Below are 61,551 nucleotides of genomic sequence, written 5' to 3'. Positions count from 1 at the left end.
TTAATTGCAACCAACGAAAAAGAACGTTTCATTGAAAATCGGTGATAAATTTTCAAAGAAAAAAATAACGGCCGCTGGTGGCGGTATATCTATTTAAGATTTCCTACGAAATTTCCACCGAGAACGAATAAAAAAGTGTCGGGTCATTTATCCCATGATCATGCATGATTATATCAGAAGCCCCTTGATTTACTGTCCGATCTTATCATTTTCCTGGTAGTCTGATGTCGAGTTGGAACACTTTCGATAAAGTAATTTGTTCTGAGTTCAGGGTCATTGATTGTCCAAAATCAACTGTCGTTCATCATCTAATTACACAAAGTAATCTGAAAAAAAAACTTAAAATGGTTCTAATAGATAATGACATTTATATCAAATTTTATTATGACAAAAAGTCACAACCACACGTGATTTAAGGTATACAGTCATCTGTACTCTAAATATGCCCATATATGGTCAAAGGGGCGTTCCTTGGTATTCAAAAATGTCCTTGTGAGGGCACTGTTTTTAAAAGGCGGCCACCCGCTTAAAATCTGTGATTGGTTAGATTTTCTCTTTCCATGGTAACTGAGGCAAAATTGGAACAGGTGACAGTATACCTTTAATTGTCGCCTCTCTGTCCCCCCCCAATCATGCTTTTCTACTGTCGCCCTTCCTTGTATAAGATTATTTCTAATTGCTATTTTTCACAAGATTTTATCTATTTTTTTATCTATAGTACTTTATGGCCCAAAATCTCAGAGGCATTTCATGAGAGTTACAGTGGATGATATTTCATAGTTTGACGACATGATGTTAAGACCCTAGATTATTATGTAATTAGTGGGTTCACGTCGCAGATTTCATCCGGGGATAGAAGCCTGCAATTTCTTTGAAGGCACGATAGCACCACGGTGGGCAGTCGCTGTCAAAATTCAAGTTACATCCGTACTCGTGACAGACATTTAAAGGGAGGGTTCTTTTCCGTCTGCGGCTGCGCGACTTTCTTGTTGATACACATTACCGCTTCCCAGACATTGACAGTGAAAATGTCGAACAAATGCGAAGCAAAGTCTACATGATAATGTCTGTTCATAGTTCACTAGTTTTGTAGCTCTCCAATCACGGCAAGACTTTGTCAAACAAACTATGATTGCGTCCGTCCTCCGTTCCATGAAGCTGCTTCGCCCGTGGTCACATGTTTCGGCACAGCAGCCTACAAAATTGTGGATATACATAAGGGATGTTTTATGTTGTGCATGAAGGAAACATTAATATGCACGTTCAAGCATCCAAAAACTCTGAAAAAGAAAATATAGGACAGCATAATATATACTAGATAACATAATATATAATATATCACAAAGATCATACCTGAGTCGCCAAGATGGCTGCTGTCTGTTGGAGAGAATGCCAAAGCAGAGAAAATTATTCGGAAATCGGCATAGTCAACAAAGTTGACGTACCGACTGACTTATTCGAGGGGAATGGCGACCTTTAAATGATGGAACGGTCAGTGGATTGTCTACAGTATGTATTCTACTAACAGCACACAAACTCAAAGGCTATGCGATGAATCTTCATACTTGTTAAGTATCGCCGTCGCCACCGCCAGCATTTGGCGGGAAATTCTTGACCTTTGCTGACGAGTATTCAAATCACACAAACAATTTAAATTTATTTTGGTTGGATAGCCGCTTACTTTCTGAACTTTTGTACCCTTTATCCTATATACACTTTTTGGAAAGTGTTGCTGAAGATGCGTTACTCGGCGAAAATCGATTGACAGATTGTATACAAACGAAGTCTCAAGATTTATCGTCAGCATTCATCGGAATAAGATATTTACAAGCAATAAGAGCTTGACTAGAAAAATATTGACATTATGAAGATCATCATAATAAACATGATTGGAAGTAATTTGGGATAATTGGATAATGAACTTATGTCGGTTTAATCTGCAAATGTAAGCTCATCTGCTTTTCTCTTTCAGCAATGAGCAATTTGTAATATTGCAACATTCAGCTATAGGGCTCTCAACGCTTTTGAGAAATTTGCAAACTATAAAGATCCAATTCTCCCAATAATACCTATAGTCCTTTTATCAAAGGAAGTTCTGAACAGCCTAGCCCCATTACATTGCTTCGTCTGCCAAATTTGAGGCAGAAATCATTATCTTGTGCTATATCTGGTAAGGTAGCTCTCAGCTTTATATGGACATCGTTACTTCAAGGTAAGGCCAAAAAAAGAAAAAGAAATGTTTCTGGTCAGCGCGCGCGTCACTTGAACAACAGCGCGTCACCCTTTTTTTCTGTTTGTGGCCGGCGGCCGTGGCTGACACCAAACCAAAATGGCTGAAGAGAAAGAGAAAATTCTTTAGGGGGCATGATCAGTGACTGCATGAACAGTATATATGTGACTATATTGATATAACTATAAAACTGACCCTCCTCCCTCCCTTGAGGGAAAATAAAATAAAATAAAATAAAATGCGCATCGCCGCACCATTTTTTAAAGAAAGACCTGACCAGAAACATTTCGTTTTGTTTTTTGGCCTAAGCCTATTCATTTCCTCAACTCAGTCATAAGTCGCGTCAATGATCCATGCAGCTATCTCTATTGTGTACGGGCGACTAGGTTATAATATATGGATGTTTATTCAAAATCTGCAAAGCATGACTCAACCAAAGAAGCATTATCCATTTTGTCACTGACTCCACGATATACACATCATCGTCCGTTTCTTTCCTTCAACCTCTGAGTGAAGTTCAAACACGTACGTATATTTGCTTGAAATAGAGTGTTAGAGAATTTCGATGTCACTATTAGCGCAAGCTTGATTTATAAAACATGTCTGCCATAGAATCGCGAGTTCAAATGACCTTGGCATGCTTTCAGAAAATTGTTTTTGTTTTTTTGTGTGACCCATTGTCTAAACACGTATACCTTGTAACATTATTAATGACATCCTTCGATGGGTTGCTTTCTTATTGGACAATTGTAGAATCATGGTGGCATTAATTCATTTTTTATTTGCATAAAGTACATGTTTATACCAGACCTGGAGCTTGCAATGAAACACGTGCAAGCCTTTTAGAACAGCGTCGTTTTATCACTTTTTACAACCCTTTTCAGAATTAGAGCGCGAAGCCAATGCAGTGAACTGCAATAAAACTGCTTACACTAATTAGTTTCAGCTGTAGCCGTGGCCACTTTGGTGTTGAACAAGGCTACTTGATAAAGACCAAAAAGTCTGCTTGTACAAAGGCAAAACTAGCTCTGTCTGAGGCTCGAGTTGTAAATGAGAGTTTACGATTGGCACCCTGTGTTCAAGATTAAGATACAATGTAACATTACCATGCACTGGTCCATGTACAAATCTTTTTTTATCTCAACTTCCCCAGACAAACTGTCTGCATGGGACATACAATGTTGTCGACTTTGCCAGCTGGCTACAGCTGAAACTAATTAGTGTGAGCAGTTCATTGCAGTTCACTGCAGTGGCTTCGCGCTCTAATTCTGAAAAGGGTTGTATTACATAGAGGTCAGCGAAGTTATCATTGTCATTGACCGGTCAGTTTACCTAGTACATGTAGCTGTCCAGATATTCTACAACTACACCAATAGCAAGGAAACTCGTAATCCCCTTCTCTCCGTCTCTCTGTCTCTCTGTCTGTCTCTGTCTCCCTCTCCCTCATTTCGTTGATCGGAATGTTTAAGTAGTTTCAACAGTATTATAATCTTTTAGTTTTTTTTTTCTCGCAGGAAGCCAAGTGACGATAGTTTAGTCTGTGGTCGGTCAACGGGTGTGTCATCGTTGCGCCTCTTGCCTGCAGCTGGCCCAAATGATGTTGCAATACGATGATGTCCTTCGGTATATTCTCGGGGACTTTGGAACTTATCAGAAGTTCTGTTTCTTCATGCTGGGGCTGACTTCCTTGACTCCGGTGATGCAGTCCTTCGCGCCGGTGTACATTCAAGCCTACACCGATCACTGGTGCCTGGTTCCCGCCGTAGAGAACATCACCCAGCAGCTGTGCAATGACAGTCTGACCGCGGAATGCGAGGAGTTGGTGAAGAACCTCACCTTGCCCAGGGAGAGCATGGAGGACCTCTGCGGGACGACACTCGGGTTCAGTCAATGTGAGCGATTCGACGTTGGACTTGACGAGTTGCTTCATCCGTCAGCGCCGAGTCTGTACACGAATAAAACAACAAGTTGTGACCATGGCTGGGTTTACGACACCTCGCAGTTTAAATCAACGGTCAACCAGCAGGTAAGTCATGTAAGGTGAGACTAAGGTCAAAAATTATTACGGAATGGGAAGGGATTCGAAACGTCCCATTCATAAAGATTGTGCATTCGATGCCTGGTTAGGGACTGGTCATAAATTACGGGGGGTGGGGGGGGGGGGTGGGCCGGTGTTTATCGAAAAACCGCTGCATCAAAAATAGTGACCCTTCAAAAGTTCATGCACAAAAATTAGTGACCCTCCCCCTATCAGTGCATGAAAATAAGTGACCCTCCCCTGTTACTCAATACACCCCCAAAAAAAACCCGCAATGTGTTCAAGACCTCCTTCTGACTTGCTATACTTTTGAAGTCCCCTCCCAAAAGGAAGGCAAAATGCGGCCGATATAACGCTTTGTCCAAAACATATCAAATCATAAGTGTGTGATAATTCATGTAAATGTACTTTGCTTGAAGTGGCAGGTAAAAAGTGCATGCATGTACAAAAAATGTAATTTTTAGATTTCATCGATAATGTCCATTCACTATGCATGGCAGCCTATGATGAAACTATGAATATTTTTTTCCAATACAAAACTAGGTAAATCTGTGCATTTATGTACACCTAATTATTAGTATTAATGTTCATGATTAGACTAGAGTGGTTTCAAGTCAATGCAATGGTTGTGCAAGAAATTTGATTTTGGAATTTCACTTAAATGTCCATTCACTATGCATGGCAGCCTATGATGAAACTATGAATATTTTTTTTCCAATACAAAACTAGGTAAATCTGTGCATTTATGTACACCTAATTATTAGTATTAATGTTCATGATTAGACTAGAGTGGTTTCAAGTCCATGGTTGTGCAAGAAATTTGATTTTGGAATTTCACCGAATGTTGATTCACTATACATTGTAGGCTATGAGGAAACTACAAACGACTCGTAGGTTATCTGATCCTAAATTGTTATTCAAAAGTTGTTCGACCTGAAGCTTCCAGTTGTTATTGATGACATTTTGAACTATTCTGAATAGTTTGTATTCTGTCAATGTCCTCAAAAATGAAAAATGTACATACAGCTTCATGAACATTTGACACCGACCTATACCCAATGGATTGTCAATGGGAGAATGATATCAAATAAGTGATCTCCCAAATTGTTATTGAAAGCGTCATTATAGGGGACAGTTTATATGTACAATAGAGGAGTTGGAAAATCAATGTGGCTGCTTGGATCATCAATACATTGTTTATTATACCCTTGAACTTGCGCCCGAAGGGCGCGCCGAAAATGGAAACGACAGAAATGAAAGTGCCAGGAGGCATTTTTTCTTTTTTCAGTATTCCATTTTCTGTAATACGTGCACATGCAATTTCAGCTTTGATGCATAAAAAAGGTGACCCTCCCCCATAGGCTTGCACAAAATTTTATGACCCTTCAAAATACTTGCGCGAAAAATGGCGACCCATCCCCCCAAAACACTGGCCAATCCCCCTGTAATTTGTGTCCAGTCCCTTAAGTTGTAGGAGCAATTCTAACAAGCGAAAGATTTCCTTCTCTTTCCAAGAGACCGGAAAACATGTAAAATATCACAACATTTCTTTGTTTCGGTGTTGGCGTTTAGCATTTTTATTATTTCTAGCCTGATCATGAACAATGTTATGCAGATCAGATCATTGCTGCATTCAATCACTTTTTGATTCGCGGGATTTGCTTACATAAAGAAATAATAAAAGCATAGACCCTCAATTTTGGAGGGTCTACGATAAAAGCGATATTCATAAGGTGTATTATTGTCAAATTCCAGTTTGACTTGGTGTGCGATCGGTTCTATTTGGATGCATTGTCAACCTCTGTCTATATGTCGGGCAACCTGATTGGAGGAGTCATATATGGCGTTATTATGGATAAGTAAGCTATAATTATATTTCTTAATATACCTTCCGCTGTATCCGTGGACGCAGAGCACAATGATATTGACGTGGCGTTCGATAATTTTGGGTGTTATTGTGCGCTATTTGACCTGTGACCTCACTCAATTACAACAGTTTTATATAAACACTAGGGAAACCAGACAAGATTTCTTTTTATTTGAAAACATATGCACCTAACGACCATATAGTCACCTGGTGAGCAATGGCCAATCCAAAAGCGTTGAATGCGAAATAATCCTGCCGAACTACAATATTTCTTCAAGTACACTGCACTAGTGCGCACTTGGTCATCTACCCTGAGCGGACTCGCTGAACGCGTTCCTAGTCTGCGTGCGATCACGCGACGCAGCGGACAACAAGACACTCTGAAAACACTTTACTTTCGACTTTTGTTGAAAAATTCGACAGAAGAAGGTGTAATGATAAGGTTATTCTCAAAATAACACCAATATTCATGCCTTCGTATATTTGTATTTGTCCTCGTCTCGAGCGCTACACGTTTCGAATAATACCTTCGCTGTACGATGTACTCGGACTTAAATCTCGATATTTTGTGAAACCTAATGCTTATTGAATGCTAACTGCTCAATCTTGTCTTAAACATTTCTGTAAAAGACGAAGATCTGCATATTTTACGGTTGACCTCCAGTGTTTTGGATGTGAGCTGTAATTTTAACGTATCTATTTATGAACGTGTTCCCCCTATGTTTGCAGGTTACACAATAAAGTTACAGTTGTCGTTTCAAAGTTGCGAGGAGGACGCCCTGGCAACTGCCATTGCCAAACATTTTAAAAAGCTCACATCAACATCCAAGACAGTCACTTTAATTATCCATCAGAATTACTGAACTTGCTTGCTTGATCAGGCAAGAATGGTATAATTCAACCTTCATGAAAACAATTTTTTCATCAACACGATTGGAAGTAAATTTGGATAATTGGATGGTGAAATAATGTCTTTAGAGTCTGCAAATGTCAGCTCATCTGCTTTTCTTTGTACGTTACACACATGTTTTTAATGAGTAATTTGTAATATTGAGATATTCATCTATAGGGCACCTAACATTTTTGAGAAATTTGAAAAATATGAAGATCAAATTATCCCAAAATACTTCCAATCGTGTCCATCCAAACATGCAACACTAACTACAACTCTCAATATGTATATAAATGTATGAAAAGTAGTATTATGCCTAAATTCTAGTTGTTTTTAATAGTTCCATTTGTGGTCACGACTTTAGCAGTAACCAAACTGATCTTTTGCCACAGTAGAAGATGTCCCACTCGTTACTTTGACAAAGCCTCTCTCAAAGCTCAATGCAGATGAGTCTCTATCTCCGTCTCTCTGTCCCTGTCTCTCTGTGTCTCTGCCTGTCTGTGTCAGCCTCTCTTTGTCTCTCTTCCTCTGCCAGCTGTCTATTTGCAAGTCTGTCTGTCCGTCTGTCTCTATTTCTGTCGCTCTCCCCCTTTTTCTGTACGTAAAGATAAACCATCACTCTCTCTTATTTCAGATTTGGTCGCATGCCAGGTTTAATGCTCGCCTTCACATTCATGATTATCTTCGGTGTGATTCAAGCCTTTGCCGTGAACTATGCCATGTTTGTAGTGATTCGCTTTCTCCTCTCCGTGGCGTCTTATTCCGTATACATGGCTGGATTTATCATAGGTGAGGTCTGCATCCCTGCATCAGTCACTGACGTGACAAGGCTGTTTGGCATAGTATTTTTATAAACACATACATACATGCATGCATGCATGCATGCAGGCATACATACATATACATAGATACATAGATACATAGATACATACATGCATGCATGCATGCATGCATACATACATAGATACATAGATACATAGATACATAGATACATACATACATAGATACATACATAGATACATAGATACATACATACATACATACATACATACATACATACATACATACATACATACATACATACATACATACATACATACATACATACATACATACAGATTTCACCCATACCTCGCTTATCACCAACGTGCAGTCTTCAACATATTTTTCGTTACAATACAATTTTTTATTATTGTATTATAGGATTCGACATCTGAGATAGCGCATACAACAGCAGTAAAAGACTAAATACCTTTTATGATGACAGATATGCGATACAGAGTTTCAACATTTTGCAAGCTGAGTGTGATTGCAGTCACCTTGGCAGATTTTCCGCGTTTGTTTAAATGAGTGAGTGAATGAGTGAGTGAGTGAATGAATATATGAATGAATAAATGAATGAATGAATGAATGAATGAACGAACGAACGGACGGACGAACGAACGGACGAACGAGTGAACGAACGAACGAATGAATGAATGAATGAATGAATGAATGAATGAATGAATGAATGAATGAATGAATGAATGAATGAATTGAAAATTGAAATCTTCACAGGTCAGTGTCAGGGAGACGCTTTAATGCCCATTGCACAATCAGGAACAGCATTGGAAAGACGAGCACCTACTATCATTTTTCCATGCATGGTTTAAATCGCCAGATATATAACGTCAATTTGCACATGATTTTAACACTTTGTAGAACTCAATTACCAAGTGTTACTAGATTATCATATCTGTGTCATGTCTTTGCTATGTGTAGAAATATAGATAAACATGTTGTGAAGGACTGAGTTGCGAAAAAGGGACAAAACTTCCAATTTAATCGGAAAACGATAAGAGTAATTGGTGGCGAACTAATGACTGACGCTGAGAAAACCGATGCTGTCCTTGTTGAGACATTAGATGCCGTGATAAACATTATTGGATAACATCAGACTGACGTACGAATTAAAGGGCCATAACTTATCACGTTGCGATGCCTGGACCATTTAACAATCAAATGCTGCCATGTCGATCGTGCTAAAACCATCATCTGATGTATGAGCCTCAGTTTGCAAAGTCCGATTTGAGTAAACAAACAGACATATATAGCGAACATTTGACATGTTTTACAACGTTCTCTGAACATACATTCATCAAAACAAGATGAAAGCTACGCTGAATTTATCGATTTAATACATTACAGCGTCTGCATACTGTTAACCAATAAATATTGTAAGCGTTCCACGAGATGAAGTTGACCCTCAAATAAAGGTAAAAAATATTGAAGCTACAGTGTCTTACCGTTTAATGAATTAAGTCTGGAGGAACAACTGAATAAAAGTGCTAAATCACACGAGATTTTACGGAACAAGTTGCTTGATTACTTCAATGTCGTTTTTGACATCAGTATTTTTTAATTCTTTATTCCTAGCTACCGAATACATTGGCCCCAGTAAACGTACAATCGCCGGCATGGTGTACCCAATGTTCTACAGCGTTGGGTACATGTTGTTGACCCTATACGCCTACTTCATCCGGGAATGGTGCATACTGCAGCTGGTCATCACAGTTCCCAATGTTCTGTTCCTGACTTACTGGTGGTAATGATAAATTTGTACTGAATCCAGACAGAATGGAGATTTGCCTGATTGCGTAGGGGATCAGTGTTTTGGCTTTGTTTGCTTAAAGTTTTACCTTACTTTGATATGCTTTGAGTTATTGGTTCTCACTGTACTTAAGCGCAAGAAGGACTATAACAGAACCATCGTACCATTATGAAGTGATAAACCGACAGTCTGATGGTCAAATTTGTTGCAATTTCATAAGTTTTGTTGATGTGTGAGTAAGCATGTGATGAACTGGATAGGTTAGGTCATGAAGGAGCTCTATGGTAGACCGGGAGATGTTGTGTCGAAATATGACCCATCAATTCCTGAAAGGATGTGACAACATTTTTGAATCACAACAGTAATTCGGTGGTTTTACTTGATTGCATGAAAAGTGTCACTTTAGGTAAATCTTGACGGGTGTACATGCTAGCAGGGTACGTTTTTCCAGATACCTGGTGCCACCACTGAAAAGTGGTTCAAGATCTCCCTATTGTTATTGTCATTTTCAACTTGTTCCTTGGACCTGTTATAATTTTTTTTATTTACCTTCAACGATACTGATTATTGAACCTATGTCTAATTTCCACGTGATATCAAGAACAATAGGCAGCCTTTGCCGTTTAAGACGTGAAAGAAAGTTTTACAAATTGGCAATAAATGCATGACCAGTGGCAAGATTGCACTATTACAAATACCGGGGTCTTGATACTGAATCAATTAGCGGACAGGCAAAACACGCAATGACGTCATTACTAGCGGAGGACCCTGACCCATCATCACGCGATGTCGACTGTACACCTAGAAACCACCCCATGTTCTACAGTGAAGTCAATGTTGTAGATACATCGTAAGTTCAGAATCTTCAAAAATGATTACGTCACACTTGGTTAAGAATCCAGGGCTCCGACGATATTCTTAATGCAGGGAATTCCTAGCAATAGTCAGTTTGTGTAAATTGGGTATGCATGAAAGGTCATCACCTGTCAATACCTTGACATTGTAAGACGTGCAAAACATTAATTTTTAGAAGTGGTAAAGTTTTTAAATTAATCCTTTGAATATTTAGTTCCGGCATTCTCGTACTTATTCTGCTTTTCCATCACCAATTAGGATTATTCCCGAATCTCCCAGATGGCTACTTTCTGTTGGAAGAGACGAAGAAGCAGAGATAGTCATCCGAAAATGTGCGAAGATCAATAAAGTGGAAGTACCAGCTCATCTTTTCGATGGCACATGGATACCAGCCTTGAATGAGCAGGTATGAAATAATAGGACTATTTATCACATGTTAACACCTCATGTGTAATTCCATCATTGTGATTTACTTAAACATTGTCGCGTGACATGTTGAAAAAAATGATAAAACATGGAAACTCTTGCCCCTTCGGTTAGGTGATCTCGACCACTGAGAATTAATGAACCTACATCCAAGTTTAGTGAGTATCTTTTGTCTGCCCAGCATACTCTAGTGCACTGGTTTCGTAGAAAGCACGCGCAAGAACTCCGGCCCGGGCGTACGACACGTTATACCTGTTGAATTAGACAAATGGGAGGAAAACATAACACGGACGATTGGGTAACGGACCAGGGACAAATTGCGTTGTGTGTAGAGAGGTCCGAGACAATGGCAAAATAGAATGCTCTGATGATATACACAGGGTGAATAATGGCACTTCTACGTTGAAATATGCATTTAATTCCATAGAGCAAAGAAAATATCTCAAGCGAAGAAAGATATAGCGCCCTTGATTTGGTTCGACTGCCCAACATGAGAAAGAAGTCTTTGATAATGTTTTATATCTGGTAAGGTTGCCTCTACATGTAGATATTGTACGGTTTAACGATAAAACGCTTCCAAAGATAGCGTAAGACAAATTTTATTTGAGCCGTCCATACACCCTTGTTTCAAATTTAATGCAAATGTTAAATTTAAAGGTATGCCAACTCCATGTGTTATTATTGTATGTATGGCTTCAAATGGTAACCTGTACAACAGTGTTCCAATAAAACTATATCTTTTTAAATTGTACAACAGAAACATGTGGCAGGTTTTGGTACAGAATGCTATGAACCTCCAAGAGATGAAGTTTTTATGTTTTTTTAGTTATCCTGTATTTCATTTGACATTTTCAGTTGTTACTGTGCTCTTGTCCCCTCGGAGAAATATGCTCGGTGAACTGTTTATGTTTTAAAAGTTGATAGCAGTGACCTAACAGAACAAAAAAGACACGGCGAATCCTTGCGATATATGTTAAATCTCTCTAGTTTAAGTTTAATGATCTTGAGACTATTTTCCCCTTTCAGGACTATAAACAATCTCGTGTACTTCGGCATTTCATACAACACCTCTGCGTTGGCCGGGGATGACTACATCAACGCATTTCTCTCCGCGTTGGTCGAGATCCCTGCATATGCCATAGGCATCTGGATGATGGACTTTCGCTACCTCGGACGCAGATGGTCTCTATGTATCACAATGGTATTAAGTGGAATAGGGTGCATATGCGCTGCCTTGATTCCGGCCTGTGAGTAATGCCACATGTGGTAATGGACTCATTGCAGGAACATTGCACAAAAACACTTCAAAAATGACATTACTCATGGTGGGGATTTTGTCAGTATCGATAAACAGTTCACACTCGAATCTAGGAGGATGAACTGGGTGGTGGAGGAGGCTGGAATTTTACATGCTACCTTTCGATTAAGGGCGCCCTACTAGTTGCTTAATTGCATAGCAATTTTCATAGTCACTAAAAATTTTACCTACTTTGTATTTGTAGTCAAGTGAAATTGCTCTATTTACAATATCTCTTGTGTTTGTTCGTGTGCTTCATCTTCTTCGTTGCCGATGACGCCACCCTCAATTGATGGAGTAAACGAACAGTTCCAGTAAACTTTTACTCTTCATCAATGACAGGTGGACCCTTTGCCTGGATCGAGATAACATCCGCAATGATTGGAAAGTTTGCCATCACTTCCTCCTACGGCATGATTTATGTTTACGCATTGGAATTGTTCCCGACTCCGGTGAGGTCAGTGTTAATTCGAGCGAGAAAATAATTGAAAAACTGAAAATATTAGCAAAGTAAATAAATGAATGAACAAATAAATAAATTAATAAAACAACTCAATATAACTGTATGCAGAGAGCAGTATACAAGCATGTACTACAGACACAAACAATTAATTCAAGCTCAGTTCACAGCAGTGGACCCGCCAAGTTTTCTACAACAATGTATATATACCTCGCATCACCGCTCCAATTTCAACGTAATGCCGCCATTGTTGACAGTACCGCGGGTTTATGAAGGGATTTGCATGGAGCCTGTTTTAATAATATTGGAGTGGATGTTTTTTTTGCCATTTAATTGAGCAAATGCTACCATGGTCTCGGTTGGTTTACTAGTAATCCTCAATTCTATCTTTCGTTTCAGGTCTATCGGTATAGGATTGTGTTCTATGTTTTCGTGCATTGGAGGCATACTGGCTCCTCAGGCGTTATTATTCGGTGACCTTTGGAAACCGCTTCCATTCCTAGTGTTCGGAGTCACCTCGATCATCGCCGGCATTCTGACGTTACCACTTCCGGAAACAAGGAGGGAGAAACTACCAGAGACCATGGAGGAGGGAGAGCAGTTTGGAAAGTAGGCACTTCTTAGTGGTTGAGGGCGCTCATTTCTATGTATATATTATATCATCGTTATATAATTTCAATTGCATCCAGAAGGACCGAACCCAGTACTCCGACATGCAGTTCACATGTAGCAACATCGGTCCCTTAATTAAAATGTTTTTTTTTTACGAAGAAAACAATGGTGACAACGAATAATGGCAATATTTCAGTTGCAAAGGTCAAAGTTCGTAGATCAAAAGCAACAATTTGTGTGTTTGCAATTTATCATCCCACTCGTTCTTTCTTGCTGTTTGCATTATTTCGCTGATCACTGCGTCTCACGTGACTAGACGCAGCACGTAGTAAGACGCAGATACAGGCAAACCGCCATTTTGAAATGAGACAGTTTTTGGTCTCCCGGAAGTTGTTAATTGCGCATGCCCGCACATAGTGCATCATTTTTTGTCGCGTGCTTTTTAGTCTAATCTGGTAGCTGCCAATATTTCAAAACTTGTACGAATGGTAATTAAATCCTTGGTTAAATTCTAGCCACGTTCGCATCATGAAACTGTGATAATTTTAGCGTTACTTCCAAATAAAATTGAACAGCCAATGACAGCGCCCCATGATTCAACCAATCAGATTTCGTAATTCGATACATTGCGGTTTCCCCTTACCTGCCTCTTTGTGCTAGTCACTGAGGCGGGGACCAGCCAATTTGCAGTATGTGCCACACTGTATAGGTCTGCGATGTAACGCACATGCGCATGAAAAATAGCGCTCCTAAGTATACTTATTGATGTTTTCAAAGTTTTTCAACTCGTTCTTTTTTAATTCTCAGGAAAGCTCCCAAACCAGAAGAGGATGTAAGTGGAATTGGAAATGGTGAATTGTCGAGGCTTTGAATCTCAAAACGCGTCAGAGATTCGTGCTGTTCACGGCGAAACATCTTTCTTCAATTCTGCAGTAGTCAACGGAAAGATCAAGAGGGTTCAATTACGTGACGTAAATGACATTAGGTCTTGCATTTGTCTTTAAAGATATTGCATGAAAGTTACCCAGTAACCACAAAATTTATATATTCCCATATATAGTAAAATAGACTCATCAACCATTTTACCTTCGAAATGTCGGTCACATCACACAGTTTGGCGCCATAAGGATTTTTGGAGTGTGTAAAGCGAAAACTAATATTCGCTATTTTCAAGTCAGGTGACCGAATTTCTATAAGTGTGTCGAATTTGAGTCTCATTACCGTAAACATTTTAGAAGATTTTTTCAAACGTTTCTCTTATTGTCCATTTATTTGCTGTACAGCATCATATTTTATATAGATCAAAGCGTTTCTGAAATGTTTATTCAGTTCTTCCTGGAATTTATGCAAGAAATGTCGATGTAAAAGTATTAGGAAAAACGACGACAGCAGCGATACCATAAAATCGCAGGCTTACTGTACAAATCCTCTGAAATTCCTAAAGGAAGTCCCTTCAACTCAATACCTAGCTCATTCGAACCTCTTGTCGAGAAAAATGGTAAGGCAACATTATGAAGGATAAATAATCTTCACGGGCATTCTTGTCAAGTGCCAGTAATCCTTAACACCACATTAGATAAAGGAGTTAAAGATAGTCTTCTTCTGTACGCAATATTTTGCGACAATGTATAGTTCTGGAATATTAACGAGCATTATAAATCAAGCCCTGAAATATATTTTGAACATGCCATCTATTGTATGGAACTATATATACATAAATCTGTTGTGTAAATAGGAAAAAATATACGCCATATTTTTCTGTATATTTATAAAGTTTTTGTCAACCGGGAAGCATCGTTGTGTGTGCGAGTCTACTTGCACACAAAATGTGTTTGTATGTTTTGGAAGGATAACTACTTTCATATATACATGAACAAGTTTATGGTAGCCCGGATCCATTTTCTGGTTAAACTTGAAAATGCTGTCTGCTCCTGAACTCCTTGAATATTCTCGTTATTGTATCATATTTTGCGAATCTTTAAAATTTATCTGTATTTTGTATGTTTTATATCATTTATCCTTAGGTCCCTACATACAATATTTAAATCCAACTTTTACCAATGAACTTACATGCTATACATTTAAAAGTGTATAATTGACGCAATATGATTTTTATGCTTTTAATCAACTGGCGTTTTATGAAATTATTACAAGATATGGACAATTTCTACTAACTTCGACTAACTTAAATAAAAGATAGTGACAGTTTTCCAAATCTGTCTCTTGTTCTTTTACGTTTATCAGTGATTGATTGATCGATTGATTGATTGATATGCAGGGTAGCAAACAGACGCATTTAAAAGCATTTTTCAAGAAGGTAATATACCCCTCAACTTTCAGTGTTTTGCAAAGATGCATGGGAGTAACTTTATACCATACACAGAACACTTCTACAGCCCACAGAACAAGCCTGCAAACACAACAAAACAATATCCATGTCTTTTCTATGGGGCTCAAACTTCAATGAAGTTACGTCACAATTTCAACAGTTTTTACCAGCACCATAATTGGAAGTGGCTGGTAAGGATTACACAATTGCACAGTACACTGTACAACCAATGACGTGAATACTTTTTCCTATAATTTTCCCTAACTGCGGCCAGGCACGTGACATTGGGACAGCGATACTGAGCTTGCTGTACCGTGATCAGTCATACAAGGTGCGGAGATTTATGACACGGGGGAGCACGATTACGACCATGGTCCATTCCTGTGACGTTGCTCCGTAACCAGAATACAGCATGCAGGTCTACTTTTATCATGGATGGACAATGGTCCATGTTATTCTATCAATGATTTCAACATGGGTCCACATGAAGAATTAAAGTTGTGCCGATCTGTATCTGTGCTTCTCTTTGTCTGTTTGTTCCTCCCCTAATTTAGCATTTAATACACGCGAACATCAGTTGTTGGGCAATATTGCGTACGGCATCTAGTCACCTAGCGAAGACAGCACGGTCGAAACCGCCCGGCTCTGAATCCCCAATCCTTTTAAAAGAATGGCTCAATAAACGAGCTAAGTTGTTAAGATTTTACTTTATGAAGGTCCAGTTTTCATCTCCTATCTGGACCGATAAAAGTCAAAATAGTGATATTTATGTTTCGACCTTTACACTGCTTGTCGTTCTCTGATTCCTGATAGGACAATGACCGAGTATTGTACGCTACAACTGTTACAAGTAACAAGTAAATTATGACATTACAGAAAGACAAAACGATTCATATTCATATTCATATTATGTACTGATTGATTCCATGGTGTGTGTTCAAAAATGTTTCAATTTTAAAGTAACTTTGACTAAATGTTTTTCCTTCACCCTGAGCAATAATGTATTTTGATTGATAATCCTTATGGATGACTTGCGTCAAACTGTCAATTCAAGGCCTGAGTGCGAAGCAGCGAGCTAGAGTTCAACGCTCTGCAGACAGGAAGTTTATGATAAAAGGGAGCGAGTATGATACTGTTGTAAACATCAACGTATGACAGGTTGACAATAATTACCTCTCCGTCGGTGCACAAACAAAACCATTTAATAGTAGTTGTAATGTAGGCAAGTCAACTCTGGCACGGAATGGTGTCTGTTTGTTCGCTATACATAACCTTTGCCCCATCAAGCAAGTACTCAACATGATATCAATAATAAAACAATGCTAACGTTAAGGCAGCAGACGCAAATGTAAACAATTCAAATGTTCATACATGTACACAGCAAACAAATGACAACAGGCAGTGTGGTTGTCTTCAATTGTGCCGGAATTTATTCTATTTTGTCAGTAAAACGCCGTGGAAAATTGAAGTTTTCGCCAATCATTCCTGAATAATAATATCCTTCAGCTTCAAGTGACGGCATTGTTTGTTCACATTCAACGCTGTGTACAAATTGATATAGGTCTTGACATCTGACCTTAATTGTTTAGATGTCAAAACAGATCATAAAAGATTTGAAGTCTACAAAGCCATATGTGGGTCCTGCTACACCCGTACAAGGCTGAAAACCCTCAAAAGATTTATGCCTGCATTGAAGAATTTGGGATATGTTGCAGTTTGACGATGTGCTACGATACGTGCTGGGAGAGTTCGGCACGTATCAGAAGTTCTGTTTTCTCTTACTGGGGCTGACGTCGCTCAGCCCGGTACTACAGACATTCGCCCCGGTGTACATACAGGCGGAGACCGACCACTGGTGCGTGGTTCCCGGCGCTGAAAACATCAGCGAACTACTGTGCCAGAACGCAACTCACCAGGTTGACTGCGACACGGTCGTAAAGACCAGGACCATACCACACGAAGTGGTAGATGATGGATGTGTAAATGTTACCATATTTAGCCAGTGTGAACGTTTTCACGGAGTAAGTATGGTCGAACTACTGCATCCGTTTGCCCCGTCCTTATATGCGAACAGTACGATTCCGTGTGACCTGGGCTGGGAGTATGACAGGTCACAATATAAGTCAACAGTTACTCAACAGGTAGGTCATTTAGTGTTAATTAGAAGACCTTTACAAATATTTAGAAGAACTTAGAATTTCAAATTCGACAAGTTGGCACGCACCTCGAAAATGACAATCTCAAATTTTTGCTCAAATTTTCCGTTAGAAACGTTAAACTAGTCCCTCTAGAAATCAGGCATCACAGTGCAAAATTTGTTACTTGAGAAACAAATTACCCAATATTTTCTTGAGATTCATACTGACCGCCATCGCTGTGTTACCTCTCATGAGGAGGAAAATAAAACCTCCAGTTTTCATAAAAAATAATCTGGTGAAATTAATCCACGAGCTTCAAAACAAGTTGGTTGAACCAAGAAGAATTGTACAAGTTTGAGAGTCTGAATATCTGTCCCCAAGGCGCATTCTACCTTAACGTAGTCTTCTGACTCGATATACGATCACTAAAATACTGAAAGAGTTGCGACTAGTTTTGATGTGAATTGCCTATTCACAGGTTAAATGCGTAATATTAATGTTTCACAGTATACCAAACAATTTTAGTCACGCCAGCTGTAAAATATTTTTAGTGTTGAAAGTTTGAAGAGGTGTCGTCTCAATCATCGCTCGAATCGTAAAACTACTTTTACATACAAATACATTTTAGAGCAATACTATTACATAATTAGCACATAGATCGCAAAAGTGGGATATATGTAATATGTCAACGTTTCTGATAATCACATTTGTCTGCTTGCTGATCTGTCAATCATGATATTGTTCAAAGTCAATTGTCGTTCATCATCTAATTACACAAAATAATCTGAAAAATTTTTTAAAATGTTTCCAATAGATAATGAAATTGATATTAATGCCCAGTGGATGTTTTTATGACAAAAAGTCACAACCACATATGATTAAAGGTATACAGTCACCTGTAATCTAAATATGCCCATATATGGTCAAAGGGGCGTTCCTTGGTATTCAAAAATGTCCTTGTGAGGGCACTGTTTTTAAAAGGCGGCCACCCGCTTAAAATCTGTGATTGGTTAGATTTTCTCTTTCCATGGTAACTGAGGCAAAATTGGAACAGGTGACAGTATACTTTTAATTGTCGCCTCTCTGTCCCCCCCCAATCATGCTTTTCTATCGCCCTTCCTTGTATATTATTGTACTTGGGCCTCAGCCCAAGTACATTTGTTTTCATTCCGTGGGAAAAAACTCTGTAAGGTATAACCATTCCTGGCTGAGACCAGGGAGGGCAAAATGTCTTGGCTTCATCTTTTTGGCATAATAATGGCGTAATGATGTTAACTGAATGGAAGTGCTGCTCTCAGCCAGTCTTGAATAAGTGAGATGTGAATATTAATGCTTCTCTATCTGAGTTTTTGCCACAAATTCTTCTGAATATAATCAAAATGTGCATCGAAATGCAACAATTAATGCACCCTCCGTTTCTTAGGCGATGGCACGACCCTTGCTACACCCACTGGACGAGCCAAAGTGGGAGGGGTAATTTCAGTTTTGTCGAACAAGAGGGCTCGAGACCAGAATTTAACATTTAAACTTGAAACATGTTTAATCGCTGACAAGATGTGGACTAGTGTTAATCGAAGTAAAATTGTGAAAAGGAAAGGTTTTATATCCCGGACACAATGAAAAACATTACGACTGGAAACTGTACCCCCAGTTGAGAATAGTAATGCCCACAGCGATGGAGAACACTTATCCTTGAGCTGAGAAAACCAGACCATCATTTCGAAATAGAGCTGCAGATTCGAGAAGCTCGTTCAAAATAGCTAGGTACACCCCATAAAGGGGTGGTTTCGAGTTTTGAGGGCAATTTCGCCTCCTTCATATAGAAATCGTACGTTTGTTTTTCCAGGAGAACACACCATTTGACACAAAATTTGCATGTAAAGGGGTCGCCAGTAAGCACGTGGTCAAATCTGGCATAAAAAACAATATGAAATGTTGGGTAAAGCCAGTCCAAAATAAACTGATTTGAACTTTTGTGTTTTGTAATTTATACCACGCAGTAACATTACCTTTTTTGACAACATCACACAATGTAATACGTTTTTAAACTGAATACTCCGACGTATTCTGTGTCTCCTTTGCTAAAAATACGGTATGCCGATTACCATGTAAGGAGATGATGACGTCAAGACAGATTTGTAGTGTGTTTGGTCCTGGATGGTGCACGAAGTTTTGTCAAGGTAGCTTGTGTATTTATTTCCTAAATGGGAGAGATTAGGGTCGATCTAAACGAAGGCCGAAGAATGTTATGATTCTCTAAGCGAGCTGAACTCTAACGCGAATGGTTGGATAATTTGGAGGATGTCTAGAATGATCTCGTCTCATTAATATTATTTGGCGGTCAGTATTGAATTTCAACTGCGTCACAAGTTTGCGAAATGAGTATTCCGTCGAACGTTCAACGAACGATATTTTAGAAATCTGGAGACATGGCACATCGCATTTTTATTTTAATATTTTATATTTTACAAAAGATGTAAGAAGCAATGATTTTGTCGAAAATTCTGAAAAAAATATAGGAAGATTTGATCGCGAACACATTTTCACTTGGGGTCAACTAGCTCTGCGTACGATGCTGTGTGTTCCGCTACAGCTAATCGCCCGCTCACCACAGCCCTGCAAAGACCCGTACGCGTACGTAGGGTCGGTGACTTCAAATCCATTTTGGGACTTGACGTAAAAAGCCAAATTACTGCCGAAATTCAGCGTTCTTGGGCCCAAGTCGTATCCCAGCCTACCTCAGCTACTCGATCGCTTCCAAAAATGACAGTCTTTTATTCACTTCTCGTAAATAACCGTCGATGTCGGCAACTCTCTCGCTAGCCCTGCGTACGATGCTGTGTGTTAGCTGTAGCACATAGCATCGTACACAGGGCTAGGGGTCAACATGGGGTCGCAGCCATGTTGCCTCAAAACTTATTTCTGTCTGCACTCAAAACTCAAAAATGTCGGAATGAACCTGAAAGATCGATGCAATTTTGTCAAACTTCGGCGAAATTTCAGCATATAGACAAAATTTCATCTAGGTAAGGTAAATTTACCGAAATTTGATCGACAAATAATCCTGAGCTTGAACGTGACAGCTCGCCTTCTCCGGGAAGTCAAGTATCCAGCTGCTCATACACAGTTGCCCATATGGCCAGGTTTATGAGATTGTTTTCAAGCGACGACGGCAGACCGTACGGGGCTCTGGATATGAACCTACCGCCGGTGTAGCTGTAATAACTGTTGCGTTGTTTTTAGTGCCCACGGACGAAGTCCTGGGGGAGTTATAGGTTTGGTCATGTCAGTCCGTCCGTCCGTCCGTCCGTTCACGCAGATATCTCAGACATGCCCTGGTCAATTTCTTTCAAACTTTGCATGTAGCATGCTAGCATGCTAGCATGTGTAGCATGTGTAGCATGTGTAGCATGCTAGCAGGGTACGCTTACCCATTCCGGACACCTGGTACCACCACTAACTATCAGTGGTTCAGGATGGTCCTACTTAAATTGTAAATCTCAAATGTCCCATGGACCTGGTAATGTATTACCTTGAATGAAAATGATTATTGGACCAGTTTTATGTCATATTTGCACAAGAATAGTACCCAACCCCATACAGATGCACGTCGATTTGTTTCACAATGCGATCGAATTTGGCCGTGTTAGAGGACTTTTTAGTTTACACCTCCATAGACTCCCATGTATAAGGCAGTTCTCCATAGACTTTCATGTATAAGGCCAAGAAAAATAAAAATTTAGTTTCTCATCGTATTCATATTGTCTAAAGGATGCAGTGACACAGTTTTTTGTCCCCACGGATAAAGTCCAGGGGGCTTACAGATTGGGTCATATCCGTCCGTGAGTCCATCAGTGAGTCCATCGGTTCACGCAGATATCTCAGACATTTTGACAAAATATCATGTGACCTTGGTGACCTTTGACCTCCAATATACATTATTGCCCATAACTCAGTAACCACAAGTGCTAAACCTTTCATATTGGTATGATATGATGGGACACCTTATGACGCCACATATTGTACCTCATTAATTATGCGCATATCTAATTTTGAGCGAGCCAATAGAGCTAGAGGTCTGATTTTTGGTATATAGGGATAAGTTAACAATATAATTTGTTTGACAAAACGTCACGTGACCTCAATGACCTTTGACCTCAAATATACATATTTGTCCTCAACTCAGTAACCACAAGTGTTACACCCTTCATATTTGGTATGATAGGACACCTTATGACACCATATATTGTACCTCATTAATTATGTGCATATCTTATTTTGAGCGAGCCAATAGAGCTAGAGGTCTGATTTTTGGTATATAGGAATAACTTAGCAATACAATTATTATGACAAAATGTGACGTGACCTCAATGACCTTTGACCTCAAATATATATATTTGTCCACAACTCAGTAACCACAAGTGCTACATCCTTCATATTTGGTATGATAAGACACCTAACGACACCATATATTGTACCTTATTAATTATGCGCATATCTAATTTTGAGCGAGCCAATAGAACTAGAGGTCTGATTTTGGTATATAGGAATAACTTAGCAATACAATTATTTTGACAAATGTCACGTGACCTCGATGACCTTTGACCTCAAATATATAGGCCTATTTGTCCACAACTCAGTAACCACAAGTGCTACACCCTTCATATTTGGTATGATGGGACACCTTATGACACCACATGTTGTACCTCATTAATTATGCGCATATCTAATTCTGAGCAAGCCAATAGAGCTGGATGTCCGATTTTTGGTATATAGGGATAACTATAGGGTAGAAATCTAAATATGCCCATCTAAATATTAGACATCTACCATCGAGAACAAAAGAAATTTGCTGTAATTTGAATATTTAAGGAGTTTAAGCAATTCCAGCTATAAATAAAGAACCCCTGCCTCAAACTCCACAAAAGTTGCTAGACATATTTTGCCGTTGTCATGCCATTGCTTCGTTTAATAACCAGTTAATCAAATGCCTCATTGACAGGAGGAAATTCAAGACCATATTTGAATAGTAGTATATATTGTCCTCAAAATTACTCTATCACGGCCCAAGTACTCATTGCCTTCAGCAATACTGCCTTGTTATTATTATTATTATTATTATTTTATTATAAAGCCTTCAAAAGAAGAGAAATACAAAAACTAATACAATGACAATTTAAAAATCAGGTATTAAATGAAAACACTCGGTACAAGACAAAAAAAAACCCAAGTTTAAAATGGTCTTAATAACATATTAAGAAGATGACGACTGTGTAAATCTTTTGCAAGTAACAACTGGCGAATGCTGTCAGTCAGCCCATCTGGCCTTGAACATGTTTTCATATTTTTAAGGATCGATTGAGAATAACGCTTGTCAAAAATATACCGCAAAAGTGAAATACCATTTCTGACACAAATTCTATTAACACGTGATACTAAATCAGTGTGACCATGCAATCTACCACATAAATGCATATTCAAAAGATGCAGGTAAAAACAACGTGCACGAGATTTATTACTGAAGATGGATTTTATCAAATCAAGAGAACTGATTTCAAGAGACGTATCAATTTTCATAACATTAATTGCCTTCAGGAAAGAAGTACTTCTACAATATTTATGAATGCCAAACCCAGATTTTAATAATTTTGATTGGATTTTTTCGGCCTCATTAATTGATGATTTAGACATGTGTACACAGTTTATAACCATACAATAAAACTGGTCTTATGGCAGCATTCCATACATAAGCGAGTACATTACAGTCAATATGGCCATTACTGAATCCAGCGCCTTGAAGTCCATAAAAAGCTTTCCTACATGCATTTATTCTATTTCTGATGTGATCATTAGGATTAGACGATGAAAGTGTAACACCTAAATTGTTTACACTTTCACATTCATCCAGTCTTACACACACTCAGTAACCAATATGGATGTGGTGTAAGTGTACACTTACCGAAAATAACACAGCTTGTCTTTTTAGGATTGAAACACAAGCCATGATTTGTAATATATTTGTTTGCAATCTCGATCATATTTTGAAGACCATTAACAGAAAGGCTAGCTAACAATAAGTCGTCAGCATAACAAAAAACATTAAAAGACAAATTATTAATCCTGATACCTCCAACACATGACGACAATTCATCCACTAAATCTTGATAAAACAAATTGAAAAGAAAAGGAGACGATAATCCTCCTTGACGGGTACCTACAGACACAATAACTGGTTCACTCAAACTAGAACCCCACTTAATTTGTACGCTTAGATGCCTATACCAATACACTAAAATCTTCCAGCAATGATTAGGAAGAACATCCATTGCTTTATAAAATAAAACATCATGAGGTACAGCATCAAAGGCTCCCTCTGCATCTAGAGAGCAAGTATAAACTGTCGATCCTCGTTTGTTACAGTATGAAATTACATCATTTGCTAAGGCTGCAGCAGTGGCAGTTCCTCTACCAGTAACAAAACCAAACTGTAAATCACTAAATTCATGTTGACCGGAAACATCGAGAATATAAAGTTCAATAATTTTCGAAAATGTACAGGATAAGGTCAAAGGTCTGTAATGTTTTGGTACTGCAGGATCAAGTGTCGATTTCTTTAACAAAGGGATAAGTAAACCTTTAGTAAATGACAAGGAACAATACCAAATTTAAAACAGATAGAATACATTACACTCATATGATAAATAACCTTAGAGTTAATGGAATATTTCAAATGTTCAGACATTATACCGTCTGCTCCGGGTGCACAGCCAGATCTCAGCTTCTTTATGTACGTAACGAGCATAGATTCAGACATAACAAAGTCAGAAAAGGTAACATCCATTAGGCTGGTGCATTTATCTCGAACCTTAAGTTTGGCAGTCGACATAGCCTCACTAGTACAACTAGTCATACTAAATTTACTGGTGAAGTGATCGTAGAACTTCGTATATTAATACTGGCATCGTTATTTTGAGATGTATCATGTTTTGTCTTACGAATGCAATTCCAAAATTTCCTTAAACTACGACAAGTATACAGTGAGTTAAGCAAACGAGAAACGCCATTTATCTTGCTATTCATTGCTCGATTACATGAATTCCTGTATGTCTTTTTCGCTGCTTTGTAGCATAAATAAATTTGTCCACTACGAGGTCTGCCACAGGATTTCCATATGCTAAACCAAAAACGTTGCCTATTACGTGTCACAAGACAATCATTATTCCACCAGTTGTTTTTCTTGAAACGGCCTTTATAACGTTGATGAGTATCAGAAACAACCTTCTTACATGAATTATGCATGATATTAGTGACGTCCTTACACATGGTATCTACAAGTTTACATGCTTCATCTCTGCTCTTAACATCCTCAATATTACAAATCTTTAATGACATAGCAGCCCGAGTAACATAATTACTATAGGCAGAACATATTCTGTCATCAGACCAATTAACAGCAGGATATTTGCGTGTTCTATCAAAGTTATCATCAGTACCACCATATGAAGCAGAATTAAAAGAGAAATGAAGAGTTGTACATAACGGAAAATGATCACTTACATTTAAAGACAAATCAGACATTATAGTACAGTTCTTAATGATATCCATAGCCATACCAGAACAGAAACATGATCATATAAGATTTAGAAATCTCGTTAAAATATGTGTATGTAACGTTTTGTGCAAAATTAAAGTTAGCTACTTTGAATTCATTGTTGCATAAAAAATCATACAATATATAGCTATGTTTTGTAAATGGGTGTTTCCGGTACCAGTTTTTATTGAGTTGACTTCCACTGGGTAATGAAGCATTCATATCACCCACGACCATTATAGGCGACAAATCCATGTTATCAATTGCAGATTGTAAAATATCTAACGTTTCGCACAAAAGATCGATTTGCTCAGGATGACCATTATAATAAGGCAAGTACACTCCAAAGATTGTTAGAATAATTCGTCCGCTAGCAATCAATTGAACACCATATATTATATCAGAGTCAGCAGCCATTGGTTTATAAGAGATACCTGGAACTCTTTTTGCAATGAAACCAATACCGCCGTAAGGACGGCCGGACATAAGTTCTTCCGGATTAATACTAGATTTCATATGTAACCATCTGTTTTTGTCAATAAGCTGTATATTAAGACTTGACAATTCCTGAGCCGTGAGCAAGTGTTCGTTGACAAACAAAATATCACAATTATTATCATTTAAAATGTTGTCAATAAGACCATAAGATGATTTCAAACCTTACAGTTATAAGAGCAAACACTAAAATCCATTTGATATTTATCGAAATTCTCAATGTCAGAAAATACAAAATATTTACATGACCCGGGGGTATTGGTGACGTCCTCTACCAGACGTCTCAAGCTGGTTATGTTGTTGTAGATAAGATCGATGAGCAGCATTATCCAAGTTGATCGTCGAATGATGATGTCCTTGTGTATTAAAAGGATTATACGATTGATAGCGGTGACCTGGTGTGTTGAAGCGATTATACGATTGATAACGGTGACCCTGTGATTTCGGACGATTATTACGAGCGAGAGCCGAATTAAGATTATTTCTATTTGATATTTTTCACAAGATTTTATCTATTTTTTATCTATAGTACTTTATGGCCCAAAATCCCAGAGGCATTTCATGAGAGTTACAGTGGATGATATTTCAGATAGTTTGACGACATGATGTTAAGACCCTAGATTACTATGTAATTAGTGGGATCACGTCGCAGATTTTACCCGGGGATAAAAGCCTACAATGTCTTTGAAGGCACGATAGCACAGTACCACGGTGGCAGTCGCTGTTAAAACTCAAGTTACATCCGTTCTCGTGATTTAAAGGGAGGGGTTCGTTCCGTCTGCGGCTGCGGGACTTTCTTGTTGATACACATTACCGCTTCCCAGACATTGGTAGTGAAAATGTCGAACAAATGTGAAGCAAAGTCTACATGATGATGTCTGTTCATAGTTCACTAGTTTTGTAGCTCTCCAATCCCGGCAAAACTTTGTCAAACAAACTATGATTGCGTCACTCCTCCGTTCTTTGAAGCTGCTTCGCCCGTGGTCACATGTTTCGGCACAGCAGCCGACAAAATTGGGGAAATACATAAGGGAGCGTTCAATTATTATAGCCGGGGTGGGCCGGCAAATTCTTCCTGTGCATCAGTCAAAATAAGTGAACCCCCTACCCATTGCACCAAAAATTGATGACCCCCCTTTTAAGATGACAAAAATTTCATGACCCGCCCCCCCCCCCCATTGCTTGAGTAAAGCAGCACACACAAACACCTCTGGAGGGGGGGGGGTGATAGAATCCAAAAAAAAATTCTCAGATATTTTCAAATGACCCCCTTTTTACAAACGCACAAGATATTAATGTTCAAATTTCCTCTTGTGACTTGCTATATATTTGAAATTACCCCTCAAAGGGATGGGACAGAAATTACAGGTGGATTGCGATATTTTTGCGCAACCATGTGTGTACAAATTTTGGATATTTGCCTTTAATTAATAATCAGCTGTTGATAATGTTGATTCACTATACATAGTAGTCTAAGAGAAAACTATGTAATACTTTTTAAATACAAAACTATATCTATGCATTTATAGATATTTGATAATTGACATAAATGTACTTAATTGGAATAGGGTTGTTACAACTGGTATGTTGGCACAAAGTTTACTTTAGAATTTCACCGAACAAGTTCATCCACTATACATGGGAATCTATGATAAGATTGTGAATAATTTTTTTCTAATGAAAAACTTGCTATACTTATGCACATACAGACGTTGAATAATTAACATAATTGTACTTGATTAGAATATGATGGTTAAAGGTGCATATTATGTGTACAAGAAATCTGATTTTGGAATTTCACTGAAAATTTTCATCCACTATACATGGGAGTCTATGAGGAAACTATGAATAATGTTTTTCCAATACAAATAAAGGTAAATCTGTGTATTTATGTACCCTCGATTATTAATATTAATGTACTTGATTAGACTAGGATGGTAACAAATTGATATGTTCGCCAGAAATTGGATTTTGGAATTTCACTGAAATGTAGATTCACTGTACAAGGGAGTCTATAAAGAAACTATGAATAATTTTTTTCCAATACAAAAATATGTAAATCTGTGTATTTATTTACTCTCGATTATTAATATTAATGTACTTGATTAGACTAGGGTAGTTACAAATGGATATGTGTGCAAGAAATTGGATTTTTGAATTTCACCGAAATATTGATTCACTATACATTGGATATACAATATTGATATTGTAATTTCACCTAAAAGTATAATTTCACTTTTCATGGTACTAGTAGTCTACAGGTAACTGTTAAATAATTTAACTGACAAAACTTGCTATATCTCTAATATGTAAGTAATAGGAATTGTTCATTGCTCTCAGTGAGCTCAATTTACAGTAAGACAAGCCTCAGAATTGCCAAGGCAAGATGTTCATGTGACAGATAATTATACTTTTGTTCAGATTTACAGTTAAATGACTTCAGAGAATGAAATCATGCAGCGAATCATTTTTATCTCCCAGAATATTTCTGAACACTGAAACTGCTTTTTGACGGGACGGATACTTATGAAAATTAAGTGACCCCCCTCTGAGCTGTTTGAAAAATACATGACCGCCCCTTTGCAGTTTTCAAATTTAAGGTGACCCCCCTGGATTTTGCCGGCCCATCCCCGGCAGTAATAACTGAACGCTCCCTTTGGGATGTTTTATGTTGTGCATGAAGGAAACATTAATATGCACGTTCAAGTATCCAATAGCTCTGGAAAAGAAAATATAGGACAGCATAATAATGTACACACAGGAGAAGAGGAATGCTTACAAATCCTTCTTTTCTTAAACCTTTAGTTTGATCTGGTTTGCGATCGACACTACTTGAACGCCATGTCTACGTCCATCTTTATGGTGGGTAACTTTTTCGGCAATACTGCATTTGGACTGATAATGGACAAGTAAGACATCAAAGTTTTTTGCATCTTTATTCCCTTGCCGTCAAAACGATTGTAGTATTATATAAATGAAATTATATCATACCAGTATATTGATGGCGCAAATGCAGCGATCCGATTGGTCGAGACGCGAAAAGAACCGTCGTATATTGGCGATATACCATGGCTGGCATGCGCGCAAGCTCACAGCTTGAGCAAAAATCTGTTTTGACGTTCCACGCCAGAATATCAATATACTGTTATGATATAATAGCAATAAATCACACCCAGTACCGGTATACCACTCGATTTTGACCAGTTAACTTCATATATACACTCGCTATCGCTCGTGCATATATGTCGTGAACTGGTCTAAATCTCGTGGTAAACCGTCGCTGGGTGTGCTTTATTGCTTAAATGAACTCTCTTGGATATTGGCTATTCTCCCATAGCAATGCACGTATGACGATTTTTTCTCCCCTTCTTGGGTTATGTCGCTTTAACTGAGTCATAGACGTCTGACGGATGTGTTTTCGGCGCGTTTTATTGCCCTCCGTTTACGAAAGATCTTCCTTGTGTCTTCATAAGGTATGGTCGTATGCCTGGACTACTTATCAACGTCATGTCATCAGTTATCTTCGGGGTCATTCAAGCATTTCCGGTGAACTATGTCATGTTTGCAGTGACACGGTTTCTACTTTTACTCTGTTGTGACATCTTGCCTGGGTTTGTCTTAGGTGAGTCTCTCACTAAATCCATCCATCCATCCATCCATCCATCCATCAACTGATCCATAAATCTATCCAATCATCCGCCCATCCACCCAGTGCACACACCCACCCATCCATCTATCCACCCATCCATCCATCCACCCATCCGTCCATCCATCCATCCATCCATCCATCCATCTATCCATCTATCCATCAACCCAACAAACCAACTAAACAATCAATCAATCAATCAATCAATCAATCAATCAATCAATCAATCAATCAATCAATCAATCAATCAATCAATCAATCAATCAACATGTATCAGATTAATCTATCTATATACCTACCTACCTACCTACCTACCTACCTACCTATCTATCTATCTATCTATCTATCTATCTATCTATCTATCTATCTATCTATCTATCTATCTATCTATCTATACTTTGTCTACATGTGTGCTTTACGCTTATAAATATGCAACTGATATCGAGCTATTCTTAGTTTGTGAAAACAAAAGTATGAACATTATGAGCATAAACACAATCCATACTGTAGAACAAAACTTAGGTGGTTGCGAATTGCTAAGCGAGTGGCAATTTACATGTTATATTACCATGTCGGTTTTAATATCTACGTGCAAATATGTTACATTCATTCTGTGCATGAAAGTTTACATTCCTTCGGTTGTTCTCCCTTTTCAGCCACCGAGTTTGTGGGTCCGAGTAGACGGAGCCGAGTGGGAATGATGTACTGTCTATTCTACAGCGTGGGTTACATGCTGCTGACGTTACTTGCCTATTTCATCCGTGAATGGTGGATTCTTCAGCTTGTCATCTCCCTTCCAAATCTTCTGTTACTGACGTATTGGTGGTAAGGCATGCGCACTATTTACTTCAAGGACCCTCGTAATGGTGAACTTTCCCACAATAGGAACCTGGGAGCAGAACTCACCAAATGCGACATCTTTTCCCAAACGATTTTCTACAGCTCATGTTTATTCATTTTGAAACCTCTAAAGAACGTTGTCCTGTTTATTCGGACATGATTGCGCTGAGAGCGAATGGCTGCTATTTCAAAATCGATAAATTTGGGTTAATTCGCATCTGAAATTTGCATATTTATCCGGTTGTCCCTGTCTTTTGTGTGAGAGGGTAGTTTAGCAATTTACATATGCGAGGAAGCACAGAAAGTTCAAACTTGGATTTTCGACAAGTCCTTCACCTTAAGGTTTAGTTTGACAATTGCACCATCTTTCCTTTTTACGAGAAATGTGGTTCATTGAAAGAGACTAGACGTCATGAGTGCATAATGTATACACAATACATAATGCTGTGCCCACGAGCTCGTTGACTGACAATGGCATTCGTGATATAAAAGAAGGATTTTGTGCGGGGATTATCCTGATCTGCTCGTGCCTTTTAATGGCCCACCCCGTATCTTATTTTGAATCAGATTGATTTCTGACTTATCATAAGGATCATACCCGAGTCGCCAAGATGGCTGCTGTCGGTTGGAGAAAATGCTAAAGCAGACAAAATTATTCGAAAGATCGGCAAAGTCAACAAAGTTGATGTACCGACTGACTTATTCGACGGGAAGTGGCGACCTTTAAATGATAGCAAGGTAAGTGGATTGTCTACATTATATGTTCCACTACCCGCACACAAACTCGATGGCTATACGACTCCATACCAGCATTTGGCGGGAAATTCTTGACCTTTGCTGACGAGTATTCAGGTCACACCAACAATTCAAATTATTTTGGTTGGATGGCCGCTTGCTTTCTGAACTTTTTGTACCCTTTATCCTGTATACACGTTTTGGAAAATGTTGTCGAAGATGCGTTACTCGATGAAAATCGGTTGACAGATCGTATACAAACGAAGTCTCAAGATTTATCGTCAGCATTCATCAGAATCAGATACAACCATTGAATTTACAAGCAATAAGAGCTTGACTAAAAAAATAGTGACATTATGAAGATCATCATAATATACATGATTGGAACTAATTTTGGATAACTGGATAGTGAACTTATGTCGGTTTAATCTGCAAATGTAAGCTCGTCTGCTTTTCTCTTTAAGAAGTACACTTGTTCTTATGGGTAATTTGTACTATTGCAAAATTCAGCTATAGGGCACCCAACACTTTTGAGAAATTTGCGAACGATAAAGATCCAATTCTCCCAAATTAGTTCCAATCGTCTTAATAATACCTATCGTTCTTTTTTAGCAAGAAATTACCAGAGAAAATTCTGAACAGCCTAGCCCCATTACATTGCTTCGTCTGCCGAATTTGAGGAAGAAAACATTGATCTTGTGTTATATCTGGTAAGATAGCTTTCCGCTATTTTGATTTAGTTTCGACCAAATTTTACGGGGAGTATATCCAACAATACCTCGGCACAAATTTCAATAAGTACAAAACTGTAGGATTAAACATTAATCTTTAGGCTTATCAGAATTATGTGTACATAATATACAAATTGACTGTCGGTGGTAAAATGCCGACCTAATATTTAGTTTTTACTGCAAAGAGGAACTTACTACCAGCCTAAAAGATAAAATAGAAAAAGACGCCGTGTTACTCGTTTCAAATATAGCGAGAGGCCTTTTTATTATCACTCACGTGAAGGAATTAAACTGTGTTTGCTAAGGGAGCGTTCAGTTATTATGACCGGGGTGGGCCGGCAAATTCTTCCTGTGCATCAGTCAAAATAAGTGAACCCCCTACCCATTGCACCTAGAAATTGATGACCCCCCTTTTAAGATGACAAATATTTCATGACCCCCACATTGCTTGAGTAAAGTTGCACACACAAACACATCGGGGGGGAGGGGTTGCGATAGAATCCAAAGAAAAAAGATTCTCAGATTTTTTCAAATGACACGCCTTACAAACTCACCAGGTGTTAATGTTCTAATTTCCCCTTCTGACTTGCTATAATTTTGAAATCCCCTCAAAGGGATTGGACAGAAATAACAGGTGGATCACAATATTTTTGCACAGGTGTGTGTGTACAAAATTTTGATATTTGGATTTAATTAATAATCAGCTGTTGATAATGCTGATTCACTATAAATGGTTGTCTATGAGAAAACTATGTAATACTTAATCAATACAAAACTATATCTATGCATTTATAAATATTTTGGAATTTTGGAATTTCACTGCAAATGTTCATCCACTGTACATGGGAGTCTATGATAAAATTGTGAATAATTTTTTTCCAATACAAAAATAGGTAAACCTGTGTATTTATGTACTCTCGATTATTAATATTAATGTACTTGATTAGACTAGGGTGGTTAGAAATAGATATGTGTGCAAGAAATTGGATTTTAGAATTTCACCGAAATGTTGATTCACTCTACATTGGAGTCTATGAGAAAACTATGAATATTTTTTTTAACAATACTAAACTAAATTAATTTGTGCTTTTATAGGTGTTTGATAATTGATACAAATGTACTTGATTCAATTAAGGTATTTGAAAGTTCAGATGTTGACAACAATTATGATATTGGAATTTCACCTAAAAGTATTATTCAACTTTCATGGTACTAGTAGTCTACAGGTAACTGTTAAAAAATATCCCTGACAAAACTTGCTATAACTCTAATATGTAAGTAATAGGAATTGTTCATTGCCCTCAGTGAGCTCGATTTACAATAAGACAAGCCCAAGAGTTGCCAAGTCAAGATGTTCATGTGACAGATAATTATACTTTTGTTCAGATTCACAGTTTATAAATGAATTCAGAGAATGAAATCATGCAGCGAATCATTTTATCTCCCAGAATATTTCTGAACACTGAAACTGCTTTTTGTAGGGACGGATACTTACGGAAATTAAGTGACCCCCCCTCTCTGAGCTGTTTGAAAAATACATGACCCCCTTTGCAGTTTTCAAATTTCAGGTGACCCCCCCGGATTTTGCCGGCCCACCCCGGTCGTAATAACTGAACACTCCCTAATTGTCACGAAAACCACGTGACTTACACTCTGCTTTACCTTAAAGTCGCATAATCATCATGATTCAAACGGTTGTTAATTACTAATTTGTTTTAGGATGATCGACACCATCGTCTATTTTGGGATATCCTATAATACCTCAGCGTTGTCTGGCGATGATTACGTCAATGCTTTCCTTTCGGCGTTGGTCGAGATCCCGGCATACCTCATCGGCATATGGATGATGGACTTTCGGTACTTTGGACGGCGCTGGTCCGTCTTTATAACGTTGATGCTAAGTGGCTTAGGGTGCACATGCGCAGTCTTGGTCCCAACATGTGAGTCACCAACGACATACTCCAAAATTCTTCCATCATATACAATAGTAGATTTAATATTAGTTTCATGCTCAAATTGATTTGAAGAAATTGTCTATAACTGGGTGTGTGACCGAATGTGCCTTATCTATGGTTTCACTTTGGAGTGTGAGTTCAAAATTTTGACCACTCCTCTGATTATAAATCATGGTACTGCATAGAAACAACGCAAAGCTTTTAATGATATAGCCAATACCTCTCTGCAAATGATGAGTTAAGGTCTCAACAAATGTTCACTTCTGACGGTTCAAATATAATTGAAAATTTGAACCGAGCTATTGTGTTCTACTCACAGGTGGGAATATAGCCTGGCTCGAAGTTACATTTGCAATGGTCGGTAAGTTTGCGATCACAGCGTCCTACGGCATGATATATGTCTATTCAGTGGAGTTATTTCCGACGCCGGTGAGGTGAGTCAGAGAGAGAGAGAGAGAGAGAGAGAGAGAGAGAGAGAGAGAGAGAGAGAGAGAGGTAAACGGAGACAGAAAGAGAGAGAGATGAGGCAAAGGGATAAGGGGGGTCGGAGGTACACTGGAAGAAAGCATTTGCAAGAAGCTGCGGTTTCTGGAGGACAGCTATACAGCTAACACTGTAACTCAATTCTTTTGGGAAAAAAGTTATGTCAGGATCAGAAATGACTATCTTTCCTATTTCTCATTGATTAGAGCTCAAAGTTATTACAGAATTTCAGTATTTACTTATTTACCTTTCATGCTGTGTACATGATAGATCCATCGGTGTTGGCGTATGTTCGACAAGTGCTAGTCTGGGAGGGTTACTTGCGCCGCAGTTACTGTTGCTGAAAAAGTATTGGAAGCCACTTCCTTTTGTAGCTTTCGGAGTGACGTCTCTAACCGCGGCAATGTTGACGCTACAACTTCCAGAAACAAGGAGTAAGAAGTTACCCGAAACCTTGGAGGAAGGCGAACAACAGGGAAGGTATGTGACAACGCCCTTATGTACCTACAACCAAGAAATTGGCATAAACACGTCAGATCGCAGGGCTTCGTGCTAACTGAAGATCACCACGATCTTAAATATCCAGGATATCATGAAGATTTGCCTTTTAAAGTAGTTCGAGCCACGAAAATGAAAGACTTAAACTTTTGCTCATGCTTTTCTCTAGTAAACTTTCAACCGTTCTTTTCCAAATTCAAGAATAAAAATCGGGGGGGGGGGGGTTAACCGTGCAAATGTTGGTACCAGAGAAACAAATTACCCAATATTTACTGAGATTTGAAATATTGAAAATGACCGTCATTCCTCTGTTAACTTATCTCCATTGGGGAAACACCGCTACATCACTACCGCCGACATCCTTAGCTCAACCTTGCTACCTTCATCGCCGCCACAGATTCATCTATGGTAGCGCTAACATCAAAACCACTGTAAGAATGGCATTACTGAAACCAAACAGCCCTGCCACAGGCATCCTTAACGTCTTCTAAGGTATTGATACCATCACATCCACACCAGCACCAGAGCCACTGTCGCCACCACTGTTACTATACTTCCCTGCCAGACCACCTTCTGTAGCATCGTCACAACCACACTATAACGTGCACAGATACCGCCACCACCACCACAACCACCACCACCACCACCACCACCCCAATTCCGTCGTTAAGTTCCTGGCATCAAATACATCTACGCTATCCCTAATCATCACCACCACCGTCACCACCACCACAGCTGTAGTACCGGTACAATCACTACAAGTGTCTCACTATCGCTTGCACATCAGTGGTTTTACAATCAGTACGGCGGCCTCTACCACATAATATTGCCACTGGTATTCCCAACCTTAAACAGCGGAGACAATCACTGCCTACTTGTATATGTCTACACATTATATCCACAACTTTTTCAATAGTAACCATATCTATCGTAGCCTCATCACCAACGACATCGCAAACACCAGCAGCACAGTGATTATAGCGCCACCACAATCTGACCAATATCACTTGTGGGCCATCACCAATAACTAATCTGAGCATCCGGTATCCGACCTAAAATCAAAAATATACTTGGCCATCATTATCTTACTGCTACTTCCATTAATACAACCTGATGTATCCACTATGGTAGTCTGCACATTAGCTGTTAGCGACACTTTGATTATAATGTACATGTAACATGCACCATGGTAACCGTGCATGCACTGTTTGAGGGCGTTTGTCTGCCTCGGCTGGCAAGTTAAGCATAAACGGACAAAATTTCGGTCCTTTCGTGTGACATGTAAGAAGTGGCCCATTTATTTTTCGGCGGTTATTGGATATTTACTGGACGTGTTCAACTTTTTCTCGCTCACACACAGGAAGTCTTCAAGAACAGAAAAATCAAGGAGACTAGAAGACATCGAAACGACAGCTGTATGAGTGTTGAAGAATGGAGCAAACCTCGTCACCAAATCACGAATACCATATATTCAACGTCCTTCTCACGTGACATACAAGAGAGTAAGGCAGCACAGAGGGTGCCATTACGTCACTGCAGGAATGTGTCAGATGGAAGGGTTAAAACATTACAAAAACACTCCTTTTGGAAGCTTTTAGGGTGTTCAAATATTTACACTACTTCACCGACTTTATACTTAATATGCAGACCCATTTGAAGCCAATTGATTAAACAGAAATTAACAGTCTTATCTTAGTGAAAATAAAAATCTCATTTTCCTCACAGAGTTAACACAGTGTATAGCGGTAATTTATATGTGAAATACCGGTAAATATTAGGTGATATGTTTCTCTAGGCTCAAACATCTAGCACCGTCCACTCGCCCGATATTTATTCCTCAGAAAGAGAGTAACTTAATAATCTGAACGATATTACAAACAGTGTGATTGTCGTATACGTTGCAGCTACATCAGTGGCCATTTAGTTTGAAAGTGAAACAGCGCCACCATAAGTCGCGGATCGTCGGTGAAACTAAAGGAAGCCCCCAAACAAACAAACAAACAAACAAACAAACAAACAAATTATACAAATTTTAGGAAATTCGTTACACTCAATAACACCCCTTACTTTAAATAGCAGACGAGAACAATTACAAAGTGTTGTGAGAGGTGAAATAGTTTATTCTTTCATTACGACAGACAACGACAAGCAAGTGACTGAATGACTGGACTTTATGGAAAACACGTTAACACTTGGACGTGGCGTTGGGAATGCAGGTGATAAATAATAAAGCTTGGCTCTTCGATTGACATCATCAATCAACGATTAGAGTATATAATCACAGATGTGCGCAGCACAGAGTTTAGCATGTTGCCTAAAGACGTTACAATATATACGGGAGCTTCAAAAAAGCGAGGTCCCAGAACAAAATTCTTAGTACTACTCTCTGGCAAATTCTCCTGTGTGTAGCCATAGACAGAGAAGTGAAACCGCTTCTACTGTCTGGTGTAGTGATTTGTGATGCCTAGGTTAATCACGTGAATGAATGATCACTTGACGAACAACGAGCAGCTATTGACGATGCTAGCAAATGAGTTACTTTGGACGAGTCTTGCAAAAGATTAACAAAAATACATATATAAAATAAGTTAAGAGCAAGATGTCTTCCGGAGTTTTTTAATTGAATAATCATTGATTTTTTCAATTATTCTGGCATTCTCACCAACGGATCATGTACAGCGTTCAGTGAGGTAGATCAGTTTGATCCCGAAGACTGTGCTATTATGGAACTTTGCTTCCATATTTCTCGGACTACGCAGAAGAAACATGGTCTGGAGTTATTCAGACTGACGCTTCAGTACAGCTCACAAAGAGCGCCTTGCATCACATGAGACCAAAATAGGAAATGTTGACATTTGTTTTTCATCCCCATGCGTGTCGATCTAGATAAATCCTCGTTCGCCCAAAAAATTAAAAAGACAATGTGCTTTGAAGGATTGAAAAGGTTAAGATCTGTAGAGTCACCTGTCAAAAAAATCGCGACTTTTTCCTCCGGACCGGATTTGAACCAGTGACCTATGGATGTCAGTGACGTTACCTCTACAGTCCACCGCTCTACCAACTGAGCTACCGGAGGAGTCGTTTACGCAATGCATTGTTGTGAACAATGTACGTATTGCCGCCATATCGCTGCGTGTCAGAATTACCACTGCGCGCAAACATTCCTAAGTTTGCTGTTTTCATGTCGATGGTCGGATTTCTTGAGCTTAACTCCCCAAAAACAAATTTTTTAATGCAAAACAGACACATTAAATAAAATTTAAGCCCGAAACTATTGCTGGCTGACGAACAATCCGACTTTATACTTAATTGTAACGTTAGGAAATTTATGGTAGAGAGAAACATTGCGTTTCCAACGAACTATGTTGATGAAACGACATTGCATCCTTGTTAGCTTGCTTCCTTCACCTCATTTTATCAACAGATACCCAAACAAAAACAAAAAAAAGGTTGAAACGAAATTCGCTACACTCAATTACACACTTTAAATAGCAGGCGAAAACAATTACAAAGTGTTGTAAAAGGTGAAATGCTTTATTGTTTTCATTAAGAGAGACAACGACAAGCACGTGACTGAATGACTAGATTTTATTGAGCTCCAGTTAACTTGTGGACATGGCAGTGAACGTGCAGACGAAAAATACTTATGATAAAGCTTTGACCTCCGATTTGCAACCATTAATCAACGATCAGCGCATATTAATCTCAGATGTACGTAACGTTTACTTTAGCAAGTGGTCTAAGAACGTTACAACACTACATATACGGGAGTCTCAAAAAGCGAGGTACCCCTGAACAAACTGTCCAGCACTGCCCTCTGGAAAGTTATCCTATGTGTAGCCATAGACAATGGAAGCGAGGGCGCTTCACTGTCTATGGTATAATGCTTTGTGATGCCTAGGTTAATTACGTGAATAAATGATCAGTTAACATACAATGGGCACTTTTGACAATGGTGACTTTGGATTTCCAAAGCATGAAACACACATAAAATAAGTGAAAGGCAAGATGTCTTCCGAGGGATTTTTGATCGATCATTGAGTTGGAATTATCCTGGCATTCTCATGAAGGGATCATGTACACTGTTCAGTAAAGTAGATCAGTTAGATCCCGAAGAGTGTGCTGTCTTGGGACTTTGCTTCCATGATTCTCGTATTATACAGAATGTGATAGAGTTATCGTACACTTCAAGAGCGTCTTGTATCACATAAAATAAAAGAAGTTCACATTAGTTTTTCATCCCCATGCGTGTCGATCTAGATTAGACGCTCCAGCAAGTTTAATCATTGTTTGCTTTAAACAGAATAAATTAAAAAGACTGCTTCGAAGGACAGAAAATGTTGACATTTGTATAAAAAAAAAAACCATATAAAAAAACCGCGACTTTTTCCTCCGGACCGGATTTGAACCAGTGACCTATGGATGCCAGTGACGTTACCTCTACAGTCCACCGCTCTACCAACTGAGCTACCGGAGGAGTCGTTTTCATAATGCAGTGTTGTGAACAATGAACCTTTTTGCCGCCATATAGCTGCGTGTTGGAATTACTGCTGCGCGCAAACATTCCTATTTTTGCTATTTCATGTCCACTTCCCCGAAGAAAAAAAAACACATTTACGGCGTCACAACTTCATTTTGTATTAAAGAGACGTGGGATGAGAAGCAGACCTACATTTTTACCATGAAAATTTCGAGCGGAAGAGTACGCAAACATGAAAATGTCGTAATTTTCCTCAGATTTTCATGCGATGTTGTAGGGAGCAGTGGGTAGACATGATGGATGATCAGAAAATCTGTGTCCCCATCTTCCTGTTTGAGGTACATATGTACATAGAATTGGTTGATAGCATTTGAGATACGTACGATGCAGAAGATCGCTTGATGACGCATATCAAAGTCAATTTTGCCGCCTTAATATAAAATATATATATAAAATATACCCTATTCAATTTTTTTTCAGATTTTCCAAAATTTTGATAAAAAACTGTAGCCCATGAACTGCAATGTCCATTTGGTCCAAAATTATCAAAACAATTTGGAAAAATTCACAAAAATTGGTAAAATGTTGCACTAAAATTTTGGTGGGAAAAATTACAGCACTCAAAGGGTTAAATACTCAAATATTGAAATTTCCTGTCTGCTTAGATTTCTAAAATATTCCTGTCAACATGGATTTGAAAAGTGTGAAAAATGAGTGCGTTATTGACGAAACAATAAATGTGTGCATTGATAGTATTTATCAAAAGGGTGCAGAAAATTGACTTAACTTATGTTGCAGGTTTTCATTTAAAAAACTGCAAGAAATGATCTTGTCTTTCTAATTTTAAACGTTACGCGGCGACCACATGTTTTGAATATATTTTCTAAATTTCAACTCGTCACGATTATTATGAAAGTTTAAAGAAAATACAGTGTTATAATGAAATTTTCTTGAATTTCTACATTCAAGTCATTGGAACTGGCCAACCTTGTCCTGTCCCGGCCACGGGCAGCCCTCTGCACTTTAACCTTTAACCTGTCCTTTATTCATACGTTTAGTCTGATGACTGATTGGCCAATGAGGCTATGACTCATTGTGCGATGTAACAAACGAAGATTTACAAATCTATTTTTCTCAAGATAACAACAGATGCAATTTACAAGTTCGGGCACAAAATAGAAAATTCAAAGTAATATTTACACTTGACTATGAGTCTTAACTCATACCGCTCTGCAAAATCCGGATTTGTGGTGTCACAGAACCACCGTACTTCAGCACATCTTGCTCACATATTGTCTAATATCACAGAGATAGAAGGCTAATGCTCAAAATCTATAAAAACGTCATAGAAGTGCTTCAAAAGTGCGCCCCCTCTCTATATTCAAAAGCAACGTATGATGCACAAATCATGAAAAAGTTGTAAAAATTGTGAAACTGTATTCGAGTCCGTAGGCTGAACTGTGCCCTCGAATTTGAAAACAAATACAAGGCAGAAATTGCCCGAATGCCAACATACGCCGATTACAGCTCTTTTCCCCTCATTTTTCAAAGTGAGGTATTGCAGCTGCTTTAAATATTCAAGTGATTCTTTCCGACTATTCACTGTTCCATCCTATATAGCAATATGCCGGTGTGTAAGTAACAAAATAGGGGGGGGGGGGGAGGAGTGGGGGTAAAATGAATTACACCAGCAACAAACATCTACTTTCACAGTGCTGAATACCGGAGAGAGAATCGATAATTATAAACGATGAAGAATATTTGAAGACTTAGTTTACCCGTCTGGTACAGATACATGTTTTTAAATCTCTGAATCTCAAAAAATGCCTTTTATTTTTACCACCCCTGTCTCTTACAAAGAACATTTTGTGAAATTTTCCTTCCCTTCCATCGCTCAGTTCTGGACTTTGTTGTCACTGCTTATCGAGACTACAACGCACTGGATTCGTGTGGCAAATAGGTTCCCTTCCAGTCATCTCCTTTGAACGAGTGAAGAAGACGAAGCGTAGAACTTTTAACATACCAAACCAAAACGATATGAAGTGTTTCCAGTGCATCCCACATTTCACGACCATCGATTTATGCGTGAAGTATGTTAAGAACTCACTTGCAGAGCGATGGGATAACTAGAATTCAGCCAATGGAGCTTTGACACCGTTTTCAGGGTAATAATAGTAATCGTTTAATTCAATCTTCCTGATTTCACCGTAGCCCGGATATTGATTTTTGTTCCGTTTCCTGGTGAGAAAATAAAAACAGCTGTTTAATACAACAAAACACATAAAAATTGTTCGTGGTCTAGTTTCATTTTAAAGGTGATTTTAAGGTAGTATGCGCCTCGAAAATGAAAGACTTGATCTTCTTGCTCAAATTTTCCTCAATTAAATTTTCAACCATTCTCTCAACAAATCAAAAATAATAAACAGGAGTTAACGTGCAAAGTTTGGTTCTGGAGAAACAAATTACCAACCATTTACTGATATTTGAAATTCAAAATGGCCGCCATCCCTGCTTTAACTCTATGGGGAAAAAGAAAGTTTCAAGTTTCGAAAAACTAAGAGGGTGAAACTTTTTCTCACTCCATGAAGCCGCATAAGTGGCACTAAGATCAGAAAAAAATTGTGAAAATTTGAAAGTTTGAATATCTGTCCCCGAGGCGCGTTCTACCTCAAGGAAACAAGCTTTGCAAATTGCAAATGATTCTTCATCAGTTTGTGACTCTGACAAGAACGTTTTGCATGTTGCTTGTCATTCATTGTTGGCCTCGTGTCTATGTCTTGTCTTCTTTTCTGAGCAAGCGCATTTACACATCCTGCGAAAGTAAACACAACCGCGCATTTTTTTTTCGTTATTCGATGACAACCAGTCGTACTGGACTTCCTACAACCTCCGAAGCTCTCAACACCCTATTGAAACAAAGCTGATATTTCTTGGGACGAATCTAGATTGTCCTGAAGAAAGGGTGAAGTTGAATGTCACTACCATAGTGTGCGAAACTTTCGAATAAAACCAAATCAAAGAGCGGTTATTGTGCACAAGCGCATACATCAATGGGGCAACATATTTAAAGTTGGGACAGCATTCTTCGATTGAACTCAATTGTGTTAATGGTAAAGCCTTTTTCAGAAAAAAATAATAGAAAACCAGAAATACATACATTTTTACATATATTTTTATCAAATTGTAACAAAAACACCTTTATTTCTTTCACTGAAACTAGACAATGGAAGCCTACTTACTTTCCGAATCGTTCGCCTTCCGCCATTGTTTCCGGCAGTTTCATTCCCCTCGTTTCCGGTAGCGGCAGGACCAGGATACCCGCTATGATCGCTAGTATACCGAATATGATGATGGGCAGTGGCCTCCACAGTGTCTTCAGTAGTAAGATTTGAGGAGAAAGTATGGCGCCAAAGTTAGAGCACGTGGCACAAATGCCAATTCCAAAAGACCTGCAGAAAACCAATGTTAAGACAAAGAGTATATTGGTTTTGAAGACGGGAGGGAATTGCAGACCAACTGGGAATTGTTTTGATATCTCAGGGAGATGTTTCATTCTTACCTCACTGGAGTCGGGAAAAGCTCCGCCGAATAGACATATACTATGCCGAATGATGCCGAAATACCAAATTTTCCGATCATGGCCAATGTAACACGCAACCATGAAAGGTTCCCGCCTGAAAAGAAAAAGAAAGACTTTAGACTTGGCATATTGAAATCAACTACTGACCGACTAGACTAGTTCACTTGAATCTTTTCCCTTTGTTACTTATCTTTTGACAAATTCCTGGACGTACGTTATATTCTCGTCTCGAAAATGAAAGCCTTAAACTTTTGCTCAGTCTTGTCTCTAGCAAATATTCATAGTCAATCATTCTATTTCAAACTCAAGACTAAAAATCAGAGGTCAACTTGAAATTGTGTTACTAGAAAAAAAAATTACTCAATATTTTCCGATATTTGAAATTCAAAATGGCCGCCACCCCTGCGTTAACTCCTGGGAGGGCAAATAAAATTCCAGATTTTCACAAAACTAAGCCGGCGGAAACTTTATTTACTCCATTAGCTTCAAAATGAGCCCCCACAAGTGATAGGCCAAAATAATATTGTAAACGTTTGAGAGGCCAAATGTCTGTCCCCAAGTCACATTCCTTCCCCGAGAAGTTGTAGCAAAAATGGTGACTTTGGTATTTTACAACATAAAATACACTTTTAATAGTTTGCTAGTATCCGTTTCAACTCAAATTTCATGTCTGACAATACATAGCTGAAAGAAATTTAGCCTGATCTGTAATGTCAGTGATATATTCCTGGATACTCACAGACTGGAACAAGAACTGTCGCAATGCAGCCACACCCACTCAATATCATGGAGCCGAACAAACACCAGCGGCGTCCGAGACGTGGAGAGTCCATGAGGAAGATAGGGAGACCGTATCCGGGGATTTCTACGGCGGCAGAGATGAATGCATTGAGGTAGTCGCTACCACCGAGAGATGACGTACTCAGACTTAAACCGAAATAAACCATGCTGTTGGCTAAACTAAATGAAGAAAGTAGAATGAACGGTGAAATGATAACTATTGCCATGGGGATAATTGTAAGATACTCAATTAAATACATAATATAATATTATCAACCTGTCAAAGCGTCAACCCTCCCCTCTGTCTGTTAGTCAGTCCGTCTGTCCGTCCGTCCGTCCGTTTGTTTCTGTCTGTCTGTGTCTGCCTGTCTGTGTCTACCTGTCTATGTCTGTGTCTGTGTCGCTGTCTGACATATATATATATATATATATATATGTATATATATATATATATATATATATATATATACACATATATATATATTATATAGGCCTATATATATAATATATTATATATATATATTTATCATATACCCATGCCCCATATTGCTACATCCTAGTGACATTCACCGTAAAATATCAGCCGTGATATTTCACGGTAAACGTCGAGATATGCACGATGAACGTCATCAGTTTTAGAGTTTTCCCGAACTACATTAGCAGTTTGTTGGTAAACAACGTAAACAACAAAATGGCTGCCGCTCCCCGCCTGCGAAGCGATGTCGCCGACGTAAAAACTTGAAGGGCTTCGAGGAACACGGGTATTTCTGGTTGCAAAATACGGAAATATCACGTTGAGTCTTGAAATGTTTTCCCATGGTATTTTTTTGGTCAAGTTCTTGCAAACATTCTGCCGTTCGCACGGCGCCGGCACTGTGCACAGTCTCCACCAAACAGGTAGTGAGCGCGTGGCGTGACAGCGATGTCGCGCGCGCGACGACTGTTGACAAGGCAACTCTAAAGGTAAACTAAAAAATGGCGTTCCGTCTCCGCGCGAGCTCCGTGCCGTACGACGATCGAAATCAGGATAGATTAAAGCCTAGCAGTTTTTGATCGGTTACAGTTGTACTAGCATATTGCACCTTAAAATGTTTCTTCTGTATGACGATTTTTGTATCCCGGTGTCTTTCTTCTTGGGTTTCATTGAGATATGGACGACTTGCAGCGATGTCGCACGTGATGTTGACATCTTCGTCGTATACTTTATGAATGAAGCCTGTTCACATAAACATTCTGATATTTATGCGCAAGGCGTAATAAAGTAAAGCCTCAAAATTAAAGGTTTTTCGTTCTATTAGTAAAAATTCCCTAAAATCATGGGCATGGGTATATGATAAATCGGTTATTACCCAATATCGCCTGTTCCTTGTGTCGTATCAGCATTCGTGTCATTTGTGCTGCGTCAGACACAGGAACAGGCGATATTGGGTAATAACCTCCATATATATATATATAATATATATATATATATATATATATATATATATATATATATATATATATATATATATATATATATATATATATATACCGAGAAGAATCCACCTCAATCTTCAAATTCATTTGAATTTTGATCATCAGATGTTTGAAATATTCGCGAAATTTAACGGTACGAACAGTCATGATTTAAAGTGTTAGATAAAATGGGACTCTTTTCTTTACTTAGAAGATGCGAGAACACGGCACCTAAATACAGACACTCAATCCATTCCTACTCACTTATCCATAAGTAGATACGCATGTGTATGCAATCCTTCCGCTTCATCCATCCATCCATACATTCCTACAAACACGCACGTACATGTAATGCATTTATCTGTCTGTTTGTTTGTTTGTACAAATATTAGTTCAAGCAGCTAAATGCTATGATCACAACCGTTCATCACACTGGGTTCGACGCCCTTGTCATATAGCCATTGTTAAGCGATCACATGATGATCTCTGGATGACGGAAAAACACCTTGTGTGTACTTTAGCATAATAACACTCACTTACTAGTTAAATGCAAGAATTAACGTCTTCTTTCTCATGTTTGGCAATTTCACCAAATCTAACATCCTAGTCTTTGTTTCCTCGTCCGTCATCGAGTCCTGAGAAAGGTGTCAATATGGACATGAACGGGGTATAATTGTCACAACAATCTGTATCGTTCTTCATGACTTATTATTTCTCTTCATTACTGGGTTGAAGTAAGGACTCGCGAACAAGGTATTCACGAATCAACGTGATGGAATCTGACAATTTCCTGCCCTGGCAATCGCAAAACCCCTTCCTCGTGAAATATGATTCAGTAATTGATATGCCTTGATAACATATATTGTATGCAGTTTGTTGATGTGTCCATATAATGGTTTTGATAATTAATGACCTACACAAAAGAAATCTTTAATTTTAAGACAAGCCTACCTGTTCGACGTCTTTCAGTCCAGGTTTCCAGGATTCTTCGAAGAGGTCGCTCGGTATCTCCACTTTGTTCACCTTAGCGGATCTTCTAATTATCTTCTCCGCTTCTTCGACTTTGCCCATGGACAGCAGCCATCTTGGCGATTCTGGAATGAACCTTGAAAGATTTGAAAAAAATGGAAACGGAAATTTAAATTTTTAAAGCATGAGAACGTAATTACAATGTGCTCGAATTCCTCCCTTTGTCTGTAAAACACATATATGAATGCTCAGTCCACGCTTTCCATTCATTCGAAAAGGTAACATCAAAACCCGTACATACATAACTACCTACCTAGCTACCTAGCTACCTAGCTAGCTACCTAGCTACCTAGCTAGCTACCTAGCTACCTAGCTACCTAGCTACCTAGCTACCTACCTAGCTACCTACCAAATTACCTACCTACCTACCTACCTACCTACTACCTATACCTACCTACCTACCTACCTACCTACCTACCTACCTACCAAATTACCTACCTACCTACCTACCTACCTACCTACCTACCTACCTACCTACCTAGCTACCTACCAAATTAGCTAGCTAGCTACCTATCAAATTACCTACCCACCTACCTACCTACCTACCTACCTACCTACCTACCTAGCTACATACATACATACCTACCTACCTACCTACATACATACATACTGACATTTTATTTGTGATTGTTCACGCAATAGATTCCAATTATTAATATCATATCATATCGCATCGTATCATATCATATCATATCATATCATATCATATCATATCATATCATATCATATCATATCATATCATATCATATCATATCATATCATTCTTTGACATAATATTTTATTCACGGTTAACATATAATTTAAAATATTGCGTATTTTGGACCATACCATACTATCATACATCAAACATTTGAGAAAACAATTTTTTTTTAATTTTACATCAACACATCCCATCTTTAAATGTTTTTTTTTTTTCAGACCAGAATAATTTATAAGCAAAGTACGGACTGTGGTTGTAGCCACAAGGACGTGAAACTTATGATACATTATGGGTAAGACCCTTAACCCAGGTAGTCGATCAACAAGTGTGTGTTTTACTCACAACCAATAGGCCAGGAAGATCGTGTGTGGTATGGTAATGGCCAGTTGAAGTTTCCACCATACCCGGATGTTGTACGCCATCAGGGCAAGTAGCATATAACCCACGCTGTAAAACATCGCCACCACCATTCCGGCTGTTGTGCGTTTAGATGGACCAACGTGCTCAGTAGCTACGGTACAGAAGTGTATGCGGAAATTTAAAAAAAACTTATTCGCATTATTAACTTTGGATCGTAATGGACCTGAAATATACAGACATGATTACGTCATCATTCGTCTTGCGCAAAGTCTACATCAGATCGTAAAGCGTAATATATATTTTGGTTGTTTTGTGTGGCTTTGATGAAAGTCTTGGTTTTAATGTTATGAATAATTTTTGCTCGAGACTGTCCAATAAAACGAAGTGAACAGTTTATAACCATTCTTATGATGTGGTTTAAAAACTACTTCACTTCACAATATTATACAACCTAAATCAAAACACTTACATGGGATATGTACTTGACAATTATTGTGTTGGTATATGATAGCAAATCGCTTATTATCCAACAACATTTAATACTCAGTTATCTAAGTAAATGTATTGATTCATGCAAGTATATTTATAAGCGTTGCTTGAGTATGCAAATCGACTGAAAAGAAGTTATTTTCAATCGAGAATAGCTATTGGTCCGAAATAATGCAATGTTTTTCACAAGTGTCTATATTTGTGTCATTTTTACTATGCCCAAGGCCAAATTATGCGATGAATCTAACACTGCTCGATTGACGCCAATGCTTACTCGGGGTAGATTTAGGGGCTGCAATAAAATATAGGCTATAGTTTAAAAAACATATGTTATCTGCAACTTATTTTGCCATTTTATCCATCTCTGCGTCTACATCATTATTCAGAAAAGCCATACACTTCGCAGCAGTGGAAACATGGATACTGTCACGCCTTAAATGTGGATTAAGCTTCAATCTATGGAATTACTTCCCCGGATGTCAAGGTTAGATACTTGCCTAGAACGAAACCGCTGAGGTAGACGGCGTAAACGGCAATGAAAAGTAGCAAATGGAAGGCGGCATAAAACGTGAAATCCGGTGAAAAGACTGTGGTGATGCCGAAAGCTTGTAGAAGCACCACAGACAACATGAGCCCGCGCAAACGACCGTACCTGGAAAAAACAGATATAGTTCAGAGAGAGAGAGAGAGAGAGAGAGAGAGAGAGAGAGAGACATGTGCATTGGAATTTGATGTAGACGTTACCAAAGTCATGCATGAGGAAGACATCTTTTACCGCACAATAAAGGTCGTAGGAGTCACTGCTGAAGTAGTGACAATAAAATGAAACTATCAAACAACAGCTGTCTTTTTACTTCGATACAATTAGTTTTTTGGCATAAATCTTCACAGTTATGAGGGTACACACAGAGGGACCGAGAGCGGTGTCAAGAAAGAGACGTTCACAATATATACAAAACATATGGTCTAACAATGGAATACACAGTGTTGCGGTTACAGCAAATAATGAGGAAAACACAAAAACAGTCAGTCGTAAACATTCAGATTGAGGAATTGATAATTAAAGCTTCAATTGAAGAATCTATAGTTTAAATTTAAATTACCTGTCGAGGAACATTCCAAAAACGAAGGAGCCGATGAGAGATCCGGCAAAGGAAATGGACGACAGCAAGGCGTTGTAGTGGTAGCGGTCACAAACTAGATTGAACTGATAACAAAGAAGATAAAATGTATGAAACAAAAAATTATGACTGTTGGCTACTCCATTCGTTGTGTGATTCGAGCGGTTTATCGATAAGTTAGTTCACACCTCGAAATTGAAAGACTTGAACTTTTGCTGAAACTTTCTGTACGGGGAATGTAACCCATCCCTTTCGAAATTAAGATAAAATAACTCCAAGGGATCTGCTGATTATTTGGTGCAAGAGAAAGCTTTTATTTCCCAGCACGTGAAATTCACGATGGCCGCCTTCCAACTGTCAAGCGAAAAAATAAAATTTTCGAACCAACAAAATTAGCGAGTGAAGAGTTTATATACCACGAGCTTCAAAGTAAGACCCATGGAAGGTAGATCGAAAACGCATTGTAAATGTTTGAGAGTCTAAACGTCTGTCTCCCAAGCGCATTAATCCACTTTTTATGCCGAGTAGTGCTTTAACTACTATCTTTCCCCTCCGCAATTTCTTCATTTACACACCTTCAAATCTCTGTTGAAATTCGTCGATTTACATTCACGTAGAACGTACTATTTTGTTTTGATACACGCATAGGGATATTATAGTTTCTGCGTTTTGGAACTGTTATCCAACGGGGTAACAACATAGTTGAGAGACAGCAGCGATAAGAGATACCTCTCCATTTGTAAGGGACGAAAACACAATTGACTAGCCATGTTCGATATACTTTCAGCATATATTTCCCTCTCCGGCTTTTGAGTCGCCCTGACTGTACAGCATAGTGTCCCTCGGCTTGTGGTCTTGAGTGAAATGCCAAAGGGAAACGAACGCACTGGCTAACCTCATAGACGGTCGAAATTACGCATACTGATCATTAACGTCCATTCACCATTCTGCTCACGTTTACATGTGTGAAAATACGTCGAAAAGTTCAGAGGTTAATGTCTTCAATGGTATATAAGCCATTTGCTACAGCCCCGCAAATCGTTGTCCGTGTTTTTTTTAAAAGAAGGGTGTAAATTAAATCTTAAATATACACTCTTATGCACTAAGCGCACCGTTACAAGCTTTCAGTGTAGGCAATTTTTGGCTGCCGCAATAGCCGAATTAGTTCAAAGATTGGTCGAAAGAAAATTGGGCCCTTTAAGGCTTGTTATTTGATTCTTGCGCTGCGACATCGGGTAATAGCCAGACGTGACTGCACTTGTCTTTTTTTGTAAACGTAAGTGTAGATCATGGTTTATCAATTGCTAGTCTGGGGCATTTGGAGTTGTTCACCCAAGCAATGCAGTAATTTAGCGAAGGTCATTAAAATCAACGACAGGCAAATATGGAATTATTTCTACTTAAGAAGTAAACATGAATTATAATCCCTACCTGCTGAGATATCGTGAGCTTATATTGGGATTTATCGTATTCCCATCCTTGATCGCACTTAATCAAATCTTTTTTGGTAGCCCACTCTTCTTTTGCGGACGAGGCTGAATAGTGTATGACATCATCGGCAGTGACATTGTACCGGTAGCACTGACTGTGTTTCCAGGCCACTCCGCAGGGATCGTGACTCATTTCTAAAGGAGTGGTGAGGTTTTTCACGAAGCCCTGGCAGTCCTCACTGAAGTTGGCACTACAGATCTGTTGGCTGATGCGATGAACATCCGGGACCTTGCACCAGGAGTCGGTCTCCGCCAGCGTGAAGACGACAGAGAACGCGATCATTCCGGAAGGTATCGCCGTCAGTGCCAGGAAGCAGAAACACATGGCCTGGTACGGCCCGAACTCGCCGAGCACATATTTCAACACGTTGTCGTATTCTAGTGTTGAACCTTTGAGATACAAAAGGAATCATTTAACTTGATATCTTGAATCCGAAGGAAAAGCATTCTCCGAGTTATAAATAGTTGAAAACGAACTCAATTTTGTTAAGTACGCTGTACGCCAGCAGAAAGGGACATGGCCAATTTGACCCAGTAATCTGTACAGCTAAGAAAAGTATCAGTTTGAAATGAAAATATAAGGCCATTTACAGAAAATTCTTTGTTTGCCGTCCTCGGAATTTTGAAAATCCTACCAGCAAGCCAGGTCAAAACAAACACTGACAAAGAACACAAGTATATTAACATAAGCTCACTTTTTATTTGGTTTCTTTTGGAAAAACAATATTTCTATTTGTAATTGAGTTAGCATTTTGTCTGTTTTCTTAATTTTCTCTGAAAACTTACCAGCAAGCGGACGGCAAGCAAAGAATTTTATTTAAGGCACAAAACATAAAATTTTCGACATGCTTGGAAGTTTACATTATGAATATAACCGACTCAGGTTTTCTTAAAGGCCCCATTTTAATATCAAATTTATATGACAGGACATTATTTAGTTGACAACAAGTTCAATTCAATAAAAACTTTTACAAAATGTTAACAAGTACTTCTCACATCTACTAATGTAATACCCGGGGAATGAGAAGAACACCTTTAAACGGGGATTAAATTGTTTGTGGCCTACTTGGTATCTCGTAAAAATCCCTACCACCTTTCGAGCACATAATAAATTGACTATAACGCCCGAGCGTGCCCATTTTGTACCTGTCAAGCTCGATCAACTCTCTCCTTCATCATAATTGTTGAGTTCACCTCAAATACATACCCTGTCACCTTTCATGTTTTGACCCCCGCGATGATTTCATGAGTCGCAATTGCACGGATGCAACGGACTAACGGCGATTGTGTATTCATTGTTTGCTTTACATATGAAAGGATGGACATGTCATGTCAAAGGCTCCCCCGGCCAAAGCAGTTCTCCCATTGAGACGCTCACTTTACGCAATTGAGAAGTTCTGTAGTAAAAGCCATGTCCGCTGACCCTTTTCTGCCGTCATGTTATTCACATTGGAGAGATATTATACCGTAAGGTACGTGGATAGATTTGCAGTCAACATGGCGACTAATATTACTCAATGATCTCTTCTTTGTTATTCACACAACTCTCACACCCCGCCTCTGCAACCATCATTTGGAACGACCTACACTCTGTACTCTGACCGTTCAATGCCTTGATGTCGATTAATGAGATTAATGGCTCTTTGCTGTGCTTTGCAAGCGATGTCTTCTCCTTGGGTGAACTTTGACCTAAACACTCGCAGCCCTGACAAGCTTTCACTGAGTACACGGGAACATTGCAATTTTGACGGCATAATGGAAGTGGTACATCGGTTAAAAAGAGTCGTGAACTTTACCCTGCACTAGAGAATTCTCTCTATACCCGGTCAGTTCAGCTGTTCAAGCCGTTTTCTCTTTGCACGAATGAATCTGTACTCAAAATTGATATAATGTTTGACCTGATTACATTTGGACAATGTCTGTACGCCTGTAACCCCAGCTAATGGAATGTATTGTTTTGATAACGAGAGACCCAGTCAGTTTTCAAATCACGTCCACGGATCCTTTGTAGGCTTCCGATCGAAAAAAAGACAAAATAGTTAGGTATCTCAAAGGTGGTAGGGTTTAAAGTTTAGATTCTACTTCAAAGGAAACTTTGAGGCATCATGTCTTGAAAATTTTCATCAGCGTTTCGCTTGTTTGAAGTCGATTCACACAAAGTAGCACGCAAAATATTAAGAAAATGCATTCTTCAGACATATAAATTACCTTTTCAGGTCAGGTATAGGCTGAAAATAGTGGCCGTACTGGTAAGCAATCGAGTTGTTATTCTGAATTTGAGTCTTGTGACATCGGATTAAGCTTTTAACGTGGGGGATTAGGTTTGCACCCGTTTTTTTGGTTGATAATCTGCCCATATTCCTTGGGTGAGCATAGCAGTGCGATTGGTTTCTATAACTTAGAACGCATGGTAGTGAACTTGTTGGAGAAATTGCAATGGAAATATATAATCTTTTTCACAGTTTTCCTCCATGAGTCATTTCATGACTGCTACATGGCCTCTTGAGGGAAGGTGTACTCCGAGTATGGTAAGAATTTTGATATGCACATTTACAACTCCCCCTCCCCCCCAAAAACACCGTAGAATCAAAGGAATGTTGCGTGGCTGGTCATCTCAATCGACCGATGTCACTACGAGTGGGTTACAGTAGATTCTGGGAGGGGCGGTAAGAAAATTAATGTGAATTTTTTGCGTGCAAAAATTTTTGCATTTTCAGATTTGCATGGTATAACATTTACTACAGTTTATTTTCGGTAAAGATTAGAGAGTGGAGTAGGTTGGCTTCTCTGTCTATGGGTAAACCATTCAGCTGTCGTGAATATGTTTTGTCGAAAATGACTCGACTCCGCTTTTTGTGACTTTTGTAAATGTAGATCTTTGTCTGACCATCCATCCTTCTAAATATAATGGTCAACCCATCAGATAGTCAAATGTTCTTCCCCACACACAGTCAACAGTCCAATTTCGGCCCTTTAACTCTTGTTGTTTACCACCATAACCACGTTTGCAGAATTGTTCTCAATAGGGGTCTCACCCGTTATGACATTTGTGCCAAGGTCAAATCAACTGCGTCGATTTTAAAACGTTAAACTGATATCTCTAGGTGTTTCCAAGCTTATGTGACGCACGGTAAAAACGGACCTTGGCTTGGGTAGGGTACGAACAACAGTAACAAAGATCAGGCGTTGTTTATATTGCAACAGAGGACGAGACATACATGCAAATTTAACAAGAAGGAAGGGTAACGTCACCATTTCTGAAATCGCTGGGCGCGATGCGGAATCGCAAACCTCACTGCAACCTCTGTTAAGCTAAGAGTATTGCTCAAAGTTTGGTAGCTCCAAGGAAATCACAAGATCAGCTGAAAACTCTTTAAAAATCTTACCTTTCTTCGTCTGGGCCATTGCAAGGACCACACCGACGGAACGCAGAACGGTAAGTGGCTGAGTTACAAAGTTCAACCGGGGTCACGGCGTTGGTATTATGATTCAAATTACAAATATTCGTTCTGGCTGAGAACAAACGCAAGGCTTTACCCTGAATCAGGTCAGACGAACTATTTAGGTAAAGTGGCCTTTTCAGGGGGAATATTTGTTCCATTTGAAATGGCCCTCTGTGAGTTCAATATACAGCGAGGTTAGAAAGTAAAATAAAGCGGTCCACTCTCACCAACTCGAATGAAGCACCGTAGGCACAACCCTAATATTGAAAGACCTTCCGGGAATTTCAAACTTTTATTTTGACCACCCTACTAGGAAGGATGCAGATGAGGTAGAGACATGTCAAAAGAATACACTCTAAACTTTGCTTTCTGTTGTTGTTGTTGTTGTTGTTGTTGTTGTTGTTGTTGTTGTTGTTGTTTGATGATGATGATGTTTCTTGCAGGGTTACACATTGTGTCAGCCATCACCGTCTTGCTCATTGCCCTCGCTACACCTGTTTATATAGGGGGGGAGAGTTTACGAGGGGTGGGGGGTTGTTGAAGAGGAACTCGCAGCTAGGTTCAAGCTATTTATTCAAGCCATGATCCAAACATCTAACATATCGCTGTAGCGCCGGAGTGGAGTATCGATGAAAGACGGTGTATGATGACAATGAACACTCAATTTTAAAAACCTAGTTACAGTAACACGCGTCTGAAAGATGTAACTGAGAAAATGAAAGATGAAATCTTTTGCACAAAAGTTTCCTCAATGAATCGTTAAACTGAACTATCCTCTTTCCAAATCAAGAATAAGAATTAAAGGCCACTGTGCAAATGTTGGTGCTGCAGAAAAAAGGTATTACCTAAACTTTACCGATATTTTGAAATTCAAAATGGTGCCTCCATCATGATAAGTTTAAACTCTATGAAGTAAAATTAAAATTTTAGATTTTCACGAAAAAGCAAGGCGGTGAAAAAGTTCATCCACCCCTACATGCTTCGAGATGAGTGCACATACTAGGCAATATAACGACAAATTTAAAGTATTGTAATAATTTAAGAATCTGAATATTTTGTCCGAGGTGTACATGTATTCTACCTCAAGCCGTGGTTTCATTTCAATACCATCATAATTGTATAGTGGCGAATACAAATGCACGTTCAAAATTATGATTGGCTAAGCCCATCTACTATTTGCATAGCATTAGGACATCAATTACAATAGCCCACTTGCAACTAATACTTGTAAACCGAGGTGATTGTGCAGAGACTGATCTGAGAAAGTCTGCTTGATTCTGAGGTCTGAGTGGAAATGCAAAAATAAATCTGCAACTCTTGCTTAGAATTCAAATAACAGTACAAGTATTATTTCCATATGGTCATAGAGACCTATTTTATTATCAAAGAAATGTCCTAATACAATTATGTAATTCACAAACATACCATATACATATATATATGCATACATGAATATTATAATGAGTCGTTATCTTTAGATTTCCATACTAAATCTTTATCTATATTGGTATACTTTACATATATACTACGTCTCACTTCAAACTTTATGTGCATGTCATATACCATGAATATATCAGAGTAAAGGCCCTGAGCAACAACCATATCAATTTTACATCAGTTGAGATTTGAGATACCCAGTGAAGTGCTTGGCGCACTTCATGTACAATAAAAACTGTTTATTTTCTAAGATAGTAATAAACTTGATCACTTTAAATTATCCTTATTGATAGGCGCACTGCGGCAGAACGCATAAGGCATAGTCAGTCATTATACTTTTGAAATGATAACAGAAAAATAGCAAAACTCAAACTCATCAAAAGCGTGGTGCTTTAGTACCAGAAGATCAAGGTAATGAAAGTGAACATCACAATGCAGTATAACTGTAGCTCTTTATAAGACGCTGTTTAATAGGTATCTACCATTTAAAGGACCAGAAATTTCAAAACACTAATGATGTCTTAATATTAAAGGGAGGAGGTCGTCGGAATTGTTGTCAAAGGTCGTTTTGGACCTTTACGACCGATGTAAACACTGTATGTGAGGTACGTTTGCGATTGATGAAAGTTAAGAAATATTTGCCATAATGTACACCATAAAATTGATATGTTGCAGCTATGTCGACGTGGTGCATCCAGATATGGTGCATGAAATACAGTGTTTATAAACAGAAGTCGCGCAGGCGCAGTTCCGACGACCCTCTCCTTTCAATGTTCTAAAACAAAACGATATCCTTTCAAGCTACTCCGAGGGTAGAATTTAGTCTTCTGAATTTCCGAATTCGGACTGTACGTCGACGAGTTCTACCTGCATGCCGTTGTTAGTGTCGTGGAAGTCACTGTTAAGCACTTTTCGTATTTGTCCGTAGCCTTTGTATCGATTTGGCCGCTGTTTTCTGCAAAAGTGAGAGAGAAGAACACAACTTGCAGGGAGGTGGGTGGCTAGAGCGCCAGCCTGCCAGCCAGCCATCTGGCAAGTCAGATAGATAGATAGACGGATACTTGTGATGGATAGATAAATAAATAAATGGAGATACAGAAAGACTCGGACACTGGACAGATAGAAAGACGGACAGGCAAAAAAAGGGGGGAAGGTGGGTGTGTTGATGTACATTTAGTAAATGCATAGCAACATAAGCATTGAATTTCACTAAACCGATTAGAGAATTTAAAAATACGGTGGTGTTTAAGTATTTGATAACTTGTAAAACAGTAAAAGTATTGTAACTTTGATGATAATATCTGGATAAAATGGCATTTAAGGATAATGCTAAAGCTACGACTTTAGAATTAGGGATTTATGGTATATCGCAGTTTATCGCTATTTTTTATTCAAAACTACGTGCACACGACAAATTAAAGTGGAAGTGAAAAACTACTACAGTTAAGGTAGTATGCGCCTAGAAAGTGAGAGACTTAAACTTTAGCTTAATCTTTCCTCAATGAAACTTTCAATAATTTTCTTACCAAATCGATAATAAAAATCAGGGGTCACTATGCAAAATTTGGTACTAGAGAAATGAATTACCTAACATTTACCGATATTTGAAATTCAAAATGGCCGCCATCCTATTGACAGTAAGTTTATATGTCCTCTAGGCGCATCCTTAAAATAATGCAAAACTAGATAAATAGAGAATTACTCTCCAACTTTGACGAGGTTGGTTAGTTATTAAATAATTTCGTAGGGCATATTTCCGTTGTTGTTTTTTCACTCAATTTTATAACCACATACTTTCCGAACTGTTCTCCTTCCTCCATTGTTTCCGGCAGCTTCCTGTTCCTCGTTTCCGGTAAGGGCAACACCAATACACCGGCCATGACGGTGATAACACCGAAGATTACCGGTGGAAGGGGCAACCACAGTCTATCCAGGAGAAGTATTTGCGGTGAAAGGATCGCACCTAGAGAGGCAAACATGGAACACAGTCCGATACCAATTGACCTGTGACGAGACGAGTACATCCGTTAGAGGGAGCAAGGTCGTCACTCGCGCATGTCCTCATCTTTCTGTTTAACCAATAGGCTTTTAACGGTTCAATGTTGCGAAAGGGTTTTACCTCAGCAAAATCAAAGTCACCCGATTTAAAGCAGGTCAGAACAATACATGTATTTACCCGATGACCTTCAAAATGAGCCTCACAAATGGTAGCCCAAACGAATATTGTAAAAGTTTTAGAGTCCGAATACCTTTTCCCCGAGGCGTTTTGGTGGTTCAATGTTGCAACAGGTTTCCTCCTTGGCAAAAATCCCTGTTGCCAAAGCCCCACTAGAGAAACAAATTACCCAAGATTTACCGATATTAGAAATTCAAAATGGCCGCCATCCCTGTGTTAACTCTATGGAGAAAAATAAAAATTTTGAATTTCGAAAAACTAAGCCGGTGAAAAGTTTTCATTCACCAAGAGCTTTAAAATGAACCCCAACATGTGGTATATCAGAAGAGAATTGTAAAAGTTTGAGAGTCCGAATGTCTGTCCCGAGGTGCGTTCTACCTTAATGGTTGCATCAAACTGCAACGTAAAGAGTCTAGGCTAAATCGTGGCCGTATTAGAGTTCAAGAAGTAAATATTGAATATTGGATATGAGAAAGACATAGGTACGGCATTTAAGGATGGACCATTAGGGAAGGGGTTGCCAAAAAGGGAGACAAAAATCGTTTTAAAAGTGCCACTGTTTGATATGAAAAAAATATTCATACATTGATGGGTCGAAAAACTTAGAAATTCTGGGAAAAGGCATACATGCCATGCACCGATGAAACAATTGCCAACATTGGGAAGTAGAGAATTGGATACGACCTCTCGACCACTCCCAACAAGATCTAAGGTCCATCCTTTAGGGGTAAAATCACTACATAGCAAAGCGCCATTACCTCACTGGCGTTGGGAAAAGTTCAGCCGCGTAGATGTACACGATTGAAAATGACGATGAAATACCAAACTTTCCGATCATAGCCAACGTTATTCGTAACCATGTGAGGCCGACACCTGTAAGGAGAGAAAAGTGAAAAAAATCGGAGATTTACAACATCCTCACCACAGCGTTCCTAAACCAAACGGCTGACATAATACCGAAACGATTTAGTGAAATGATTAGACTCGATGTGTTTGGTAGCCTTGCCTTCATAACATACTATGGAAATATAACTGCTCGTGAATCTCACGTGACACCGAAGTGGTTTCTAAAGGATCGCATCACCGGATAACTTTTGCCAAATTTCAAGGACTAGAAACATACATGTATCTTTAATTTTTTTTGCCTAATGACGTGACGTAGGAAAAAATAAATCAATAAAATGAACGACCGATTGAATGAATGAATGAACGAATGAATGAATGAATTAATGCATGCATGCATGCATGCATTAATAAATAGATGAACCAATAAATAAATATCAATTAATTAATTAATTAATTAATAAGTAGTTAGTTAATGTCTTAATAAATAAATAAACAAATAAATAAATAAATTAAGTAATTAATTGTCTGTACCCTTAACGTCGTAGCACAAGATAAAATAAGTATCGAACATTGAAAGGGAGGATGGAAATAAGTGAACAATGGTACGCCAGTTGGAAATTGATATTTCGTCGACATTTTGACATATTTTATAGTGGAATCACGTGTTGTTTTTCTCTCAATACTTGTTACAACCATCGTTTTGTATGTATCGGATCCAGTGCTGGTACCACATAATTTCATGAGTTCTATCGTTCCTCGAAAGAATTATGTCATGAAAAGGTTTTGAGTCAGGATACGATATACGGCCACGAAAATCATAATAAACATAATCTGAAGGTACTTTCAATAACGATTGAGTTCTGTTTTGTAATTGTGGACACGCACACACTCCGAAGTGAATTTATCCCAAATACACCGTGCAGCTGACGTGAAGAGAAGTAAGGGGTAGACCATTAGACCTTAAGAGGGCTGGCAAGGTTTCCAACGTGCAATTATCTTTCGAGTTTCACGACTTCACAATCCTGTATTTTGGATCTTGCATGTCATACAAATTAAGATATATTTAATTCCGATGTTTTCTTTCCGGTCGACATTCATGTGAAAATTTTCTTTCGAAAGCAGTGTGGCTGCCTATTTGTAGAACGATCTTAGCTCTGCAGGATCCGCTTTTTAATTTACTGCCCCTCCTAAGAGATATCGGTCCATCCCTAAATGAATTTCAGGTTCTCTCACAGCCTCTCGTGGGATGCATATTATGACTCTTCTCTGCCTCCAACAATGTGGGCGTTGTAGCCCCGGGTCATACATACTTTCACTACAAAATGGAGTCTGTGCTTTTCTCGACGAGAAATTTAGGGCGCATAAGAGTTTGAGGCGGAGATTAGAAGCTATACGAATCGAACGAGGGGCAGTGAGAGGGCAAAGGTCACGCACACTGCGGCACGAAGGCTGCCCCGATGCACCCACAGCCACTCAGCACCATTGTCCCGCACAAAGACCAGCGACGTCCCACATATGGAACCTCTAAGAGATAGATCGGCATCAAGTAGGCTGGGATCTCCACTGCTGCCGATATGAAGGCACTGAGGTAGTCGCTACCACCGAGGGATGATGTGTTCAGATTCAAACCGTAGTACACCATGCTGTTTGCCGTACTGCAAGATGAAATTACAAAAAAAAAAGTTTCTTGAGAAATATTTAATCTCACAAAGCTAGTCATTTCTCTAACGATTTTTAATTTATAATGGCACAAATAAGATCGCATAATCAAGAGGCATGCACTTATTTTCGGTGACCCCGAGTTCAAAAGTGAAGAGAACCTTCGATGACTGCACTGCATTGAGAAGATAACCTGCTACATTAACTTCATATAAGAGGAAGATAGTTTCTTTCTGAGCACTGCCATCGGCTGTGGCTTCTGACCTTAAAGCTCCATACGCTGTATCTTTTGGCTATTTTTTCAGAACTTTTGTCTTGTGGTTTCCCTACACTTTCTGCATTGAATCTCTAAACTGTAATTTAATGCCAAGTATTTACCATATCAACACAACCTATATGAGTATAATCTCCATAATTATTGTTGAAAATAAGTATTCAAGTCCGGACTAGAATTCATTTGTAAACAATAAACAATGATCACTACACGCATACAAGCTGTGTTGAAAAAAGAAGACTCGAAATTTCTGCATGACAAACGGATTAGGGTCATACACGGTATAGTTGATACACGGAGGCAGAATACTGAAAAACTTGCCACAAGTTACAGCTTATGTCCCTTTAACACGTAAATCTGTCTCAGCTGTTTACTTTTGAAGGTGCGCTCATCTCTGGATTAACTCTCAGGAGTGCTTTGTGAGATACCGTTGACGATATATTTCAGATGATAAACGATATGTATGACTGAAAATTATGATATGAATTTCGGCAATACATCACACAACCCGCTCGAGACGTTCCATAAAGAAAAAAGACAAAACTCGAAATAAAAATATTCATCAAAGTTAGATCAGTAGTATAAGAGTAGATATCAGGAATGACAAGGCGATTGATCGATACAAAATAAATGTCTTGGAGATGTGCACCATACTTGTCTTGTAGCCCGCTCTACTTTTCAGTAAAGGTAAAACTTATACAGTTTATTCATAAACACTTTGGACGCGCTTGTTGTGTATAAGTGATGTTAGACTAAAAAAACGAACATGTAACGCAATGGGGGATTGACTTTCACGAAACGACCCCCAGAGTCATAATAACTTACAAGTTACATATCAAAATAAGGGTCTTCTTTCTCATATTTGGCAGTCGTATCAAGTTCAACATTCCAGGTTTCATCCCATCTTCAGTGGTATCGATGGTAGTCTATAAAAAAGGCATCAATAGAATCGAGATTCTGTTTGATGGCGGTTACTACAAGAGATCGACAATAAAGATAGAAAGGAGGAGTTTTAAAGAGAAACGTGTGAAAACGTCACCAATTTAGTGATTGTGAGTTCGCTGAGGGCAGTCAGCGTTATATACCGTTCCTATATTCATTGCAAATAAGGAATTGACAAATTACTGCAACGTCCAAATAACGGCTGTAAATGGAGCTATGCAAAGCCATTTAAAAAGTGTCTCACAGCGATTACGGTTTTAACTTGTGGGAAACGTTTTGTATTTGATTTTGTGTCCTCGGGGCAACTTCGTCGTGGATAAAGGCCTCACGCTTGAAATGGTTTTACCACCGAAATGAGGTGAAGATTAAGAGTTGTTCTTTGATAAATACTTCCAGGTTTTCAAACTTTTTTCAAGGTTACTTTAATGGGAAGAAAATACTTCCACCGAGTAATCCTTGGCACCAAATCGATGACAAGGCTCCCTACGCCATAAAACACAACACCGGAATTTAAATAAACAATTTCTTTGAGTCTCATGACTTAAGTACTTGAAGGGATTAGGCGTTCGATGTCGTTCGATA

The 61,551-nt window shown here is 38.7% G+C and overlaps 4 protein-coding genes and 2 non-coding genes across 9 annotated transcripts in view; 2 read left to right on the top strand and 4 right to left on the bottom strand.

Annotated features, from left to right (window-relative positions):
- Window positions 1-3,795: 3,795 nt before the first annotated feature.
- Window positions 3,796-15,482, top strand: LOC139142068 (organic cation transporter protein-like). 2 transcript variants are annotated; one of them, XM_070711857.1, is made up of 10 exons: window positions 3,796-4,256; window positions 6,024-6,127; window positions 7,662-7,816; window positions 9,443-9,611; window positions 10,731-10,878; window positions 11,326-11,423; window positions 11,925-12,145; window positions 12,538-12,652; window positions 13,055-13,264; window positions 14,075-15,482. In XM_070711857.1, the coding sequence occupies exons 1-10, from the start codon at window positions 3,825-3,827 to the stop codon at window positions 14,136-14,138; spliced, it is 1,716 nt and encodes a 571-aa protein (XP_070567958.1). In that variant the 5' UTR covers window positions 3,796-3,824; the 3' UTR covers window positions 14,139-15,482. The 2 variants fall into 2 exon arrangements, with proteins under 2 accessions (XP_070567958.1, XP_070567960.1); XM_070711859.1 differs by lacking the exon at window positions 6,024-6,127 and having other exon boundaries at window positions 4,067-4,256.
- Window positions 15,483-16,828: 1,346 nt separating this feature from the next.
- On the top strand, window positions 16,829-36,432 carry LOC139142069 (organic cation transporter protein-like). 2 transcript variants are annotated; one of them, XM_070711860.1, is made up of 10 exons: window positions 16,972-17,737; window positions 28,626-28,729; window positions 29,294-29,442; window positions 30,123-30,291; window positions 30,897-31,044; window positions 31,654-31,751; window positions 33,492-33,712; window positions 34,047-34,161; window positions 34,481-34,690; window positions 36,069-36,432. In XM_070711860.1, exons 1-10 carry the CDS (start codon window positions 17,303-17,305, stop codon window positions 36,127-36,129), a joined length of 1,710 nt encoding a protein of 569 aa, XP_070567961.1. In that variant the 5' UTR covers window positions 16,972-17,302; the 3' UTR covers window positions 36,130-36,432. The 2 variants fall into 2 exon arrangements, with proteins under 2 accessions (XP_070567962.1, XP_070567961.1); XM_070711861.1 differs by lacking the exons at window positions 34,047-34,161; window positions 36,069-36,432 and having other exon boundaries at window positions 16,829-17,737; window positions 34,481-34,684.
- A 1,263-nt stretch (window positions 36,433-37,695) lies between these two features.
- Window positions 37,696-37,784, bottom strand: Trnay-gua (transfer RNA tyrosine (anticodon GUA)). Its single transcript is given in 2 exon segments — window positions 37,696-37,731; window positions 37,748-37,784. It is a non-coding gene; the product is annotated as a tRNA-Tyr (tRNA).
- A 1,312-nt stretch (window positions 37,785-39,096) lies between these two features.
- Window positions 39,097-39,185, bottom strand: Trnay-gua (transfer RNA tyrosine (anticodon GUA)). Its single transcript is given in 2 exon segments — window positions 39,097-39,132; window positions 39,149-39,185. It is a non-coding gene; the product is annotated as a tRNA-Tyr (tRNA).
- Window positions 39,186-39,826: 641 nt separating this feature from the next.
- LOC139142064 (organic cation transporter protein-like) lies at window positions 39,827-53,667 on the bottom strand. Its single transcript, XM_070711853.1, has 11 exons — window positions 53,579-53,667; window positions 50,134-50,582; window positions 48,685-48,788; window positions 48,079-48,233; window positions 47,075-47,243; window positions 45,955-46,108; window positions 45,544-45,638; window positions 43,508-43,728; window positions 42,748-42,862; window positions 42,428-42,637; window positions 39,827-41,426 (listed from the first exon to the last, which is right to left on the bottom strand). Exons 1-11 carry the CDS (start codon window positions 53,595-53,597, stop codon window positions 41,315-41,317), a joined length of 1,803 nt encoding a protein of 600 aa, XP_070567954.1. The 5' UTR covers window positions 53,598-53,667; the 3' UTR covers window positions 39,827-41,314.
- Window positions 53,668-54,982: 1,315 nt separating this feature from the next.
- The window catches only part of LOC139142063 (organic cation transporter protein-like), an 11,811-nt gene continuing 5,242 nt past the window's right edge, over window positions 54,983-61,551 (bottom strand). For both annotated transcript variants that reach the window (XM_070711851.1, XM_070711852.1), the window contains exons 7-11: window positions 60,853-60,953; window positions 59,529-59,749; window positions 58,007-58,121; window positions 56,867-57,076; window positions 54,983-56,027 (exon numbers count right to left, since the gene is read on the bottom strand). In XM_070711851.1, the coding sequence (XP_070567952.1) occupies window positions 55,892-56,027; window positions 56,867-57,076; window positions 58,007-58,121; window positions 59,529-59,749; window positions 60,853-60,953 (783 nt within the window). In that variant the 3' untranslated portion in view covers window positions 54,983-55,891. The remainder of the gene's footprint in view (window positions 56,028-56,866; window positions 57,077-58,006; window positions 58,122-59,528; window positions 59,750-60,852; window positions 60,954-61,551) is intronic.

This window comes from Ptychodera flava, chromosome 10 (genome assembly GCF_041260155.1).
Source record: "Ptychodera flava strain L36383 chromosome 10, AS_Pfla_20210202, whole genome shotgun sequence".
NCBI lineage: Eukaryota > Metazoa > Hemichordata > Enteropneusta > Ptychoderidae > Ptychodera > Ptychodera flava.
Note: the sequence above shows the minus strand (reverse complement) of the source record. Positions and strands in the feature narration are given on the sequence as shown.

Coding starts and splice junctions, on each gene's coding strand:
- LOC139142068 (XM_070711857.1), top strand. CDS start 3,825: ATGATGTTGCAATACGATGATGTCCTTCGGTATATTCTCGGGGACTTT. Junction 4,257..6,023: donor AATCAACGGTCAACCAGCAG/GTAAGTCATGTA, acceptor GTCAAATTCCAG/TTTGACTTGGTGTGCGATCG. Junction 12,653..13,054: donor TTGTTCCCGACTCCGGTGAG/GTCAGTGTTAAT, acceptor CTTTCGTTTCAG/GTCTATCGGTATAGGATTGT.
- LOC139142069 (XM_070711860.1), top strand. CDS start 17,303: ATGTTGCAGTTTGACGATGTGCTACGATACGTGCTGGGAGAGTTCGGC. Junction 28,730..29,293: donor TTTGGACTGATAATGGACAA/GTAAGACATCAA, acceptor TGTCTTCATAAG/GTATGGTCGTATGCCTGGAC. Junction 34,162..34,480: donor TTATTTCCGACGCCGGTGAG/GTGAGTCAGAGA, acceptor TGTACATGATAG/ATCCATCGGTGTTGGCGTAT.
- LOC139142064 (XM_070711853.1), bottom strand. Junction 47,244..48,078: donor CCTCAGCGGTTTCGTTCTAG/GCAAGTATCTAA, acceptor TCTGTACCGTAG/CTACTGAGCACGTTGGTCCA. Junction 43,729..45,543: donor TTAATTCTTGCATTTAACTA/GTAAGTGAGTGT, acceptor TTCTTCATTTAG/TTTAGCCAACAGCATGGTTT.